The sequence below is a fragment of the Arachis hypogaea genome, chromosome 12, assembly GCF_003086295.3.
Source record: "Arachis hypogaea cultivar Tifrunner chromosome 12, arahy.Tifrunner.gnm2.J5K5, whole genome shotgun sequence".
NCBI classification, from domain to species: Eukaryota; Viridiplantae; Streptophyta; class Magnoliopsida; order Fabales; family Fabaceae; genus Arachis; species Arachis hypogaea.
This window is the reverse complement of record NC_092047.1, coordinates 21,818,501-21,890,589: the sequence shown is the minus strand read 5'-3', so window position 1 is coordinate 21,890,589 and position 72,089 is coordinate 21,818,501. Positions and strand designations below refer to the sequence as shown.

At 41.0% G+C, this 72,089-nt stretch overlaps 3 non-coding genes across 3 annotated transcripts; 1 reads left to right on the top strand and 2 right to left on the bottom strand.

Moving 5' to 3' along the window:
- Positions 1-43,309: 43,309 nt before the first annotated feature.
- LOC112731108 (small nucleolar RNA R71) lies at positions 43,310-43,413 on the bottom strand. The gene has a single exon (XR_003166900.1). It is a non-coding gene; the product is annotated as a small nucleolar RNA R71 (small nucleolar RNA).
- A 9,040-nt stretch (positions 43,414-52,453) lies between these two features.
- On the bottom strand, positions 52,454-52,557 carry LOC112731845 (small nucleolar RNA R71). Its single transcript, XR_003167601.1, has one exon. It is a non-coding gene; the product is annotated as a small nucleolar RNA R71 (small nucleolar RNA).
- A 14,914-nt stretch (positions 52,558-67,471) lies between these two features.
- Positions 67,472-67,575, top strand: LOC112731844 (small nucleolar RNA R71). The gene has a single exon (XR_003167600.1). It is a non-coding gene; the product is annotated as a small nucleolar RNA R71 (small nucleolar RNA).
- Positions 67,576-72,089: the final 4,514 nt, after the last annotated feature.

The following is a 72,089-nucleotide window of genomic DNA, read 5'->3' as shown; positions in this document are numbered from 1 at the left end:
ATAATGGACTTTTGGTTGATAATCCCGGGTTAGTTAACCCAAGTTACCAAGTGTTGAAACACTCCTCAGAACCTATTCATCCAAGCATATCCTTAATACATAAACACCACAGGCATTTGTCTCAGAAGTTCAAACCATTGGTGCCTAGCTTATTTTCTCAATTTTTTTTTTGCTTTTTAGTTGCCCTTTTTCAGTGGCTTTTTCTTCTTCTTTTTCTTTCTTTTTCATGGCCAAAGACATTTATTCATCAAGATCCATAGACAGCATCCTAATTTCCACTAAAAGTGACAATTCTAACTTTATTTCTTAGTGAGCTGACTATTCAATCAAACATGCATACCACCACTTAATCTTATTTGATTTCTTACCAAATGGAATTGAGTTACTTTTGTTCAAACATTTCTTTTATTTTATGGAAACAGAACAAGCATGGCAAGCATTTGTTTAAGAAGATGAAGTTATCCAGACACTTAGACTATCACTTATTTGAAATTTAAACAAACAGACAAACAAAAACTGCAATGACTCAAACTTAAAGCAGGGGTGCATGCAAACTTCAAATATCAGCAATTCAAAGTACAAGTAATTAAGTGACAATACAACCTTTTAGCATCTTCTTTGTTGTTCATTATCCTTCCTAGCCTTGGTGTTCTCTTTGATGATGATGTATATTCCTTCCATAAGATTGATTGTCTTCCTGTAAAGCTATTAGAAGTTGCTTGTTCCCCAAGCACTTTGAGAATAGGTTAGCATGCATGGATGTTTGTAGGCCTCTGAACTTAGATTGGTGTGTGAACACGAAACTTAGTTCCTTGCCATATGCAGCAATTGGGATCATATGCAGAAAACCTCATGTGCTTTTATTAAGAAAATAACTATGAACTAGAAAAAGAAACTATGAACTAGAAATTAAACTATTGTTTAAGTAGTTTCCCTGATTGGTTGGAGCTAGTGACTAGTCATGCTGAAGTGGAAATGTGCTTTTAATGAAGTTTTTTTGGTGGAACACCAAACTTAGAATCTCACATTCACCCTTGAATTGTTTTGGTGTGCAACACCAAACTTAGCTCCTTGCAATACAGATAAATCTACTTAACTCTTTTATTGAAATAACTAGAAAAGAAAAACTACCTTTGGTTGGGTTGCCTCCCAACAAGCGCTTCTTTAACGTCATTAGCTTGACATGCTGTTCCTGACTTTCTTCCTCTTCTTCCAGTTTGTTAAGAGGAATGACTTCAAGTGGATAAAGGAGCTAGTTAGTGCCCCTTGTTGTGAATGCTTCTTTCCAGCAAGCTTTCCCTTGTGATTGGCTTGAGTGAACTTGCTTGTTGGCTCAGGAGTTGGATTGTTCTTCGACCTTCTCTTCTTCATGGATATGATCCTTTGTTTCTCGGTCACAATCCTCATTTTGGTGCTTGTTTCTACTGCCTTCACATCCTTGATCTCAGAACTTGGTTGTTGTTGGACAGTTGGAGTATCCTGTTCATCAAAAGCTTCCTGAATTTGTGGTTCAATGAACCCTTCCTCTTTGCAACTCTCTGTGTCATTGGAGTGTGATCTCCCTTGATTGACTTTCTCCCTTTCTTGTTCTTCTGATTCCTCCCTTGGGTTTGCCATGGTATCACTAGAAGAATTGTGGGTAGGGATTTGCTTTGATAGATATCCAATTTGTGCTTCTAGCTTTTGAATGGCAGCACCATGATTTTGTAAGTTGGATATCACTTCTTCCTTAAAGCTTTTCAAATCGGCCACATCTCTGCTCATAGTTGCAATCATTCCTTCTATCCTGTTTAATTGATCTTGAAATTGTTGGTTCGGATTGGGTTGATGAGGTTGATTATCTTGGCTGTGATATGGTGGCTGGGAGTATGTGTTTTGTGTGGGCTGATAGAGTCTTTGGTTGGAGTGTTGGTAGTGGTATGACTCTTGTGTGTAGTGGGATGAGTCTTGTGGATAGTGAAATGAATTGTATGAATTTGAGAAGGAATTTTGTGCTGAGAAATGCTCAAGTGATGAAGAATTTGGATATGTACAACTAGGAGGTGAGGTTGGATAATTCAGAGGTGATGGCTCTTGATGAATGGGGTGTGAATAAGTGAAATCTCTTTGGTTTTGATCTTCCCAGCCACAACTTGAGTAGTGATCAAATTCACCAAAACATGGACCATTTTGTGGCTCTGGGAAGTACCCCGTTTCCTGTTCCTGATACTCCCACCCACCATGAGCATAATAACATGAATCATTCTGTGGTGGTGGAGAGTTTCTCATGAATTTTGATTGACCAAAAGATGATGGATACTCCTTTCTTTTTTGCAATGTGCTCAGTCTCAAACAATACTCATCCAAAGATAGTGGAAATTCCATAGTGAGGCAATATCACAAACAGCTAGTGGTTAGTATGCTAACAAGTGAATAAGCAAAGAAAACAAATTAAAATTTGCAGAAATTAGCAGTAATAAACTGAAACAAAAACTATTAACAAAAGAAAAGAAAAATTGCTCAATCTAGTTAACTTCCAATTGGAGAATTGTCAATCGAAAACCAATCCCCGGCAACGGCGCCATAAACTTGATGCGCATAAACTTGTTATGCTACGATTTAGGAAATTGCACGATCGGCAAAATTCCTTCCGGCAAGTGCACCGGTTATCGTCAAGTAAAAACTCACAATAGAGTGAGGTCGAATCCCACAAGGATTGGTTGAGTGAGCAATTCGGATTAGAAGTATGTTCTAGTTGAGCGGAATCAAAATTTAGATGAGAATTGCGGAATGTAAAATTGCATGAATTAAAGAGCGAGAAGCTAAATTGCTGAAATTAAAAGGGATGGGGGTGATTGCATGAATTTAATTGCAGAATGTAAAGAGAAAGTGGAAATCGGAGATGGGGAATTCATTGGGTTTTAGGAGATATTGAGATCTCCGAATCAAAACATGTTTATCTCTTCCTCAACCAATGCGTTCATTGAATTTTGCTTGGCAATCTTATATGATTGGATCCCAATCCCTTGGCTCACCAATTCTCTCTAAAAACAAACAAATTCCCAATCCCTTGGTTTAAATGTTTGTAAGAAGAGATGATGCTCGATCACTGATTATACAACACAGTTTCATGAACCACAATTTGGTAGGATTACATGTCACAATATCCATCCAAATCCCAATCCAATTCACTGTGAGAAAGCTTCTCTAGCATGAATCCTCCATTCCTTTCCCAAGGTTCCGAAGGATTCCAATTATGGATAGTCTCTTTCCCAAGACAACTAACCAATGGAATTAGATCGAGAAGCTTTCTAACAAAATTCAAGAGAAAAGATTGAAGAAGAAGATAAGACTATTATTGATTCATTGAATTACAATAGAGCTCCCTAACCCAATGAAAGGGGTTTAGTGAGTCATAGCTCTGAATTCAATTACAAAACTAAAAGAAAATGATCCAAAGTTCCCCGATGCCCCTTCAGGGGCTGGATTCCCCTTTCATCCAGTCCCTTTCAAATGCCGGAACTAAGGCCTTTAAATAGGCTCCCTAAATTACAAAATGAAAATGAAATTCAAAGCAAATTACAATCAAATGAAAATAAACTATTCTAGATGATTCTTGTGGCCTTGATTTGGTGTTGTTGATGGGCCTTGCTTGCTTGAAGGGTAGAGTGACATAATTGATCCAAAAAGGATAATGATCCATTAAACTACACTCAAACGTTGCACCCCCCTTTCTTGAGTCGTCACTTTGTTCTCTTGTCAACCTTGCCAATTTGATGCCAAATATAGACTATTATACCTCGTTGGAAAGCTATGAATGTCAGCTTTCTAACGCAACTGGAAGCACCTCAATTGGATTTCTACAACTCGAGTTATACTCCATGGAAGGTGAAGAGGTCAGCTGGCCTGATTGCATGTTGGTACTATGCTCTTCTATGCACATTACGGGGCTGTTTTTTCCCTCAATTTTTAGTATCCACCATGCATGCCATATATGCTTGGAAAGCTCTAGATGTCTTCTTTCCAATGCATTTTGAATCACCTCATTTGGAGTTTTGTAGCTCAAGTTATTTATGTTTGAAGAAGGCATGGTCAAGCTGTTCCATATAACACGTTTAAGCTCCAGTTTAAGCTTAAACTGGAGCTTAAACGCTGGCACTCCCTGGAGGCACAAGCTCGAGCACGTTTAAGCTTCAGTTTAAGGTTAAACTGAAGCTTAAACGTGGAAATGAGAAAGCAACCCTGGAGGAGAAAAATAGTCGAACACGTTTAAGCTCCAGTTTAAGGTTAAACTGGAGCTTAAACGTGGAATGCTCCTGGTGCCTTTCTTACTTCTGGCGTTTAACCTCCAGTTTAAGGTTAAACTGGAGGTTAAACGTGGAAATGCTCCCCTGGTGAGATTCTCACTTCTGGCGTTTAACCTCCAGTTTAAGGTTAAACTGGAGGTTAAACTTCAATTCCAGCATTATATGGCTTGGTAGTTTAAGTTCCAGTTTAAGCTTAAACTGGAACTTAAACTCCACATGTGATATTCAAGCTTCCTTTATTGATTTTGTTGCTTCCTTGCCTAGCCTCTTCTTCCCTGAAATCATCCAAACAATTGCATCAAAGTCTTGCAAAATTTCATGAGAAATCTTCCATTCATAGCATTCAAGTAATATAACTAAAAACTCATGGAATTTGCATCAAAATCTTCATGTTGAATGATTTAAGACAAGCATGACTATTTGGCCCAAATGATTACTTAAGGCTCAAGAAAATGCATAAAACAACTAAAAATAAAAGAAAAAGGCTAGTGAAACTAGCCTAAGATGCCTTGGCATCAAGAGCTCAAGGACATCATTGGTTCCTCAAGAAGAAAACGCCACCATCACTAAGGTGGACTCATTCCTTGTTCTTACATTCTCTGTTTTCGTTTTCTCTATGTTAAAGTGCTTATCTATGTTTGTGTCTTCATTACATGATCATTAGTAGTTAGTAACTTTGTCTTAATTTTATGAATGTCCTATGAATCCATCACCTCTCTTAAATGAAAAATGTTTTAATTCAAAAGAACAAGAAGTACATGAGTTTCGAATTTATCCTTAAACTTAGTTTAATTATATTGATGTGGTGACAATGCTTCTTGTTTTCTGAATGAATGCTTGAACAGTGCATATGTCTTTTGAAGTTGTTGTTTTAGAATGTTAAATATGTTGGCACTTGAAAGAATGATGACAAGGAGACATGTTAGTTGATAATCTGAAAAATCATAAAAATGATTCCTGAAGCAAGAAAAAGCAGCAAAGAACAAAGCTGGCAGAAAAAAAAAATAGGCGAAAAAAAAATAGAAAGAAAAAGAAAAAGCAAGCAGAAAAAGCCAAAGCTCTTAAAACCAAGAGGCAAGAGCAAAAAGCCAATAACCCTTAAAACCAAAAGGCAAGGGTAATAAAAAGGATCCCAAGGCTTTGAGCATCAGTGGACAGGAGGGCCTAAAGGAATAAAATCCTGGCCTAAGCGGCTAAACCAAGCTGTCCCTAACCATGTGCTTATGGCGTGAAGGTGTCAAGTGAAAACTTGAGACTGAGCGGTTAAAGTCAAGGTCTAAAGAAAAAAAAAAGAGTGTGCTTAAGAACCCTGGACACCTCTAATTGGGGACTTTAGCAAAGCTGAGTCACAATCTGAAAGGGTTCACCCAATTATGTGTCTGTGGCATTTATGTATCCGGTGGTAATACTGGAAAACAAAGTGCTTAGGGCCACGGCCAAGACTCATAAAATAGCTGTGTTCAAGAATCATCATACTGAACTAGGAGAATCAATAACACTATCTGAACTCTGAGTTCCTATAGATGCCAATCATTCTGAACCTCAATGGATAAAGTGAGATGCCAAAACTATTCAAGAGGCAAAAAGCTACAAGTCCAGCTCATCTGATTGGAGCTATGTTTCATTGATAGTTTGGAATTTATAGTATATTCTCTTCTTTTTATCCTATTTGATTTTCAGTTGCTTAGAGACAAGCAACAATTTAAGTTTGGTATTGTGATGAGCGGATAATTTATACGCTTTTTGGCATTGCTTTTAGTATGTTTTTAGTAGAATCTAGTTACTTTTAGGGATGTTTTCATTAGTTTTTATGTTAAATTCACATTTCTGGACTTTACTATGAGTTTGTGTATTTTTCTGTGATTTCAGGTATTTTCTGGCTGAAATTGAGGGACTTGAGCAAAAATCAGATTCAGAGGTTGAAGAAGGACTGCTGATGTTGTTGGATTCTGACCTCCCTGCACTCAAAATGGATTTTCTGGAGCTACAGAACTCAAACTGGCACGCTTCTAATTGAGTTGGAAAGTAGACATCCAGGGCTTTCCAGCAATATATAATAGTCCATACTTTGCCCAAGTTTAGACGACGCAAACTGGCGTTCAACGCCAGCTCTCTGCCCAATTCTGGCGTCCAGCGCCAGAAACAAGTTGCAAAGTGGAGTTCAACGCCCAAAATGGCACAAAAGCTGGCGTTCAACTCCAAGAATGACCTCTCCACGTGTAGACTTCAAGCTCAGCCCAAGAACACACCAAGTGGGCCCCGGAAGTGGATTTATGCATCAATTACTTCCTTCTGTAAACCCTAGTAGCTAGTTTATTATAAATAGGACTTTTTACTATTGTATTTGACATCCTGGATTGTATTCTGATCCTGTGATCACGTTTTAGGGGCTGGCCATTCGGCCATGCCTGGACCTTTCACTTATGTATTTTTAACGGTAGAGTTTCTACACTCCATAGATTAAGGTGTGGAGCTCTGCTGTTCCTCAAAGATTAATGTAAAGTACTACTGTTTTCTATTCAATTCAACTTATTCCGCTTCTAAGATATTCATTCGCACTTCAACTTGAATGTGATGAACGTGACAATCATCATCATTCCCTATGAACGCGTGCCTGACAACCACTTCCGTCCTACCTTAGATTGAATGAGTATCTCTTGGATCTCTTAATCAGAATCTTTGTGGTATAAGCTAGATTGATGGCGGCATTCATGAGAGTCCGAAAAGTCTAAACCTTGTCTGTGGTATTCTGAGTAGGACTCTGGGATTGAATGACTGTGACGAACTTCAAACTCGCGAGTGCTGGGCGTAGTGACAGATGCAAAAGGATAGTAAATTCTATTCCAGTATGATCGAGAACCTCCAAGATGATTAGCCATGTAGTGACAGCGCATCGGACCATTTTCACAGAGAGGAATAGGATGCAGCCATCGACAAGGGTGATGCCTCCAGACGATTAGCCGTGCTGTGACAGAGCATTTGGACCATTTTCCCGAGAGGATTAAAAGTAGCCATTGACAACGGTGACATCCTTACAAAAAGCCAGCCATGGAAAGGAGTAGGATTGATTGGATGAAGACAGCAGGAAAGCAGAGGTTCAGAGGAACGAAAGCATCTCCATGCGCTTATCTGAAATTCTCACCAATGAATTACATAAGTATTTCTATCTTTACCTTCCTTTATTATTAAATTTCAAAAACTCCATAATTATTTTATATCCGCCTGACTGAGATTTACAAGGTGACCATAGCTTGCTTCAAACCAACAATCTCTGTGGGATCGACCTTACTCACGTAAGGTTTATTACTTGGACGACCCAGTGCACTTGCTGGTTAGTTGTATCAAAGTTGTGACAAATTATGAATAGAAATTAGAGCACCAAGTTTTTGGATCCATTACCAGAGATCACAATTTCGTGCACCAGGTGTGAGGTGGTCGTTCTCTTCGTCCGACTTCTTCGTCTCTTCTTCTTTTTCGAGGCTCATTCAATTTTTTGGCTAAATACTGATCTAGTCGTCCTTCTCTTACCAATTTCTCAATAACATTTTTCAAGTCGAAGCAATCATTGGTAGGATGTCCGTAGATTCGGTGATATTCAAAGTATTCTGTCCGATTTCCTCCTCCTTTCTTGCTTTTGTGTGGGCGAGGTGGTGGTATCTTTTCAGTATGGCATACTTCTCGGTAAACATCCTCAAGAGACACCCGGAGAGGGGTATAGTTGTATTTTTTAGGCTTCTCGCCGTATTGATCTTCTTTTTTCTTGGACTCTTTATCCTTATCCCGGGAGGAGTAGGAGAATCTGGATTTTGAGGTCACTCCTAACTAAGAGTTTTCCTCCATGTTGATGTACTTTTTAGCTCGTTCCTGCACTTTATTCAGAGATGTTGGATGTTTCTTTGATATGGAGTGACTAAAAGGTCCTTCTCGCAGGAAATTGATGAGACCCATAATGGCTACTTCCGTTGGTAGGCTTTGTATGTCCAAGCATGCTGTTGAACCTCTCCATGTAGCTACGAAGATTCTCCCGATCTCCCTGCTTGATTCCTAAGAGGCTTGGGGCGTGTTTCGCTTTGTCCTTCTGGATGGAAAATCCGGCAAGAAATTTCTTGTCCAGGTCGTCAAAACTTGTGATGGATTTGGGGGGTAAAGTGTCGAACCACTTGATTGTTGTCTTTATTAGGGTGGTTGGGAAAGCTTTACAACGGATTGCATCTGAGGCCTCCGTGAGATACATCCTGCTTCTGAAACTGCTAAGATGATGGCTTGGATCTGATGTGCCATCGTACGGGGTCATGTCGGGAGCTTTGAAGTCCTTTAGGACTTTAGCTTTCATGATCTCTTTGGTGAATGGGTCTTGATCTTTGTGGGGACTATCTTCATGACTGGATCGAGCGGTCTTGGTTTTGAGATCGGCTTCGAGCTTTAAGAGCTTGTCCTCTAGCTTTCGACATCATCTTGTTTCTCTCCGAAGGTCTCTGTCGGCTTCCCATTGATGTTCAGCTTCTTGTTCCAGCTGTTTAAGGCGATTCTGTTGCTCACGGATAGCTTCCAAAATTTCTGTGTTTGGGGGTTGCTTATCTCCCCCATTTTGAGGTGTGTCTTTAGAGGTGGCGTCCGTGTCTTTGTTTGGCATTTTGTCCACCAAACCAGAGTTGTGATCGTTGTCATGGTCGTCCGCCATGGTGATGGGATGACTTCCAATTTCCCCGGCAACGGCGCCAATGTTCCGAGGGTTACCTGAAACTATAGGTCGATCTCGGATGAGATCTGCGGTGGTGGCCGGAGCGGCCGTGACCGACTTGTTAGACCTGGTGGCCGGAGCTGTCGTGTCTAACTTGTTGGATCTGGTGGCCGGAGCTGTCGTGTCTGACCTGGTGGAACTGGTGGAGTTGGAGATGGTGCTGATCCTTCGTCACCGGAGGGTGGTGGTACCTGCAAGAGACTCCGATGCTTAAGTTAGCATGGGCTTTAAGCAGTTTTTTATGTAGAATCAGAGTATGAGTTATACCTGGGTACTCCAGTGTATTTATAATATTGTAGAGTGATCTTTTCTAGAGATAAGATAGTTATTATCTTTGAGTGGAGTTATCTTATCTTTAAGGGAACCACCCTTATCTTTCTGAGCTTCGGCTGTCTTTGGACTTAAGTCGTGTTCCTCTGTTTGGGCCCCTTTTGGGCCTCTCCTGGTGATTTGGCTGAACTCTTTAAGAAGAGATCGGATAATCCTGACCTGAAGAGGTCGGTCGATGTGTTGTCAATCAGCCCGGGTCATACAGCTCGACCCAGGGCATGAACAACTGCGGAGGGAGAGTCTTCTCAAGTTCCTCCTCAGAAATCGGTGTCGAGTGCTTCTGGGCCGAGGAAGGTTATTCCAACCCCTCAGGTCTGAATTATTCATTCTAACCCAGCTCGACCATCTATTGGTGCTGCCTCTTCTCCTACTATTGGCCCTCCTCCTAAAAAACAAAAAACTGTTGAGCCTTTTGACTTGGATGCCCCCGATTTTGATGCAATGGGTTTTGTTGATAATTAGATTGCCCCCTTTGGTCGACTTCCCATGGACGATGTGTCCATTCTTCGTCATTTGAATTTTATTACTACTAGTAGCATTCAGATGGCCCATATGGGTGCAGCTTTGTCTCGAACTATCCAGGGTTCCCCAATTCATGCAACTAAGGCTTTTCTGGAGGATTCCAAGTCAGAGTTTGACAGGGTGAAGGGTTTGAAGGATGAGCTGGACGTCAGGGTGATTAAACTGGAGTTGGACTTGGAGAAGGAGAAGTCACGAGCTATCAAGGCTGAGGCAGCTGCAAATTTGGCAAAGGAGGGGGCTAAAAAACACAAGGAGAGTTATAATTGCACTTTTGCCGAGGTGCTGGAGTTGAAGGGGAGGCTTGAGACTGCTAACATGGATTATGCCGATCTCCAGAGTCATCTAGTAGATAATGTGACGGCCGCTTATGAAAATCTAAAGGCGCAGGTCCGAGTTCTTGCTCCTGAACTTGACCTAACTCTCTTTAGCTTGGACAACATAGTGGAGGAGGGCAAGATAGTGCTTGCTCCAGATGATGAAGATGACGAGCCTCCTCCTGCCCCGTCAGCTAAGGCTTCTGCTGCCGCGACTTTTTCAAATCCTTCTGCTGAGGTCGACCATTCCCAACCTGATCCGGATTGTGAAATTCTTAACCATGAGGATGGGATCGTGGATGCCGTTCCTGTGAATATCATTCCTCCTCCTTCTGCCACTAATGCTGCTACTGGGGAGACCTTGCACCCCTTATAATTTATGTGTTTTTATCTCCACAGCCCGACTTGTGGGCTTTTGAACTCTAGTTTTTGTAACTTTGATTATAGCTTTGTTCCTTTGACTATTTAGTTGCTTCTATGCAACTTAGTAGATAAACAAAAATGCTTTTGAACTCTTGAGGCCCTCTTTCAGGTCACCTTCTGAGTCTTTTTAGTGATTGCTGATTGTTCTTTTGCAAACTTCGTAACTTTTGTAGATCTTTATAGAGTGTTGGTACTCTGCTTGTCTGACCTCTTTTTGATTAGTTCTTTTATCTGTCTTCTGGTTAGGCTAGATGACCCTTGGGGTTAACTTGCTTGATAACTTTTTAGTGTTCTGGCAGAACCTTTTTAGTTAGTCTTTGAACAATTTTGATAGCCTTGTTGTGTGTTATGGCTTTTTGGACAGGGTTGCGTTTCTTTTAGCGCATGCTTTGGATGGTTGACTTTGTTGGTTTGAGATACCATTTTCATTGGCCGACTTCTCTTGTTGAACCCTTCTAAGTTATTTTTAGTAATCCATTTTACTCAGACCTTGCTAGGCCTCTTTCTATGGATTTACTTTTTATAACTTTTTACGTTGATGGGTTTGGTTCGACTTCTTCTTATCGAATCCTTAAGTTATTTTTAGTAATCTATTTCTATTCGGACTTCGCCAGGCCTCTTTCTATGGATTACTTCTTATAACTTTTTGTGTTGATGGGTTGGGTTCGACTTCTTCTTGTCGAATCCTCTTAAGTTATTTTTAGTAATCCATTTTTAGTAAGACCTCGTCGGCCACTTTTTATGGATTACTTTTTATAACTTTTGGCGTTGATTGGTTGGGTCCGACTTCTTCTTGTCGAATCCTCTTAAGTTATTTTTAGTAATCTATTTTTAGTAAGACCTCGTCAGGCCACTTTTTATGGATTTACTTTTTATAACTTTTTGTTGATCGCCTTGTCCGACCTCTGTGTCGGTACTTCTTAAGTTATTTTTAGTAGTCCATTTTTAGTCAGGCCTTGTCAGGTGACTTTCTATGGATTACTTTTTATAACTTCCTGCATTAATCTGTTTTTGTTGCTTTCACCTTGCCGACTTCCTTTTAATCGGGCGATGAGTTTGGTTCTCATCTTGCTAATTTTGTCGTAATCGGATGATGAATTTGGTTTACATCTTGCCGACCTTGTCATATTTGGGCGGTGAATTCCTGCATTCAGATTAATGCGTCTTGGCAGATAACCTTTTTATGGAATCTGAAAAGCTTTATTCAGGTAGAAAATATAAAATAGATAGGAGTATATACATATAAGTGGTTACCCTTCTAAATCGGGCAATTTTGTAGATCTTGGTTTGGTGCCTCATTAAAAAACCTTTTCAGGAAAAGAGTGCACCTTGACACAAGATCATTATCTCTTTCTAACTATAGTACCTTCTCAGGTTACATGCATGCCATGACCTTGGTAGCTCTCGCCTTTCCAGATCGGACACCTTGTAGTAACCTTTTCCCAGTACTTCCACAACTCGGTAAGGTCCTTTCTAGTTAGCTGCTAGCTTCCCTTCTCCTGATCGGCCTACTCCAATGTCATTTCGGATTAAGATGAGATCATTGGCCGTGAAGCTTCGCTGGACTACTCTCCGGTTATACCTTGGAGCTATTCGACGCTTTAGCGCTTCCTCTTTAATCCGAATTCTTTCTCGGACTTCTGGAAGTAGGTCGAGCTCTTCCCTTTGAGTTTGGGAATTAGTATTTTCATTATAGAGGATTATTCTAGGGGATCTTTCCTCGATCTCTACTGGGATCATTGCCTCTATTCCGTAAGCAAGTCGGAAGGGTAACTCTCTTGTGGTGGAGTGTGGAGTTATTCGATACGCCCATAGGACTTGTGGGAGCTCTTCGGCCCAAGCTCCCTTTGCACCTTGTAGTCTTTGCTTTAACCCCGCTAGTATGACTTTGTTGGCAGCTTCTGCCTGTCTATTAGCTTGTGGGTGTTCTACAGATGTGAATTGGCACTTTATTTTTAAGTCGGCTACCAAGTTTCTGAAACCCGTATCAGTAAATTGAGTGCCATTGTCTGTGGTGATGGAGTAAGGGACTCCAAATCTTGTAATAATATTCCTATATAGAAATTTCTGACTTCTTTGAGTAGTGGCATTGGCTAGGGGCTTTGCCTCAATCCATTTTGTGAAATAGTCCACCCCTACAATGAGGAATTTTACTTGTCCCGATCCTTGGGGAAAGGGTCCAAGGAAGTCTAGTCCCTATTTTGCGAACGGCCAGGGTGACGTCACCCTGATGAGCTCTTCTGGTGGGGCGATGTGGAAGTTAGCATGCTTTTGACATGGTGAACATCTCTTGACGAACTCTGTTGCTTCCTTTTGCAAGGTCGGCCAAAAGAATCCAGCTCGGAGTACCTTTTTGGAAAGAGCTCGTGCCCCTAGGTGGTTTCACACATGACACTGTGTACTTCTTCCAGGACCTCTTTTTTGTATTGGAAGTCGATACACATTTTAGGAGGGGTGTTGAGAACCCTCTCCTGTACAAGATGTCGCCCATCATGGTGTAATATTGTGCTTCTCGTATTAGACGCTTTGCCTCTTTCTTGTCTGTGGGGAGTGTTTCTGTTTTGAGGTATTTGATTATGGGGGTCATCCACCCCTGTTCCTCACCTGATATGGTTAGAAACTTTTCTTCCTCTAAGATTGATGGGCTTTGCAATGTTTCTGGGATGAGGCTTCTATTATTGCCCCCTGGTTTGGTGCTGGCTAGTTTTGAGAGTGCATCAGCTCGAGCATTCTGTTCCCGAGGTATATGTTGGATCTCATATTCCCCGAGTTGTCTGAGCTGTTCTCTGGTCTTGTCCAGATATTTCTTCATGGTGGGATCTTTAGCTTGATACATTCCTTCTATTTGTGAGGTAACTATTTGAGAATCACTGAAGATGGTGAGCTTTTGAACTCCTACCTCCTTAGCTAGCCTCAAACCAGCCAATAAAGCTTCGTATTCGGCTTGATTATTTGAAGCAGGGAATTCGAACTTTAGCGAGAGTTTGATTTAGGTTCCCTGATCGCTTTCTATTATTACTCCTACCCCACTCCCAGCTTTGTTTTAGGATCCGTCCACGTAAAGATTCCATTTTGTGGGAGTTCCCGGGGTATCAGTGTACTCGGCAATGAAGTCGGCCAGATACTGTGATTTGATTACGTTCGAGCTTCATATTGCAAATCGAATTCGGACAGCTCAACTGCCAACTGCAGTATTCTCCCAGCTAAGTCTGTCTTTTGAAGAATGCCTTTTATGGGCTGACTAGTCCGAACCTTGATAGTGTGTGCTTGAAAGTATGGGCGAAGTCGTCGAGAAGTGAGTATGAGGGCGTAACTTCTCTATCTTTTGATAGTTTAGCTTGGCCCATTGTAGGGCTTTGCTGATGAAGTAGATGGGTTGTTGCCCGCTTTCGTCTTCTCTAACTAGTGCTGAAGCTATTGCCCGATTTCCTACTGCCAGGTATAGTACGAGTGCTTCTCCCTACCGTGACCAGGTAAGAATGGGTGGTTGCCCCAAGAAAATTTTGAAATCTTGGAAGGCTTTTTCGCACTCTTCAGTCCATTCAAACCTCTTTCCCTTCCTTAATATGGCGTAAAAGGGGAGGGATCTTATGGCCGAACCGGCTAAGAACCTGGACAGAGCTGCCAGTCTTCTGTTGAGCTGTTGTACTTCTTTAACGCAGGTCAGACTTTTCATGTTGAGTATAGCCCGACATTTATCTGGGTTTGCCTCAATTACTCTCTGTGTGAGCATGAACCCCAGGAATTTGCCAGCTTCTACTGCGAAGGTACATTTTGCAGGATTAAGCTGCATACCATGCTTTCTGATGGTGTCGAACAATTTTGTGAGGTCGGTCAACAAGGATTCCTCACTTTGTGTTTTTACCAGCATATCGTCGACGTAGACCTCCATCAGTTTTCCGATGTGCTCGGCGAAGACTTTATTCATTAATCTTTGGTAGGTAGCTCCTGCGTTCTTGAGTCTGAACGGCATGACGATGTAACAGTAATTTGCTTTGGGAGTTAAGAACGAGGTCTTTTCTTGGTCGGGTGGATACATCAGGATTTGGTTGTATCCGGAATAAGCATCCATGAAGGAGAGGTACTTGTACCCCGAAGATGCATCCAGTAGAGCGTCTATACTTGGTAGTGGATAGGGATCTTTTGGGCAAACTTTATTGAGGTCGGTGTAGTCAGTGCACATCCGCCACTTCCCGTTTGACTTCTTTACCAAGACAACGTTGGCTAGCCAAAGTGGGTATTTGACTTCTCTTATGAATCCTGCCTCCAGTAAGGCTTGCACCTGCTCTTCCACAGCTTGGGACTTTTCTGGTCTGAGCTTCCTACGCTTTTACTGCACTGGCCGAGATCCTGGGTATACTGCCAGTTTATGGCACATTAGTTTGGGATCTATGCCGGGCATGTCTGTGGCCTTCCATGCAAAGAGATTGATGTTATCCTTTAGGAATTTTATTAGGGACTCCTTCAAGTCTCTTTTCAAGGATCCCCCGATATTTGTCATTTTATCCTGAGCGTCACCGATTTAGACCTCTTTAGTCTCGCCTTCAAGTTGTGGGCGGGATTCTTCGCGAACTCGTACTCCCCCGAGTTCAATGGTGTTGAATTCCTCTCCTTTGGAGTTTCCTTTGAGGTTTAGACTTTCATTGTAACAGCGTCGCGCAATTTTTTGGTCTTTTTTTATCGTGGCGATCCCTTCCGGAGTTGGGAACTTCATACACAATGTGGAGTTGAAAATACTGCTGCGAACTGGTTCAATGTTGTCTGACCTATCAGGGCATTGTAGGCTGAGCTCACGTCGACCTCTATGTAGTCTATGTTAAGTGTCCTTGACCAGGTTCCCTTTTCGAAGGTTGTATGTATCGAGATATATCTAAGTGGTTGGATTAGAGTATCTCCTAGCCCGAATAAGCTATTCGGATATGCTCTGAGCTCTTTTTCTTGTAGGCCAAGTTTATTGAAGGCGGATTTGAACAAGATGTCCGCGGAGCTTCCTTGGTCTACTAGTGTTCTATGAAGATTTGCGTTGGGATGACACCTATTGCATCCTCTTTAGTAAAGGTAATTGTGGGGAGGTCAGTTGACCTCTCTCCTTCCCCGACATAATATACCTCTTTAAGGTGTCTTTTGCGAGATGATTTAGAGATTCTTCCTCCTGCGAATCCTCCATTTATCATGTGAACATGTCTCTCGGGAGTGTAAGGTGGTCGTTCAGTCCGCCCGACCTCTTCATCCTTTCTTCTTTTTCTTGGCTCCTCCATCTTGTTAGCTAAGTACCGATCTAGTCGACCTTCTCTTGCCAATTTCTCTATGACATTCTTCAGGTCGAAGTATTCATTAGTGGGATGTCCATAAATTCGGTGGTACTCACAATACTCTGTCCGATTTCTCCCCTTTTTTGCTTTTGATTGGTCGAGGTAGAGGGATCTTCTCAGTGTTGCATATTTCTCGATAAACATCTACAAGGGATACTCGAAGTGGGGTGTAGTTGTGGTATTTTCTTGGCTTCCCACTGGTTTGATCTTCTTTTTTCTTGGACTCTTTGTCCTTGTCCCTAGATGGGTAGGAGAATCCAGATTTTGAGGCCTCTCCTAGTCGTGAGTTTTCCTCCATGTTAATGTACTTTTCTGCCTGCTCTTGTACCTCGTTCAAGGACGTCAGATGCTTTTTTGATATGGAGTGGCTAAAGGGTCCTTCTCTTAGGCCATTGATGAGACCCATGATGGCAGCTTCTGTTGGCAGAGTTTGTATGTCCAGACACGCTTTGTTGAATCTTTCCATGTAGTTGCAGAGACTTTCCCGTTCTCCTTGCTTGATCCCTAACAAGCTCGGGGCGTGTTTGGCTTTGTCCTTCTGAATGGAGAATCTGGCAAGGAATTTTTCGGCTAAGTCGTCAAAACTTGTGATGGACTTGGAAGGCAAACTGTCGAACCACTTTATTGCTGTTTTTGTCAGGGTTGTCGGGAAGGCTTTGCATTAAACGGCATCCGAGGCGTCGGTGAGATACATTCTACTTCTGAAATTGCTGAGATGATGGTTGGGATCCGAGGTACCGTCATATGACGTCATGTCGGGAGATTTGAAATCTTTTGGAACTTTAGCTTTCATGATCTCTTTGCTGAAAGGATCTTGGTCTTTGTGGGAGTTATCCTCATGGTTGGAATGAGTATTTCTGGTTTTGAAGTCAGCTTCAAGCTTCAGCAGCTTATCCTCTAGATCTCGTCGTCACCTAGTTTCTCTGCAGAGGTCTTTTTCAGCTTCTCGCTGATGTTCGGTCTCTTGTTCGAGCTATTTTAGGCGATCTTGTTGTTCTTGGATAGCTTCCAAGATTTATGTGTTTGTGTTGGAGGGTTGTTTATCCCCATTGTTTTGAGGTACATCTTTTGATGTGGCATCCGTATTTTTAAGCGGAGTTCTTTCTTCCAAACCAGAGTTGTGATCGTTGTCAAGGCTGTCCACCATGATGATGGGATGACTTCTAGGTTCCCCGGCAACGGTGCTAATGTTCCGAAGGTTACCTGAAACTGAATGTCGATCTCGGATGAGATCTGTGGCGATGGCTGGGTAACCCTCGGAACATTAGCGCCGTTACCGGGGAACTTGGAAGTCATCCCATCATCATGGTGGACAACCTTGACAATGATCACAACTCCAGTTTGAAAGAAAGAACCCCGCTTAAAAATACGGATGCCACATCAAAAGATGTGCCTCAAACTAAGGGAGACAAGCAATATCCAAACACCGAAATCTTAGATGCCCTCCTCGAATAGGAGGCCGAACATCAGAGGGAAGCCGAGAGAGACCTCCAGAGGGAAACAATACATCGCCGAGAGCTAGAGGACAAACTCACAAAGCTCGAGGCAGATCTCAAAACCAAAACTACTCATTCCAGTCATGAGGATAACTCCCACAAGGATCAAGATCCATTCACTAAAGAGATAATGAAAACTAAAGTCCCAAAGGACTTCAAAGCTCCTGGCATGACCCCATATGATGGTACATCTGATCCAAGTCATCATCTCAGCAATTTCAGAAGCAGGATGTATCTCACAGATGCCTCAAATGCAATTCGATGCAAAGCTTTCCCGACTACCCTAACTAAAATAGCAATAAAGTGGTTCGACAGTTTGCCTCCAAGATCAATCACAAGTTTCGACTACCTAGCCAAAAAGTTCCTTGCCAGGTTCTCCATCCAGAAGGACAAGACCAAACACGCCCCAAACTTATTAGGAATTAAACAAGGAGATCGGGAAAGCCTCCGCAGCTACATGGAAAGGTTCAACAAAGCATGTCTCGACATACAAAGCCTCCCAACAGAAGCAGCCATCATGGGGCTCATTAACCGCCTGAGAGAGAGACCTTTTAGCCACTCAATATCCAAAAAACATCCAACGTCCCTGAACGAGATACAAGAACGGGCAGAAAAGTATATCAATATGGAGGAGAATTCTCGGTTAGGAGAAACATCAAAATCCAAATTCTCCTACCCACCTCGAGAAAAAAGGAGGATCACCCCAGAAAAAAGGAGGATCAGCCCGCTGAGAAACCCTGAAAGTACCACACTACACTCCGTTCAAAGTGTCACTTGTGGATGTGTACAGAGAGATATGCAACACTGAAAAGATCCTGCCCCCTCAAACTATTAAACATAAAAGAGGAGGGGAAAATCAGACAGAGTATTGCAAATATCACCAAATCTATGGGCATTCTACCAACGACTGCTTTGATCTAAAGACTGTCATTGAAAAACTTGCAAGAGAAGGAAGACTAGATCGGTTTCTAGCTAATAAAACAGACGAGCCAAGAAAAAGAAGAAGGGATGAAGAGGTCAGACGAGTCAAACGCCCACCTCACACTCTTGAAAGACATCTTCATATGATAAATGGGGGATTCGCAGGAGGTGGGATCTCTAAGTCATCACGCAAAAGACACCTCAAAGAGGTGTACCATGTTGGAGGAGGGGACAGGTCAGTCGACCTCCCCAATATCACCTTCACCCAAGAAGACGCCGTGGGCGTCATCCCAGAGCATGATGACCCCATGGTCATTACCATAATACTGGCCAATGCCAACCTCCACAGAACACTAATCGAACAGGGAAGTTCTGCGGACATCTTGTTCAAATACGCCTTCGACAAGCTCGGCCTACAAGAAAAAGAGCTCAGAGCATATCCGAATAGCTTATTCGGACTGGGAGACATCCTGATTCAACCACTAGGATACATCTCCCTGCATACAACCTTTGGGAAAGGAACTCGGTTTAGGACATTGAGTATAGACTATATTGCAGTCGACGTAAGCTTGGCCTACAACGTGCTAATAGGTCGGACAATGTTAAACCAGCTCGCCGCCGTGGTCTCCACTCCACACCTATGCATGAAGTTCCCTACTTCAGAAGGGATCGCTACCATAAAAGGAGATCAGAAACTCGTGTGACATTGTTACAATGAAAGTTTGAACCTTAAAGGAGACCCCAGAGGAAAAGAAACCAACACTATAGAACTCGGGGGAATCTGAGCTCGTGAAGAACTCCATCCTCAGCCAGAAGGTGAGACTCAAGAAGTTCAAATTGGAGACGATCCAAGCAAAACAACAAATATAGGAGCAAATCTGAGAGATGACTTAAAGGAACTGCTAATCAAGCTCCTACAAGACAATTCTGACCTCTTTGCATGGAAGGCCGCTGACATTCCTGGTATCGATCCCGGACTAATGTGCCATAAGTTAGCCGTATATCCAGGGTCTCAGCCAGTACAGCAAAGGCGTAGGAAGCTCAGCCCGGAAAGGTCGCAGGCTATTGAGGAGCAGGTACAGGCCTTGCTGGAGGCAGGGTTCATAAGGGACGTAAAATACCCACTATGGCTAGCCAATGTGGTATTGGTTAAAAAGTCAAATGGGAAGTGGCGGATGTGCACCGATTACACCGACCTCAACAAAGCCTGTCCAAAGGATCCCTACTCACTCCCAAATATTGACACACTAGTCGACGCTTCGTCAGGCTATCAATAACTCTCCTTCATGGATGCTTACTCAGGATACAACCAAATCCCAATGTATCAACCCGACCAAGAGAAGACATCGTTCCTAACCCCAAAGGCAAACTATTGCTATGTAGTTATGCCTTTCGGACTCAAGAATGCAGGGGCTACCTACCAAAGACTGATGAACAAAGTCTTCGCCGATCACATTGGAAAGCTAATGGAAGTTTATGTAGATGACATGCTGGTAAAAATGCAAAGTGAGGAATCGTTGTTACCTAACCTCGCTAAAGTGTTTGACACCATAAGAGAGCATGGCATGTGACTTAACCCCGCAAAGTGTACCTTTGTGGTATAAGCTAGAAAATTCCCGGGCTTCATGCTCACCCAAAAAAGAATCGAAGCAAACCCAGATAAGTGCCAGGCCATACTTCACATGAAAAGTCTGACCTATGTCAAAGAGGTCCAGCAGCTTAATGGAAGACTAGCGCCTCTGTCTAGGTTCCTAGATGGATTAGCCTTAAGATGTCTTCCCTCTATGCAACATTAAGGAAGGGAAAGAGGTTCGAGTAGACCCTAGAATGCGAACAAGCCTTCCAAGATCTCAAGAAATTTCTGGGGCAACCACCTGTCCTTACTCGACCTTGGGAAGGTGAAGAGCTCATACTATACCTCACCGTGCAGAGTCGGGCAATAGCCTTAGCGGTGGTCAGAGAGGATGAAAGTGGGCAACAACCCATCTACTTCATCAGTAAGGCTCTACAAAGGGCTGAACTAAACTATCAAAAGATAGAAAAGTTTGCCTACGCCCTCATACTCACTTCCCGATGACTCGATACTTTCAAGCTCACACCATCAGAGTATGGACCAACCAACCCATAAAGGGGATCTTACAAAAAACAGACTTAGCTGGAAGAATCCTACAATGGGTAGTTCAGTTGTCCAAATTCGACATCAAGTATGAAGCCCGGACAACCATTAAATCCCAGTACCTGGCCGACTTCATCGCAGAGTATACTGACACCCCGGGCACCCCCACAAAGTAGAACCTTTATGTAGATGACTCCTCAAACAAAGCCAGGAGTGGCACAGGCGTCATTTTAGAGAGCGATCAGGGAACCCAAATCGAGCTCTCCTTGAAGCATTACTAGCTGGCTTGAGGCTGGCTAGGGAAGTGGGAGCTTAAAGACTTACCATCTTTAGCGACTCCCAAGTAGCACTTCGCAAATAGAGGGAAACTATTAGGCTAAGGATCCCACTATGAAAAAATACCTTGACAAAACCAAAGAATAGCTTGGACAATTTAAGGGATATGAGGTCCAACAGATACCTCGAGAACAGAATGCCCGAGCTGATACAGTTTCAAAACTAGCCAGCACCAAACCAGGGGACAACAATAGAAGCCTCATCCAATAAACTCTCCAAAATCCATCAACCTTGGAGGAAGAAAATATCTTAGCCATATCAGGACAGGATCAAGGATGGATGACTCCTATAATCAACTACCTTAAGTCAGAAATGCTCCCGGCAGACAAAAAGGAGGCAAAGAGGCTACTACGAGAAGCTCAGTACTACACCATATTACAGGACGCCCTATATAAAAGAGGAATCTCTAAACTCTCCTAAAATGCATCCCGACCTCCGCTACAAAGGAAGTTCTCAAAGAAGTCTACAGTGGCATGTGCGGCAATTACCTCGGAGCACGAGCCCTTGCTAAAAAGGTACTCCGAGCTGGTTTCTACTGGCCGACCTTGCAAAGGGAAGCTACAGAGTTTGTCAAGACATGTCCACCATGCCAAAAGCATGCTAACTTCCACATAGCTCCACCCGAGGAGCTCATCTGGGCTACTTCACCCTGGCGATTCGCAAAGTGGAGGTTCAACCTCCTTGGACCCTTCCCCCAGGGGTCTGGACAAGTCAAGTTCCTCATTATAGGCATAGACTACTTCACAAAATGGATTGAAGCAGAACCATTAGCTTAGGCCACAGCCCAAAGGAGTCAGAAATTTCTATACAGAAATATTATCACAAGATTTGGGATCCCATGCTCCATCACCACAGATAATGGTACTCAATTCACCAACACAGGCTTTAGAAATCTGGTAGCTGATCTAAAAATCAAGCACCAGTTCACCTCTGTAGAGCACCCACAAACCAATGGACAAGTGGAAGCCACCAACAAAGTCATACTGGCCGGGTTAAAATGAAGGTTACAGGACTCCAAGGGAGCTTGGGATGAAGATTTCCCACAAGTCCTATGGGCATATCGGACAACACCACACTCAACTACTGGAGAATCACCATTCCGACTTACTTTTGGAATGGAGGCAATGATCCCCGTAGAGATAGAAGAAGGATCTCCTAGAATGATCTTCTATAATGAAGATACCAACTCCCAGGCTCAAAGGGAAGAGCTCGACCTACTTCCAGAAGTCCAAGAAAGAATCCAGATTAAAGAGGAAGCCTTAAAGTGTCAAATGGCTCTGAGATATAATCGGAAGGTAGTCCAGTGAAGGTTCACCACCAATGATCTCATCTTAATCCGAAATGATATCAGAGCAGGTCGGTCAGGAGAAGGGAAGCTAGCAGTTAACTGGAAAGGACCATACCGAGTAACAGAAGTACTGGAAAAAGGTTACTACAAGGTGTCTGACCTCGAGGGACGAGAGCTACCCAGGTCATGGAACGCCTGTAATCTAAGAAGGTACTATGGTTAGAAAATAATAAAAGATCTTGGGTCAAGGTGCACTCTTTTTCCTGAAAAGGTTTTTTAATGAGGCGCCAGGCCGAGATCTAGAAGGGTAAGCACTCATATGTATACACTCTTGTTCATATTTCTATCTTTTATTATCATTTGAATAAAGTTTTCAGATTCCCTAAAAAGTTTCCTACCATGACGCATTAATCTAACCTCATAAAATGCAAAAATTTATCGGCCGATTACGAAGAGGTCGGCAAGGTGAAAACCAAATTCATCGTCCGATTACGAAGAGGTTGGCAAGGTGAAAACCAAATTCATCGTCCGATTACGAGAAGGTCGGCAAGGTGAAAACAAAATTCATCGTCCGATTACGAAGAGGTCAGCAAGGTGAAAATCAAATTCATCGACCGATTATTCGGTGTCCGGGCTGACTTGTCCGATGACTTTTTAGTGTTCTTATAGAACCTTTTTAGTCATCGAATTCCTTGTAGCCCTGTTTCTTTGTTTGAGCGGAGCTGTTCCCCTTTTGAGCCTTAAGTTGTTTCTCAACCTTCTGACTTGTTCTTTGAGATCGTGCTTTACGCCTTTTCTTGGCTGATGTCAACCTGTAGGACTTCGTTATCCGGGATTTTTAGTCACATTCCAAGAACTTTTTAGGTAGTGTTCTAATTAGGAACCTTTTCTTTATAGTTTGTTTGGATGACTTTTTAGCGCCGTCTCGACTTGTGCTTTTGCTTTCTAGGTAGTGTCTTTTTTGCAAGACTTGTACCTTTATAGCGAAGCAGCTCTGACCTTCTGGAGGTGTCTTTGTCCCTTTTTAGTGATCATTTCTTTGGTCCGACTTCTCTGCCGGGCCTTATTAAGTTATTTTAGTAATCCATTTTTAGTTAGACCTCGTCAGGTCACTTTTTATGGGTTACTTTTTATAACTTCTTTTTATCTCTCTAGGCTTGGGCTACCTTTGGATTTGGGTCGTGTTCCTCTGTTTGGGCCCTTTTTGGGCTTTCCTGGTGATTTGGCCGAAATCTTTGAGAAGAGGTCAGATAGTCCTGACCCGAAGAGGTCAGTTGATTCATCCCGGGTCGGACAGCTCGACCCAGGATATGAACACTACTGCAGGCCATGAGCTCATGCGTCGGTTGTCTACCCGCAATCTGACGTTACTCGGGGCGAACCCTGAATGTGGTATCTTTACCATGTAAGTTAGGATCTCTTGGCATCACGGTAAGAAATAGTACTATCAGTTAGGTGAATATTCCTGCATTAGCAACCTTAGGCTATCTGTTAGGCAGGCGCTTCCGTGTTAGCAATTTGGCACAAAGGCCCATTCAAAAAAACAGTTCTTATGAATCATTATTCATTCATGGTTTCTCATTTTCTTTCTTTTCTTCATGCCTTCGCATCATCTTATAAATATGCATACCCCGCATCACCATATTACTAAGTATACCTCCACATCACCATGTTACTAAGCATACCTCCGCATCACCTTTTAACTTTAGTTACTTTGGGAATATTCTACACTCTTTCATTTAACTAAGTTCATATATTCTTACAAAAAGAAAATTGGGCATATCCTTCCTTAGAATGGTACTAGCGCCACCCTTACGGGTTCCTTTAATCTTAACACTTTCAAACCCTCCTTAACAATTTATCATGTAGACATCCTTAATTGGTCATTAGACTCTCTATAATTCCCTTAGTTATTGCAAAATCACTGGTTTAGAAAATAAAACTTGGTTTTGGGACAATCCGACCATAATTGAAACTTGTACAAATCTTTCAAAATTCTACTATCATTGCATAAAAATAGTAGGAAGCAGTAAACTTGATAAATTCATTAAAAATCTAAATTTTACCCATTAACTTTCAAAATTGGCAAAATCAAATAAGACTCATTTATATTTCAAACAAAACAAATTTTGGATCAATATCAGGCCGTATGAAAAAGTTATTTAATCAGGAACGTTCCCCTGTTCTTTTGAAAATGGTTTTCAGAATTCAGGGAGTTAGCCACCTTCCCTACATCATATTTAATTGGCTAAACGTGGTATTCATATGAAATTTAAATTGGAGAATATAGACATACAAAACTTTAAATTTCTGCTAGTTTTAACTTAATCCCTTATCAGAATTAAAGCTTAAGTGGGTTGGAGTTTGGTGCTTCTGCAGTAAGAGAACAGAATTTTCTGCAGAAACCATCAATCTTCAAAAATTCATTTCTCCCAATCCACTTATCAATTAATTCTGAAATTTTTATAAGACATTAAAAAAATTAAAATTTCATATAAAAATAATTTCATACAAAATTTTGGTTTGGACTGCTCCCAGATATTCATTCATTCTGCTACTAATTATGTAGAAATTCTGCATAATGCAATTCCCACAACCTCAAATACCAAAACTTATATTTAAGCCTAAAATCCCTCTACAACTATAATTCTATCTTTATTTTGACTAACCAAAGTTACTAGAATGATTATCATAGCTCCAAGAGTTTAGACTCATCAATACACCTTTTTAAAAATGCACATACATAATTAAACACTCACTTTTCTGCATCTTATCATAATAGAAATTCAATATGCACTCCTTATCAATCAAACATATAATAAACCATCAATCATCACAAGTACACACAGCAGCAAACATAATATTCTATATATTCTACCCTTACTTTATTTGATAAACACAAATAGAGGAATTCTGCTCGCTTGCTACACTGAACAAGAATCCTTCCTTGCTTGTGATTTGCAATTGTCATAACCGAATCAGCAGATAAAAATGAAAAATAGATGGGTATGCCTCCTCAGTTTTGGTTAGCCCCTTCAGCTTCGGTCAGCCCCATCTCATGCTATCACTCTACTCCTCTTGCTTCTCTGATTTATGGAGAACAAGAAGAATTGGAAAGACTCCTCCTTGACTTTCTTTTGGCGTCTCCTCTACTACCTTTATTCCTGCTCTCTCGTTCCTGATTCCTTTTTTTTTTGCATTTGAAGAAGAAGAACCAGAAGAAGCGATGGATGTATAAATAGGAGAAGAATAAGTGGGATGAGGTGATAAAGAGAGTTGTGTGGTTCCTCCTCAAGAGAACACCTAACCAAGGACCATCATCACATGAGAAAACCAAGAGGTGTAACCTTGGTTGGGGATTTCTCTCTGTTTCATTTTTCAAAGAAAGGATGAAGTAATTTAGGGCTTTAATCATGGTTAGTGTTCATACCCTGGGTCGAGCTATGCGATCCGGGTTGGACGAAGACCAGAATAACCGACCTCTTACAAGACTGGTTCGTCACTGACCTCTTCCTAAGGAGCTCGGCCATATCACCATGTAGGCCCAAAGCAAAGGATCACCGCTCACCAAAAGACGGTGGACTAAAGGATAAAGATCTCCTCCACAAAAGATAAGATAAGATAACAAACTTATCTCAAGGAAGGTCACTCCCTATTACTTTAAATACGCTGGAGCACCCAGGTATAATACACACTCTGATTCCATACAAAAAACCTCCCTAAAGCCCGTGCTAACTTAAGCATCGGAGACTCTTGCAGGTACCACCACCCTCCGGTGATCAAGGATCAGCTGCATCTCAAGATTCAGCAAGTCAGACCAGATAGCTCCGATCATACCCGAAGATCTCATCCGAGATCGACCTTCAGTTTCAGGTAATCCTCGGAATATTGGCGCCATTGCCGGGGACCAGGAAGTCATCCCACCATCATGGCAGACAATCCTAACAACGATCATGACTCCGGCTTGGAAGAAAAAATGCTGAATAAAAACACGAATGCTGCATCAAAGGAAACACCTCAACCACAGGGAGACAAGTAAACCCCAAACACAGAGATCTTAGATGCAATCTGTGAACAATAGTGTCACCTTAAACAGCTCGAACAGGAAGCTGAGCGGCAGCGAGAAGCCCAGAGAGACCTCCAGAGAGAAACAAGATGGCGTCGAGAGTTGGAGGACAAGCTCCTAAAGGATAATTTCGACCTCTTTTCATGGAAGACCGCTGACATGCCCGGTATTGATCCTGCACTAATGTGTCATAAGTTAGTCGTATATCCTGGGTCTTGGCTAGTACAACAAAAGCGTAGGAAACTTGGCCCAGAGAGATCGCAAGCTGTAGAGGAACAGGTCTAGGCCTTGCTTGAGGCAGGGTTCATAAGGGAGTAAAATACCCATTATGGCTAGCCAATGTAGTATTGGTCAAGAAGTGAAATGGGAAGTGGTGGATGTGCACTAACTACATCGACCTCAACAAAGCCTGCCCAAAGGACCCCTACCCACTCCCGAACATAGGCACACTAGTCGATGCTTCATCGGGATATAAGTACCTCTCCTTCATGGACGCTTACTCGGGATACAATCAAATTCCGATGTATCAACCCGACCAGGATAAAACCTCATTCCTAACCCCCAAAGCAAACTACTGCTACAAAGTCATGCCCTTCGGACTCAAGCGCAGGGGCTACATATCAAAGACTGATGAACAAAGTATTCGCCAATCACATCGGAAAGCTAATGGAGGTTTATGTAGAGGACATGCTGGTAAAGACACAAAGGGAGGAAACGTTGTTATCCGACCTAACTAAAGTGTTCAACACCATAAGAAAGCATGGAAAGAGACTTGACCCCACAAAGTGCACCTTCGCAGTAGAAGCTGGCAAAATTCCTAGGCTTCATGCGAACTCAAAGAGGGATCGAAGCAAACCCGGATAAATGCCAGGCCATACTTAGAATGAAAAGTCTGACCTGTGTTAAAGAAGTCCAGCAGCATAACGGAAGACTAGTGGCTCTGCCCAGATTCCTAGCTGGATCAGCGTTAAGATCTCTCCCTTTTTACGCAACACTAAGGAAAGGAAAAAGGTTTGAATGGACCCCAGAATGTGAACAAGCCTTCCAAGACTTCAAGACAATCCTGGGGCAACCACCCATCCTAACCCGACCCAGGGAAGGCGAAGAGCTAATCCTATACCTTGTCGTAGGAAGTCGGGCAATAGCTTCAGCAATAGTCAAAGAAGATGAAAAATGGACAACAACCTATCTACTTCATCAGTAAGGCTTTGCAAGGGGCTGAATTGAACTATCAAAAGATAGAAAAGTTCGCCTACGCCCTTATACTTACTTCCCGACGACTCCGACCATACTTTCAAGCTCACACAATCAGAGTACGAACCAACCAACCCATAAAGGGTATCCTACAGAAAACAGATTTAGCAGGAAGAATCATACAATGGACAGTCGAGTTATCCGAATTTGACCTCAAGTATGAAGCCAGGACAGCTATCAAGTCTCAGTACCTGGCCGACTTCATCGCGGAATATACTGACACCCCAGGAACCCCCACAGAGTGGAGCCTTTACGTGGTTGGCTCCTCGAACAAAACCGGGAGTGGCACATGCGTCATTTTAGAGAGTGATCAGGGAACCCAAATTGAGCTCTCGTTAAAGTTCGAGTTCCCCGCCTCAAATAACCAAGCCGAATACGAGGCCGTACTAGTTGGTTTAAAGCTGGCTAGGGAAGTAGGAGCTCAGAAGCTTACCGTTTTCAGCGATTCACATGTAGTCACCTCACAAATAGAAGGGAGCTACCAGGCTAAGGATCCCATCATGAAGAAATACCTAGACAAAACCAAAGAACAGCTCGGACATTTTAGGCGATATGAGGTCCGATATATACCTCGGGAACAAAATGCCCGAGCTGATGCCCTGTCAAAACTAGCCAGCACCAAACTAGGGGAAATAATAGAAGCCTCATCCAAGAAACACTGCAAAATCCATCAATCTTAGAGGAAGAAAAGATCCTAACCATATCAGGACAGGATCAAGTATGGACAACTCCCATAATGAACTACCTAAAGACTGACACACTCCACGCAGATAAAAAGGAGGCAAAAAGGCTAGTACGGGAAGCACAGTACTACACTATAGTGGACGACATCCTATATAGGAGAGGGATCTCAACACCTCTCCTAAAATGTGTCCCAACCTCTGCTACAAGGGACGTCCTGGAGGAAGTCCACGGAGGCATGTCTGGCAACCACCTTGGGGCAAGAGCTCTTGCCAAAAAGGTACTCCGAGCTGGTTTTTATTGGCCGACCTTGCAAAAGAAAGCAACAGAGTTTGTCAAGTCATGCCCACCATGCCAGAAGCATGCCCACTTCCATATAGCTCCACCCAAAGAGCTCATCTGCATTACTTCACCTTGGCCATTTGCAAAATGGGGGCTCGACCTCCTCGGACCCTTCCCCCAGGGATCAGGACAAGTTAAGTTCCTCATTGTAGGAATAGATTACTTCACAAAATGGATTGAAGCAGAGCCATTGGCCACAGCCACCACCCAAAGAAGTCGAAAATTTCTATATAGAAACATTATCGTAAGTTTGGGGTTCCTCACTCCATCACCATAGATAATGGCACCCAGTTTACCGACACGGGTTTCAGGAACTTGGTAGCTGACCTGAAAATAAAGCACCAATTCACCTCTGTAGAACACCCACAGGCCAACGGACAAGCAGAAGCTGCCAACAAAGTCATATTGGCCGGGTTAAAGCGGAGGATACAGGACGCAAAGGGAGCTTGGGATGAAGAGTTCCCACAAGTCCTATGGGCATATCGAACAACACCACATTCCACCACTAGAGAATCACCCTTTCGACTTGCATATGGAATAGAGGCAATGATTCCCGTGGAAATGGAAGAAGGATCTCCCAGAATGATCCTCTATAATGAAGATATTAACTCCCAAGCTTAAAGGAAAGAGCTCGACCTACTTCCAGAAGTCCGAGAAAGAGCTCAGATTAGAGAGGAAGCCCTAAAGCGTCGAATGGCTCTAAGGTATAATCGGAAGGTAATCTAGCGAAGCTTCGCCACCAACGATCTCAGCTAAAAAGGTACAAAGTCCTTCTTAAAGCAAGAGCACAAAAACAGAGTTAAAATGTCATCCAAACAAACTATAAAGAAAAGGTTCCCTTTTGGAACACTACCTAAAAAGTTGTTGGAATATGACTAAAAGCTCGGGCGACAAAGCTACATAGGTCGACATCAGCTAAGAAGAGGCGCGACCCAAAGAAACAAGTACGACTTCGAGAAAAGAACAAGTAAAAAGCCAAAAAAGGTTGAAAAATGACTTAAGGCTCAAAAGTGCTTAGCTAAAAGGGTACAACTCCGTTCAAAGAAAGCACGATCTCAAAATAGGGCTACAAAAGTCGTTCGAACAAACTAAAAAGGTTCTATGTAAAGAACACTAAAAAGTTGTCGGAAAAGTTACTAAAAGCCCGGACACCAAGCCGCAAGGATAACTTCACCAAAGCAGAGGGTTGACAACACAAACTCAAAGCAAGGCATGATCCAAAAGGCAAGGGACGAAAAAAGGACGTCGGATTGGGAAGTACCTAACCACTATCCGCAAGGGTTGCAAAAGTAAACCTCCAAAAACTAAAGGTCTGACAGACGTATTAGCAAAACGCATCCTTCAAATTAAAGCATTAAAGACTCAAAGGCTGCCTAAAGGACAGACCAAGAGTTTAAAGTGTTTTGTTTTTTAAAATAAAAGTTGCTAAGAAGCAACCAAATGTCAAAGTCAGCCATAGAAACTTACAAAAAAACCAAACGAGTTCAAAAGTCCACAAGTCGGACTACACCAAATACAAAAACAAAGACATAATAAGGAATCATCAAGGATCTGAAGTCGCATCAACAGCGGCATCCTTAGGAGAAGGAGGCAGGGTAAGGATTGGGGTAGCATTGACAACTCCATCTGGACCGTTCAAAATCTCCACGTCTGGCTCGGGCTCAGGAGGGACCATCTCGCCAGAAGGAGTTGAAGAGGTTGACTGATAAACCACTATTTTATGGTTTATCTTATGCTCAATTGAGTGGTTTATATCAATTCTTTACTCACTTATTCATATGATTTGCATGGCTTTACAATTTCCTTCCTGATTTTGTGCTATGATTGAAAACATGCTTCTTTGGCCTTAAATTTGCTATGCTTAAATCCTCTCTTATTACCATTCGATGCCTTGATCTGTGTGCTAAGTGTTTTCAGAGATTACAGGGCAGGAATGGCTTAGAGGATAGAAAGGAAGCATCAAAAGTGGAAGGAATACAAGAAACTGAAGGAACTGCTAAAGTTGTCCAGCCTGACCTCTTGGTACTAAATCGATCATAACTTGAGCTACACAGATCCAAATGATGCGGCTCCAGTTGCTTTGGAAAGCTAACGTCCGGGACTTCGAAATGATATATAATTCGCTATAGTGGCCATACAAAAAAACAACGCGCACACGTGAATCACGCGGATGCGTCGTTCTGCAGAAAAACCAGCGTGGCAGATTTCGTCCCCAGCAATTTCTGGGCTATTTTTGGCCCAGTTCTTGGCTCAGAAAACACAGATTAGAGGCTATAAAGTGGAAGAATCAATCTATTCATTGAGACAACATAACACAACATTTAGATTTGGCAATTTTAGGTCTTAGATGTAGTTTTAGAGAGAGAGAGGCTCTCTCCTCTCTCTTAGGATTTAGGATTAGGATTAGGATTTAGGATTTCTATTATGATTAGGCTACTTCTCTTCATTCCAGGTTCAATGTTCCTTTAATTTATTTTCTACTTTTATTTATTCTATTACTTTAATTGTTATTTATCTTTTCAATTTGGCTTATGAACTTTCTTATGTTAGAATTGATATCTTTATTTAAATACAATTTGAGGTATTTCAGATTTATGATTGTTTTATTCTATTTATGATGCTTTCAATTTAATTTATATTTTTTCCCTTTTTACTTTGGTTAAGTAATTGGTGACACTTGAGTTATCAAACTCAGCAGTTGATTGGAAATTGGGATTGCTGATTGATTTGGATCCCTCTAAAGCTAGTCTTTCCATAGGAGTTGACTAGGACTTGAGGAATCAAGTTAATTAGTCCACTTGATTTTCCTTTATTTAGTAAGGGTTAACTAAGTGGGAGCAAAATCCAATTCTCATCACACCTGATAAGGATAACTAGGATAGGATTTCGAGTTCTCATACCTTGCCAAGAGATTTTCTAATTATTAATTTATTTTTCTTGTCATTTAAATTACTTGTTCCTTATTTTAAAAACCCAAAAAAAATTATACCTTTTCCATAACCAATAATAAATCATACTTCCCTACAATTTCTTGAGAGACAACCCGAGGTTTAAACACTTCGGTTACAAATTTTATTGGGTTTTGTTACTTGTGACAACCAAATTTTTATACGAAAGGATTCTCTGTTGGTTTAGAAACTATACTTACAACGCGATTATATTTATAAAATTATTTACCGGCAGGAATCTGATCGTTACTGACGCTACAGAAGCCTTGGCCGGTGGCACAGGGGGAGGACCCTCATGATCATCATCTAGAGCAGGCACAATCTTGCCATCCTCCACAACATTATCCATGCTGAATAAGGAGAGATCGGCCTCGGGAGCAAGAACTCGGACCTAGGCCTTCAGGATCTCAAACATGTCGGTCATACTATTCACCATATGTCCCTTAAGCTCGGCATAATCATCTTGGGCAGAATGAAGCCTCTCCTTAATTTCCAGCAGCTCGCCGTAAGTCCGAGTATAGCTCTCTTTATACTTTTTAGCACTTTCCTCGGCTATGTTAGCAGCTGCCTCTGCCACTGTAGCACGATCCTTCTCCTTTTCCACATCAATCTCTAACTTGGCCACCCTAGCGTTGAGCTCGTCCTTCAGACCTTTAATTCTCTCATACTCATATTTGGCATCCTCCATAAAGGCCTTGGTCACATGAACCAGGGAATCCCGGACAACTCGAGATAAGGTCGCACCAAGGTTGGCCATCCAAATACTATTACTTGCAATAAAGTCGAGATGATGAAGGATCGACACATCATCCAAAGGAACCATACCGTAAGGAGCTATCAATTCTGTGGCGAAACCCACACCATCAAACTCTTTATCATTCAGGTCATAAGTCCCAACAGTCTTTTGCTTCTTGGGAGGAGGACCAGCAGCAGGAGGAGAGGAAGTAGGACCAGAAGTCGCCTGAGACGGGTCAGATGGAACTATCCGAACTCTCGAGGTCGGGATAATCTTCCTCGGACCCTGGGACTCAGCCACCGACTTCTTCGGAGGCAGCTGTGTCGAAGACCCCTCCCCCAAAGTCTTACTTGACAGATTTTGGGTAGCCACCACTTTCTTGGCCTTCCGAAAACACTTCATAGAATCTGAAGATTTCACCATCTCTGAAAAGAAGCCAGGAAAACAATTACACAGTAGAAAAAAGGACAAATACCATGAATAGAAAAAAGAAAACCACTTCTACAAAGAAAGAAGTCGGACACTACCTAGTTCGGCACGGAGAGGGAAGGATCTCCTAGAAATCTCTTTATATCCTGTTCACACCCTGGGTCGAGCTATCCGACCCGAGATGTTCAGTGACAAAGCGACCGACCTCTTCAGGTCAGGCTATCCGACCTCTTCTCAAAGAGGTCGGCCAAATCGACAAGAAAGCCCAATAAAGGGCCCAAATAAAGGAACACGACCCAAATCCAAAGGCAATCCAAGCCTATAGAGATAAAGGCGGTTCCCTTGAAGATAAGCTGACTTCACTCAAAATAAGATAAGATAAGATAAGATAACTAACTTATCTTATCAAAAAGGTCAGCCCACACTACTATAAATACACTGGAGCACCTAGGTATAACTCATACTCTGATTCTACTAAAAACCTGCTTAATACCCGTGCTAACTTAAGCATCGAAGTCTCTTGCAGGTACCCCCCACCCTCCGGTGTCCAAGGATCAGAAGTGTAGCCAGTCCAACAAGTCGGACACGACCGCTCCGGGCGCCACCCACCAGCCGGACACGTCATCTCCGACCAGTACAGAAGATCTCGTCCGAGATCAACTTACAGTTTCAGGTAACACTCAGAACATTGGCGCTGTTGCCGGGGACCTGGAAGTCATCCCATCACCATGGCGGATGACCATGACAATGACCATGACTCAGATCTAGAAGATAGAACACCGCACAAAAATACGGGCAATACACTGAAAGATACCCCAGAATCTAACGGGGACAAAAACTCATCAAATCCGTTAGAGGCGCTTCAAGATCGTTTAAAGCTACTTGAGAAAGAAGCCTAACACCAGCGAGCAGCAGGAAAGGATCTACAAAGAGAGATAAGGCGACGCTGGGAATTGGAGGATAAACTTCTAAAAATCGAAGCCGATCTCAAAGCCAAAACTACTCGATCCACCCCTGAGGACAACTCTTGCAAGGATCAAGATCCATTCAATAGGGAGATCATGAAGACCAAAATCCCAAAAGACTTCAAACTTCCAGATATGACTTTGTACGATGGCACCACAGACCCCAACTATCACCTCAGCAATTTCAGAAGTAGAATGTACCTCACCGACACCTCAGATGCAGTTCGTTGCAAAGCTTTTCCAACAACCCTTACCAAAACTGCCATTAGATGGTTCGACAACCTACCTCCAAAATCTATCTCAAGCTTTGATGACTTAGCCAAAAAGTTCCTGGCCAGATTTTCAATCCAAAAAGATAAGGCTAAGCACGCCCCCAGTCTCTTAGGAATCAAGCAAGGAGATCGGGAAAGCCTTCGCAACTACATGGAAAGATTCAACAAAACATGCCTAGACATACAAAGCCTACCAACAGAGGCCGCTATCATGGGTCTCATCAACGGCCTACGGGAGGGACCCTTTAGCCAATCCATATCAAAGAAATACCCAGCATCTCTGGATGAGGTGCAAGAGCGGGCTGAGAAGTACATCAACATGGAAGAAAATTCCCGACTTGGAGAAGCCTCGAGATCTGGTTTCGCCTACCGAGATAAAGATAAAGAATCCAAGAGGAAAGAAGATCGAACGGGGGAGAAAATAAAAAATATCATAATTACACCCCTCTTCGGGTGTCCCTTGTGGATATTTACAAAGAAGTCTGTAACACAGAAAAGATACCCCCAGCTCGACCACTCAAAGGCAAGAGAGGAGGAGGAAATCAGAACGAATACTGTGAATATCATCGAGTCTGAGGACATTCCACCAACGAATGCTTCGACTTAAAAAATGTCACAGAAAAATTAGTGAGGGAAGGAAAACTAGATCGGTTTCTGGCCACCCGAGATGATGAGCAAAGAAAAAGAAGAAGGGATGAAGATGTCAGACGAGCTGAGCGATCACCTCGTACACCAGAAAGACACGTCCACATGATACACGGCGGATTTGCAGGAGGAGGAATCTCCAAATTATCTCGCAAAAGATATCTCAAAGAAGTATATCATGTCGAGGGGAAGGAAGGAGAACCCGACATCCCTGCAATTATGTTCACCAAAGAAGATGCATCCGGTATTATCTCAGGACACGACGATCCCATGGTCATCACCATCATACTAGCAAACGCAAATCTCCACCGTATGCTGAATCAACTCGGCGCAATAGTCTCAACTCCACATCTGTGCATGAAATTCCCAACTGCAGAAGGGATAGCTACAATAAAAGCAGATCAAAAGATGGCACGCCGCTGTTATAACAAAAGTTTAAACCTCAGAGGCAGAGGAGAAGAGTTCCATACAATTAAGCTTGGTGGAGCTCAGAGACGAGAAGAACTCTGTCCACATCCCGAAGGTGAAGTAGAGAAAGTTCAGATCGGAAACACATCGGATATAAATACCTCTCGTTTATGGATGCCTCATCCGGATATAAATACCTCTCGTTTATGGATGCATATTCCGGATACAATCAAATCCCCATGTATCCACCAGATCAAGAAAAGACCTCGTTTTTAACACCAAAAGCAAATTACTGCTACATCGTGATGCCTTTTGGTCTCAAGAATGCAGGAGCTACTTATCAAAGGCTAATGAATAAAGTCTTTTCAGATCATATCGGAAAAATCATGGAAGTCTACGTGGACGACATGTTAATAAAGACACAAAGTGAAGAGACATTATTGTCCGACCTGGCCCAAGTGTTCGACACTATAAGGAAGCATGACATGCGACTCAATCCTGCAAAATGCACCTTTGCAGTAGAAGTAGGCAAATTCTTAGGTTTTATGCTCACACAAAGAGGAATTGAGGTAAATCCGGATAAATGCCAGGCCATACTCAACATGAAGAGCCCAACTTGCGTTAAAGAAGTGCAACAACTCAACAGGAGATTAGCAGCCTTATCCAGATTCTTTGCAGGATTAGCGATAAGATCTCTCCCTTTCTATGCTACTTTAAGGAAAGGAAAGAAGTTCGAATGGACAATGGAGTGCGAGCAAGCCTTCCAGGATTTCAAAAGTTTCCTGGGACGACCACCTATTCTAACTCGACCACGAAAGGAAGAGCCACTCGTATTATACCTCGCGGTAGGAAGTCGGGCAGTAGCCTCAGCACTGGTTCGAGAAGACGACAAAGGGCAACAACCTGTATACTTCATCAGTAAAGCGCTGCAGGGATCTGAGTTGAACTACCAAAAAATAGAAAAGTTTGCCTATGCTCTCATACTGACATCTCGACGACTTCGCCCGTACTTCCAGGCTCACACCATTAAGGTTCGGACTAACCAGCCCATAAAAGGGGTATTGCAGAAAACAGATCTAGCAGGCAGAATTTTACAATGGGCAGTCGAATTATCTGAGTTCGACCTCCAATATGAAGCTTGGACAACTATCAAATCACAGTACTTAGCCGACTTCATTGCAGAATTCACAGATACTCTGGAAACCCCCACATAATGGAATCTCTACGTGGACGGTTCCTCGAATAAGACTAGAAGCGGCGCAGGTGTGATAATAGAAAGCAACCAAGGAACACAAGTTGAGCTTCCCTCAAATTTGGGTTCCCGGCCTCAAACAACTAGGCAGAATATGAAGCATTACTAGCTGGTTTGAAGCTGGCTAAGGAGGTGGGAGCTCAAAGACTCAACATCTTCAGTGATTCACAAATAGTTACCTCACAAATAACAAGGAGCTACCAAGCCAAAGATCCCATCATGAGAAAGTATTTGGATAAGACCAAGGAACAACTCGGATAACTCGGGGAATATAAGATCCACCACATACCCCACGAACAAAATGCCTGAGCTGACGCACTCTCAAAGCTAGCCAGCACCAAACCAGGGGGCAACAATAGAAGCCTCATCCAGGAAATGCTACAAAACCCGTCAGTCTCGGAAGAGGAAAAAGTTCTAGCCATAACAGGTCAGGATCAAGGATGGATGACCCCCATAATTAATTACCTCAAAATAGAAACACTCCCCACAGATGAAAAGGAGGCAAAGAGATTAAAACGGGAGGCACAGTACTACACTATCATAAACAACACCCTATACAAAAGAGGGATTTCAATACCACTATTAAAATGTGTGCCGACCTCTAACACAAGGAAAGTTTTAGAGGAAGTACACAGTGGCATTTACGGTAATCATCTCGGAGCACAAGCTCTCACCAAAAAAGTACTCCGGGCGGGATTTTATTGGCCAACTCTACAAAAGGAAGCTACAGAGTTTGTAAGGACATGCCCACCATGCCAGAAACATGCCAACTTTCACATCGCTCCGCCAGAAGAGCTTATCAGCGTAACCTCACCTTGGCCATTTGCAAAATGGGGACTCGACCTTCTCGGACCCTTTCCTCAGGGATCGGGATAAGTTAAATTCCTCATAGTAGGGGTAGACTACTTTACAAAGTGGATTGATGAGCGGATATTTTATACGCTTTTTGGGGTTAATTTCATATAGTTTTGAGTATGTTCTAGTTAGTTTTTAGTTTATTTCCATTAGTTTTTAGGAAAAATTCATATTTCTGGACTTTACTATGAGTTGTGTGTTTTTCTGTAATTTCAGGTATTTTTCTGGCTGAAATTGAAGGAGCTGAGCAAAAATCTTATTCAGGCTGAAAAAGGACTGCTGATGCTGTTGGATTCTGACCTCCCTGCACTCAAAGTGGATTTTCTGGAGCTACAGAACTGGAAATGGCATGCTTCCAATTGCGTTAGAAAGTAGACATCCAGGGCTTTCCAGCAATATATAATAGTTCATACTTTGTACAAGGAAAGACGACGTAAACTGGCGTTCAACGCCAGTTCTCTGCCCAATTCTGGCGTCCAGCGCCAGAAAAGGATCAAAAGCTGGAGTTGAACGCCCAAACTGGCACAAAAACTGGCGTTCAACTCCACAAATGGCCTCTGCACGTGACTCACTTAAATCTCAGCCCCAGCACACACCAAGTGGGCCCCAGAAGTGGATCTCTGCATCATCCATCATAATCCACTCATATTTTGTAACCCTAGGCTACTAGTTTAGTATTTAAACAACTCTTAGAGACTTATTTTATATCTCATGACATTTCAGATCTAAACTTTGTATTCTCTGATGGCATGAGTCTCTAAACCCCATTGTTGGGGGTGAGGAGCTCTGCTGTGTCTCGATGAATTAATGCAAGTATTTCTGTTTTCCATTCAAACATGCTTGTTCCTATCTAAGATGTTCATTCACGCTTAACTGTGATGGAGGTGATGATCTGTGACACTCATCACCTTCCTCAAATCATGAACGTGTGCCTGACAACCACCTCCGTTCTATATACGATTGAATGAGGATCTCTTAGATTCCTTAATCAGAATCTCCGTGGTATAAGCTAGAACTGATGGCGGCATTCATGAGAATCCGGAAAGTCTAAACCTTGTCTGTGATATTCCGAGTAGGATTCAAGGATTGAATGACTGTGACGAGCTTCAAACTCCTGAAGGCTGGCGTTAGTGACAGACGCAAAGGGATAGTAAATCCTATTCCAACCGGATCGAGAACCAACCGGTGATTAGCCGTGCTGTGACAGAGCGCGTGAGCGTAGTTTTCACTGGAAGGATGGAAGGTAGCCATTGACAACGGTGATCCACCAACACACAGCTTGCCATAGGAGGACGTGCGTGCGTGAATCAGAAGACAGAGGAAAGCAGAGATTCAGAAGACAAAGCATCTCCAAAACTCCAACATATTCTCCATTACTGCACAACAAGTAACCTTTAATTTATGCTCTCTTGGTTATTCGCAATTCAACTGATAAACATAATTGACTTCCTGACTAAGATTTACAAGATAACCATAGATTGCTTCAAACCAACAATCTCCGTGGGATTCGACCCTTACTCACGTGAGGTATTACTTGGACGACCCAGTGCACTTGTTGGTTAGTGGTACGCGTTGTGAAAAGTGTGATTCACAATTCGTGCACCAAGTTTTTGGCGCCGTTGCCGGGGATTGTTCGTGTTTGGACAACTAACGGTTTATTTTGTTGCTTAGATTAGGAAAAATTTTTTTTTCTTTTGTTTGGTTTAGAGTCTTTTATTATTTATCCCTTGTTAAAACACTTTAAATTTATAGCTCAATTAGTTAGAACGTGGTGTTTATGTTCATGGTAATTGGCTATCATATTTTTTAAAATCTTTTTCAAAAATAATTTTTTCTATTAAATCCTGTGCCAAACTTTAAGTTTGGTGTTTTCTTGTTGATTTTTCAAAAAAAAAAAAAAATTTTCTTTTTCAAAACAAGTGTTACATTCATAACTCATTTGGTTAGAGCGTTAATCTGTGTTCTTGGTAATTGGGTTAGAATATTTTATATTCTTTTCAAAACCTTTTTCATAAATAATAATTTCTCTATTAAATTGTGTGCCAAACTTTAAGTTTGGTGTTTTCTTGTTAAATTCCCTTTGGTTTTCGAAAATTTTGGTTTGGTTTTCTAAAAATTTTAAGTTTGGTGTTCTTTCTTCATGTTCTTGTGTTCTTGTGAGTCTTCAAAGTGTTCTTGAGTTTTCCTTGTGTCTTGATCTTAAAATTTTTCAAGTTTGGTGTTCCTTGGTGTTTTCCCTCCAAAATTTTCAAAAACAAGGAGCATTAGATCTAAAAATTTTAAATCTTATGCTATCTTATTGTTTTTCTCTCTCCTCTTTAAATTCAAAAATATCTTTTCTCTCTGTTTTAAAAGCAAATTTTTGAAATCTATTTCAAAAATTCAGATTTTTTTTTTAAAATTTAAAACCTTTTTTCAAAAAAAAAAAAAAATCATCATATCCTTTTCAAAATTTCCTAACCACTTTCTCTCTCCTCAGTTTTTCGAAAATCTTCACTCAATTTTTATTTATTTTATTTTGATTTATTTTCGAAATAAATAAATAAATAAATAAAATAAATAAATAAATAAATAAAATAAAATAAATAAAAAGGTAAATCAATCCAAGTTATATCCCTTTATCCATCATGGACATAAGTGGAAATGAACAGTCCAGGAGGACTCTGGGGTCATATTCTAACCCCTCTACTGCTTCATATGGGAGTAGCATATGCATACCCTCCATTGGAGTTAGTAGCTTTGAGTTGAATCCTCAGCTCATTATCATGGTGCAGCAAAGTTGCCAGTATTCCGGTCTTCCACAGGAAGAACCTACAGAGTTTCTGGCACAATTTCTACAAATTGCTGACACAGTACATGATAAGGAAATAGATCAGGATGTCTACAGACTATTACTGTTTCCATTTGCTGTAAAAGATCAAGCTAAGAGGTGGTTAAATAACCAACCTAAGGCCAGCATAAGAACATGGAAACAGCTGACAGAAAAATTCCTGAATTAGTATTTTCCTCCAAAAAGGATGACACAGCTAAGGCTGGACATCCAAGGCTTTAAATAAGGAGATAATGAATCTCTTTATGATGCCTGGGAGAGATACAGAGAGATGCTACGAAAATGCCCCTCTGAAATGTTTTCAGAGTGGGTTCAGTTAGACATCTTCTACTATGGGCTTGTAGAAGGAGCTCAGATGTCTCTAGATTACTCAGCTGGTGGATCTATTCATATGAGAAAGACAATTGAAGAGGCTCAAGATCTCATTGATACAGTTGCCAGGAATCAGCATCTGTATCTAAGCAGCAACCCTTCCATGAATGAAGAGGTTAAAACAGTAACTGTTGAATTCAGTTCTGTAAAACAAGCTGCTGAATTCAATCAGCAATTGGATTTTCTAACAAAGCAGTTAGCTGAATTCAAGGATGATGCCAAGGCATCTTAGGCTAGTTTCACTAGTATTTTTCTGTTAGTTTTAGTGGTTTTATGCATTTTCTTGAGCTTAAAGTAACCAAGAATGGTTAAATGAATAACAAAGCAATGAACCATCCAAACAGTATGATTTTGATGCAAATTCCATGAGTTTTTAGTTATATTACTTGAATGCTATGAATGGAAGATTTCTCATGAAATTTTGCAAGACTTTGATGCAATTGTTTGGATGATTTCAGGGAAGAAGAGGCTAGGCAAGGAAGCAACAAAGTCAATAAAGGAAGCTTGAATATCACATGTGGAGTTTAAGTTGCAGTTTAAGCTTAAACTGTAGCTTAAACGCCAGAATCATGAAGGCTAAGAAATGCTGAAACTGAAGTTTAACCTCCAGTTTAACCTTAAACTGGAGGTTAAACGCCAGAATGAAAGTCTCACCAAAGAAGCATTTCCACGTTTAACCTCCAGTTTAACCTTAAACTGGAGGTTAAACGCCAGAATGAGAATGCCACTCAGGAAGCATTTCCACGTTTAACCTCCAGTTTAACCTTAAACTGGAGGTTAAACGCCAGAAGTAAGAAAGGCACCAGGAGCATTCCACGTTTAAGTTCCAGTTTAACCTTAAACTGGAGCTTAAACGTGTTCGACCAAGTTTTCTCCTCCAGGGCTGCCTTCTTCCATTTCCACGTTTAAGCTTCAGTTTAACCTTAAACTGGAGCTTAAACGTGCTTCCACAAAAGGCATCACTGGAAGTGTCTGGCGTTTAAGCTACAGTTTAAGCTTAAACTGCAACTTAAACGCCACTCTTGGAAAAGGTTTCTGGGCCAAAAATATTGCGGTTTAAGTTAGTATTTGAGCACAAACATTAACTTAAATATACTCTGGTATGAAACCCAATTGAATATCATGGTTTATGGGATTGGGCCTGAAGGATTGATGAGTCTGAAATTTCAATTTATTGAGTCATGTGTCATTATTTGATTATCACTAAGTTGGCTCAATGAATGTTACAGAATTTGGATCAACAGCCTCATCAAGATTATGGATCATAAACCCAAGGCAAAAGGAAAGCAGGGAGAGGCCTCAAATCCCAAGAAACACAACAGAAGCTCAATATAGAAAGTGTATAAATAGGATAGAATTTAAGTTAGGAAGGACTTTACCTTTTCATTTGGCTAGTTTTCATATCTTTGTAATTGAATTCAGAGCTATGACTCACTAAACCCTCTTTCATTGGGTTAGGGAGCTCTATTGTAATTCAATGAATCAATAATAGTTTATCTTCTTCTTCAATCTTTTCTCTTGAATTTTGTTAGAAAGCTTCTCGATCTAATTCCATTGGGTAGTTGTCTTGGGAAAGAAACTACCCATAATTGGAATCCTTCGGAACCTTGGGAAAGGAATGGAGGATTCATGCTAGAGAAGCTTTCTCACAGTGAATTGGATTGGGGTTTGGATGGATATTGTGACATGTAATCCTACCAAATTGTGGTTCATGAAACTGTGTGGTATAATCAGTGATCGAGCATCATCTCTTCTTATGAACATTTAAACCAAGGGATTGGGAATTTGTTTGTTTTTAGAGAGAATTGGTGAGCCAAGGGATTGGGATCCAATCATATAAGATTGCCAAGCAAAATTCAATGAACGCATTGCTTGAGGAAGAGATAAACATGTTTTGATTCGGAGATCTCAATATCTCCTATAACCCAATGAATTCCCCATATTTGATTTCCACTTTCTCTTTACATTCTGCAATTACATTCATGCAATCACCCCCATTCCCTTTTAATTTCAGCAATCTAGCTTCTGCTCTTTAATTCATGCAATTTAAGATTCCGCCATTTAAATTTCTTGTCATTTACGTTTCCCGCCAATTTTACATTCCGCAATTCTCATCTAAATCTTGATTCCGCTCAACTAGAACAAACTTCTAATCCGAATTGCTCACTCAACCAATCCTTGTGGGATTCGACCTCACTCTATTGTGAGTTTTTACTTGACGATAACCGGTGCACTTGCCGGAAGGAATTTTGCCGATCGTGCAATTTCCTAAATCGTAGCATAACAAGTTTATGCGCATCAAGTTTATGGTGCCGTTGCCGGGGATTGGTTTTCGATTGACAATTCTCAAATTGGAAGTTAACTAGATTGAGCATTTTTTTTGTTTTGATTAATTCAGTACACGTTACTTGTTGAATTTTAATTTCTGCACTCTGTTACATGCTATCTTTCTTTATGCCTTTAAATTCAAGCAACTAACTCACTGACTCACTAACTGTTTGAATTAATTCCTCAACTGCTCTAACCATACTCTTCCATTAACCAAGAGTATTTCACTTGTTTGTTGCCTGTGCTGTGTTCTTGTATGACAGGTAGGAGAGGAGAGACATCAACTCCTCCATATACCGAACCAGAGAGGACCCTTCATAGACTGAGAAGGGAAGCAAGAGGGAAGAGAGTACTGGGAGAAGAGGAATCTGAAGGAGAATCTGAGGACAATTTTGAGGAAGCTTTAGATCTCAACATGGATAGAGAAGTTCACAACCATGAGAGAGCAGATGGAAACAATGCCATTCCTGAGAGGAGGGTTCTTAGTTCATACATAAACCCAACCTCTGGGAATTGTGGTAGCAGCATCCAAAAACCACCCATTCAGGCCAACAATTTTGAGCTCAAACCACAGCTAATATCACTTGTGGAGAATCATTGTTCATTTGGTGGAAGTGCTAATGAAGACCCAAACCAACATCTCACAAAATTTCTGAGAATTTGCGACACTGTGAAGTCCAATGGAGTCCAGGAAGATGCATATAAACTGCTTTTGTTCCCATTTTCACTTAGGGACAAGGCAGCTAAGTGGCTGGAATCATTCCCAAGGGGGAGCCTAACAACCTGGGACGAGGTGGAAAGCAAGTTTCTGGCACGTTTCTACCCCCCACAAAAGGTCAATAGGCTTCGATCTGAGGTTCAGACTTTTAGACAACAAGATGGTGAAACTCTCTACGAGGCATGGGAGAGATTCAAGGATTTGACAAGGAAATGCCCACCAGACATGTTCCATGACTGGGTGCAATTGCATATTTTCTATGATGGACTGTCTTATGAATCAAGGAAGGCTGTGGACCATTCATCAGGAGGTTCATTGAACAGGAAAAAGACTGTGGAAGAAGCCATTGAAGTGATTGAAACAGTGGCTAAGAATGAGTACTACTATGCATCAGAGAGACACAACACTAAGGGAGTCATGGAGCTGAACCATGTTGATACAATTCTAGCCCAAAACAAGGTGTTTGCCAAGCAACTAGCAGAGCTCACCAGGAAATTAGAAACAAAACAAGTGGCTGCAATACACACACAAGATCAAGAGGAAGAAAGCACTGAAGGAGGTGATTGGGAAGAGGCCAATTATGTAGGAAATCAACAAAGGCAACCATATGATCCACATTCCAACACTTACAACCCAGGCTGGAAAAACCACCCAAACCTTGGGTGGGGAAACCAGCAAAACCAACATAACAAGTCCACATACCAAAACTCCAACCAAAGATCATACCAAGCCACACAAAACACTTACTCTCAACCACCATATCATGGCCAAAATAATCAACCTACCCAACCTAACCCGAACCAACAATTTCAAGATCAATTAAACAGGATAGAAGGAATGCTGGCACACATGGGTCAGGACATAATTGAATTGAAAAGCTTCAGAGATGATGTGAGATCTACCTTAAGAAACCATGGTGAAAAACTCAAGAGGATGGAGTCTCAAGTAGGAGAGCTATCTCAACAGGCCCCCAAATCAACTGCAGTATTCCCTAGTGACACAGAAAAGAATCCTAAAGGGGAACAAAAGGGAGTGAGATGGGAAGATTGCAAAGCCATCACCATATTGAAAGAAGTCTCAGAAGAAGAAGGAATCAGATCCTCAGAACAGGAGCCAGAAATCTTGAAGGAAGGTGTGGTGGAAGCTAAGCAGGAAAGTGAAACTGAGCAAGCCAAGGAACTGCAAAAAGGCACGATGGAAACATACCAACCAAAAGCACCATTTCCTCAGAGGTTAGGAGGAGGTGAAAAAGGGAAAACCTATTCAAGGTTTTTAGAGACATTTAAGTCTCTCCATATCAATATTCCCTTTCTTGAGATTCTCCATCAAATGCCTACACACATCAAGTATTTAAAGGAATTGTTGAGCAAGAAAAGAGTTTTGAAGGGAGGACAAACGATAACAATGAACAAAGAATGCAGTGCCCTCATCAAGAAGGACACAGTCTCTAAGAAAACAGACCCAGGAAGTTTTCATATTCCTTGCATCATAGGGGAAACAAAAATTGACAGAGGATTCTGTGATCTAGGAGCTAGCATAAATGTGATGCCTCTAACTCTTATGAAGAGGCTACAATTGAATGAGGTGAGATCCACTGATGTAATCATACAACTGGCTGACAAAACTCAGAAGCAAGCTGAAGGGGTAGTTGAGAATGTGCTGGTGAAAGTGGGAGATTATTACTTCCCCACAGACTTTGTCATTTTGGACATAGAGGAAAGCTACTTACACCCTATCATTCTGGGCAGACCATTTCTAGCCACTACTAGAGCGCTCATAGATGTAGAACAAGGAGAGCTAATTCTGAGAATACATGATGAACAGCTCATTTTCAAAGTTTTCAAACCTGCATCTGAGCCTGAACCAGAACCTGAAAAACCTAAGGATGATAGTAGCCATCTGTGTTTGGAGGAAAGTAATCCAGCAGCTGAAACTCTAAAACAGTCCTTGGAAGGCAAACAAGAGTTGCAAGAGTTAAAGCCACAAGAATCAATGGAAACAGATCAGAAGGATCTTCCTAGCATAAGGGTCAATGAAGAAATCCTCAAGAGAAAGGGAAGAATGATAGGGAAATTGCCAAGAGGGTGGAGAAACAAGAAAATTCCCACTGAAGGTTTTTCTCCGGGAGATAAAGTGATATCAAGTCATTATCTGCCAATCCCACCTGGCCTCAAAACCATTCCTTCCCAGCTCCCTCAAGTGTTCACAATCAGGAAAGTTCTTTCTATGGAACATTTAGAGGTCATGAAGGAATCAAGTGGGGACGTTTGCATAGTGAGAGGAGAAGACGTCAAGCACTACAATCCACCCTAACAAGGGACAACCGTCAAGCTAGTGACGTTAAAGAAGCGCTTCATGGGAGGCAACCCATGTTTTTAATATCCTTACTCTTTATTGTTTTGTTTTGCATCTAATAAAGCATGGTTTCTTATGCATGAACTTGAATCCTCAGGACAACTGCTGAAAGAGTGCACTAAACATTGCATGTAAAATACAATTTGTCTCTAAGTTTGGTGTGCCTGAAGGCACCCAAATTTTATTCAAAATGCATTCAATTTTTCATGCAAAGTGCACAACCAAACATTAAGTTTGGTGTTCCTCTTTGAACACGGTTCATGAAAAGCAAGAAGTTCCTCTGGATTTCGAAATTCATGACAAGTAGACCATTCGCATGTTTTAATACTTTGGTTTCAATTACTTAGGGTAGTAAATTTGTTTAGAATCAAAGAGCCAAAGTGACTATGATTTATTAGAATTATGCACATTCATTAAGGACAACCAATATGGATTTCATGTCATCAGGAGACTTTACCAAACACTAAGTTTGGTGTCCAGTAATAAGTGTGCATACATACACAAGTCACGGCTATAAGCTCATGAAGTCAATCATTGATTTACATGTGCAAGTACTATTCATCATTCACATGGACCGAAAAATGATAGCAAACTTGTTTGCTTGTGCAGGTACAAAAGAAAAGACAAAAATGGAGGAAAAAGACAAAGGGAGGTACGGTGCTTGGTCAAAAAGAAAGTTCACAAGTCTTTGAAGCTAACACATGGGAAAAGGAAGTTCTGCAAGAAAAGATTGCTACATGTACAACCTAATGCACCCAGAATACTTCCAAGAAAATGAAAAGCAATTCGTCCTTCTCCCTAATTCATATATTTACCATCAAGCCACCCTTCACAAACCACCCTAGCCGTCCATTTTTCACTTACGGGCACTATAAAGAACCACTTGGGGAACGAGTTCAACACCACCAAATCTCCTTCATGCACATTTCCTTCATCATAGCATAAACTATCTCTTGCCAAAAACAACCTCCCCACACTTCCAACAACACTTCTTGCTTCACCTTGTCAACTTTAGCTTGTCACTTACCCCAAAACTAAAGAACCAATGGCAGCTTCATCTAGCCACAAAAGAAGAAAAGACAAGCAACCAATGGAGGAGAACAGGGAATTCGATGCAAGGAGATACAAATCAGTTTTCCATGAGATTCAAGCCGAATGGATGAGACCTAAAAGGGTACTAGCTGAGGTTCCCTTTGACCTTGAAAAGGATGAGTTCCCAGGTGTTTGGGAGAAGACCAAAAAGAGGAAGTGGGAGCTCCTGACTAAGCCAATCACTAAAATCAACATCAACTTGGTGAAGGAGTTCTATGCAAATGCAGTGAGGGAAGACTCAACCAAGAAACCCACATACAAAAGCTATGTGAGAGGGGTGGAAGTTGACTTCAGCCCCAAGGCAATCATGAAAACTCTTGGCCTGAAAAACATACATTTCAGCCAAGCAAGTTATGAGGAAAGGATGATAGGAGAACCTGACTACACGACTATTGCTGAAGATCTTTGTGCCATCAGAGCTGAATGGGTGAGAAAAACAAGAGGGGCTCCAAGAGTCTTGAGAAGGGGAGACCTAACACCTGAAGCTAAAGGGTGGTATGCAATAGTTAGGAGATCCATCCTACCCACTGCAAACTCTTCAGAAATAGTCCCTAAAAGAGCCATCTTGCTACATTGCATTATGGTGGGAGGGGAGATCAAAGTTCATAAACTCATTGCTGAACAGATACAAGAGTTTAGTGAGAAAAGTGACCCTGAATCCTGGCTCCACTTCCCTAGCACCATCATTAGACTATGCATCGATGCCCAAGTACCACTTGAAGATGAAAGACCTAATTGGCTATATCCTGGATTGGCCATAACTGCGTACAGAATGACTCTTGGCCCAACTGCTCCAAGACATACAAGAAGAAGAAATGAAGAAGGGCAACAAGCGGAAGCCGAGCAAGAAGCAGAACAAGAAGGACAGGAAGGAGAAGACAGAGAAGAAGAGCAAGAAGAGCAAGCAATTCCAGAAAGAAGACAACGAATTCCCAGAGACCCCATGGATATGAGCAGAATGCAGGAAATCATGGAAGGAATGTCTCAACAATACATGAGGTCTCAGGAGAGACAAGAGGACTTTCACCTAAAAATGATGGATATGCAAAGGAACTTTGAATCAAGATTCTTAGATCTGCAAAGGGAACAGAATTTACACTTACAGGAATCCTTCAGCCACATATGCCAACACCAAGATGCCAATGTCTTGGCAATCAAGGAAGCCACCACTTTACAGAATGCAAGATACTCAGTCCAAGCTGATTACAACATCAGTTCGCAAATCAAGCTTAACTACATAGGGGAACATCTACACAAGATGGACCCAGCATTCCCAGCTTTTGATGAGTATTTCAAAGGGAGGAAAGAAGGAGAAATAAACAAGGCAATGATCCTTGAAAAAGGAGTAGAAGAAACGATGAAAAAGGCTGGATTCTGGAAAAAGCTCATAAGAAAAGACAAAGGAAGCACAAGTGGTCAAAAAGAGGCAGGAAGCAAGAAGAAGCAGGATCCCAAGAATTAAGAAGAACCAAGCAATAAATAAGAGGTGGTCTCGTTCCTTAATAATCAAATGATAATTGGTGAATTGTCTTTATGAGCTTTCTTTCATCATAAGTCATTTAAGTGTTATGTGGAGTTTTTTTTTAGTATGAGTGTCTGTTTATTGCTTTGAATAAAGTGAATGCCTAGATGTTTGGATATAACTTCACCTTCTTAAACAAGTGCTTGCCATGCTTGTTCTGTTTCCAAAAATAAAATAAAAGTTTGAACAAAAGTAACTTGGCTCAATTAGTGACAAATCAAGTAGAATTAAGTGGTGGTATGCATGCTTGATTGTTTAAGTCAGATCACTGGAAATAGAGTGTAGAATTATCATTTTTTATGTAGAAATTGAAAACTGTCTATGGATCTTGATGAATGAATGTCTTTGGCCATGAAAAAGAAAGAAAAAGAAGAAGAAAAAGCCACTGAAAAAGGGCAACCAAAAAGCAAAAAAATTAAGAAAATAAGCTAGGCACCAATGGTTTGAACTTCTGAGACAAATGCCTGTGGTGTTTATGTATTAAGGATATGCTTGGATGAATAGGTTCTGAGGAGTGTTTCAACACTTGGTAACTTGGGTTAACTAACCCGGGATTATCAACCAAAAGTCCATTATCAAGAGCAACCTAAATACAAAACATTTAGTCACACAAAGAGGTGCTGGGCACCAATGTCTCAAGAAGAAATGTGAACTAAAATGCCTGAAGTGGATATGTGTAGTGCACTGATAAGAAAAAGAAAATGCCAAAGGCTGGTGCAACACATGACACTAAGCAAACAAGGAGCAAAGAAGCTCTAAGAAAAAGAAAAGAAAAACAAAGAAGAGAAAAGTGCCAAGGACATAGGAGTAACAAGAGGCCATAGCAGTGTTTGATGGATGCAATGAAAAAGTGATAATCTTACCTGATAAGAATGAAAAAGTGATGCTGCAACTTTCTGCATAAAACCCTTCTGATGTACTTAAAGGGCTTACTAATATAGCCAATGGGATTGCTTTCTGTTCATGCTTTTTTTTTTTCTCAAATAACTCAGGACTTGCTTAGGGACAAGCAAGTATTAAGTTTGGTGTTGTGATGCCAAGGCATCTTAGGCTAGTTTCACTAGTATTTTTCTGTTAGTTTTAGTGGTTTTATGCATTTTCTTGAGCTTAAAGTAACCAAGAATGGTTAAATGAATAACAAAGCAATGAACCATCCAAACAGTATGATTTTGATGCAAATTCCATGAGTTTTTAGTTATATTACTTGAATGCTATGAATGGAAGATTTCTCATGAAATTTTGCAAGACTTTGATGCAATTGTTTGGATGATTTCAGGGAAGAAGAGGCTAGGCAAGGAAGCAACAAAGTCAATAAAGGAAGCTTGAATATCACATGTGGAGTTTAAGTTCCAGTTTAAGCCTAAACTGGAGCTTAAACGCCAGAATCATGAAGGCTAAGAAATGCTGAAACTGAAGTTTAACCTCCAGTTTAACCTTAAACTGGAGGTTAAACGCCAGAATGAAAGTCTCACCAAAGAAGCATTTCCACGTTTAACCTCCAGTTTAACCTTAAACTGGAGGTTAAACGCCAGAATGAGAATGCCACTCAGGAAGCATTTCCACGTTTAACCTCCAGTTTAACCTTAAACTGGAGGTTAAACGCCAGAAGTAAGAAAGGCACCAGGAGCATTCCACGTTTAAGTTCCAGTTTAACCTTAAACTGGAGCTTAAACGTGTTCGACCAAGTTTTCTCCTCCAGGGTTGCTTTCTCCATTTCCACGTTTAAGCTCCAGTTTAACCTTAAACTGGAGCTTAAACGTGTTCGACACCTCCAGGGCTACCTTTCTCAGCTTCCACGTTTAAGCTCCAGTTTAACCTTAAACTGGAGCTTAAACGTGTTCGACCTCCCAGATGGCTTTCTCTATTTCCACGTTTAAGCTCCAGTTTAACCTTAAACTGGAGCTTAAACGTGTTCGACCTCCAGGGCTGCCTTTCCTATCTCCACGTTTAAGCTTCAGTTTAACCTTAAACTGAAGCTTAAACGTGTTCGACTAAGTCACCCTCCAGGGCTGCCTTCTTCCATTTCCACGTTTAAGCTTCAGTTTAACCTTAAACTGAAGCTTAAACGTGCTTCCACAAAAGGCATCACTGGAAGTGTCTGGCGTTTAAGCTACAGTTTAAGCTTAAACTGCAACTTAAACGCCACTCTTGGAAAAGGTTTCTGGGCCAAAAATATTGCGGTTTAAGTTAGTATTTGAGCACAAACATTAACTTAAATATACTCTGGTATGAAACCCAATTGAATATCATGGTTTATGGGATTGGGCCTGAAGGATTGATGAGTCTGAAATTTCAATTTATTGAGTCATGTGTCATTATTTGATTATCACTAAGTTGGCTCAATGAATGTTACAGAATTTGGATCAACAGCCTCATCAAGATTATGGATCATAAACCCAAGGCAAAAGGAAAGCAGGGAGAGGCCTCAAAGCCCAAGAAACACAACAGAAGCTCAATATAGAAAGTGTATAAATAGGATAGAATTTAAGTTAGGAAGGATTTTTTTACCTTTTCATTTGGCTAGTTTTCATATCTTTGTAATTGAATTCAGAGCTATGACTCACTAAACCCTCTTTCATTGGGTTAGGGAGCTCTATTGTAATTCAATGAATCAATAATAGTTTATCTTCTTCTTCAATCTTTTCTCTTGAATTTTGTTAGAAAGCTTCTCGATCTAATTCCATTGGGTAGTTGTCTTGGGAAAGAAACTACCCATAATTGGAATCCTTCGGAACCTTGGGAAAGGAATGGAGGATTCATGCTAGAGAAGCTTTCTCACAGTGAATTGGATTGGGGTTTGGATGGATATTGTGACATGTAATCCTACCAAATTGTGGTTCATGAAACTGTGTGGTATAATCAGTGATCGAGCATCATCTCTTCTTATGAACATTTAAACCAAGGGATTGGGAATTTGTTTGTTTTTAGAGAGAATTGGTGAGCCAAGGGATTGGGATCCAATCATATAAGATTGCCAAGCAAAATTCAATGAACGCATTGCTTGAGGAAGAGATAAACATGTTTTGATTCGGAGATCTCAATATCTCCTATAACCCAATGAATTCCCCATTTCTGATTTCCACTTTCTCTTTACATTCTGCAATTACATTCATGCAATCACCCCCATTCCCTTTTAATTTCAGCAATCTAGCTTCTGCTCTTTAATTCATGCAATTTAAGATTCCGCCATTTAAATTTCTTGTCATTTACGTTTCCCGCCAATTTTACATTCCGCAATTCTCATCTAAATCTTGATTCCGCTCAACTAGAACAAACTTCTAATCCGAATTGCTCACTCAACCAATCCTTGTGGGATTCGACCTCACTCTATTGTGAGTTTTTTACTTGACGATAACCGGTGCACTTGCCGGAAGGAATTTTGCCGATCGTGTAATTTCCTAAATCGTAGCATAACAAGTTTATGCGCATCAAGTTTATGGCGCCGTTGCCGGGGATTGGTTTTCGATTGACAATTCTCAAATTGGAAGTTAACTAGATTGAGCATTTTTTTGTTTTGATTAATTCAGTACACGTTACTTGTTGAATTTTAATTTCTGCACTCTGTTACATGCTATCTTTCTTTATGCCTTTAAATTCAAGCAACTAACTCACTGACTCACTAACTGTTTGAATTAATTCCTCAACTGCTCTAACCATACTCTTCCATTAACCAAGAGTATTTCACTTGTTTGTTGCCTGTGCTGTGTTCTTGTATGACAGGTAGGAGAGGAGAGACATCAACTCCTCCATATACCGAACCAGAGAGGACCCTTTATAGACTGAGAAGGGAAGCAAGAGGGAAGAGAGTACTGGGAGAAGAGGAATCTGAAGGAGAATCTGAGGACAATTTTGAGGAAGCTTTAGATCTCAACATGGATAGAGAAGTTCACAACCATGAGAGAGCTGATGGAAACAATGCCATTCCTGAGAGGAGGGTTCTTAGTTCATACATAAACCCAACCTCTGGGAATTGTGGTAGCAGCATCCAAAAACCACCCATTCAGGCCAACAATTTTGAGCTCAAACCACAGCTAATATCACTTGTGGAGAATCATTGTTCATTTGGTGGAAGTGCTAATGAAGACCCAAACCAACATCTCACAAAATTTCTGAGAATTTGCGACACTGTGAAGTCCAATGGAGTCCAGGAAGATGCATATAAACTGCTTTTGTTCCCATTTTCACTTAGGGACAAGGCAGCTAAGTGGCTGGAATCATTCCCAAGGGGGAGCCTAACAACCTGGGATGAGGTGGAAAGCAAGTTTCTGGCACGTTTCTACCCCCCACAAAAGGTCAATAGGCTTCGATCTGAGGTTCAGACGTTTAGACAACAAGATGGTGAAACTCTCTACGAGGCATGGGAGAGATTCAAGGATTTGACAAGGAAATGCCCACCAGACATGTTCCATGACTGGGTGCAATTGCATATTTTCTATGATGGACTGTCTTATGAATCAAGGAAGGCTGTGGACCATTCATCAGGAGGTTCATTGAACAGGAAAAAGACTGTGGAAGAAGCCATTGAAGTGATTGAGACAGTGGCTGAGAATGAGTACTACTATGCATCAGAGAGACACAACACTAAGGGAGTCATGGAGCTGAACCATGTTGATACAATTCTAGCCCAAAACAAGGTGTTTGCCAAGCAACTAGCAGAGCTCACCAGGAAATTAGAAACAAAACAAGTGGCTGCAATACACACACAAGATCAAGAGGAAGAAAGCACTGAAGGAGGTGATTGGGAAGAGGCCAATTATGTAGGAAATCAACAAAGGCAACCATATGATCCACATTCCAACACTTACAACCCAGGATGGAAAAACCACCCAAACCTTGGGTGGGGAAACCAGCAAAACCAACATAACAAGTCCACATACCAAAACTCCAACCAAAGATCATACCAAGCCACACAAAACACTTACTCTCAACCACCATATCATGGCCAAAATAATCAACCTACCCAACCTAACCCGAACCAACAATTTCAAGATCAATTAAACAGGATAGAAGGAATGCTGGCACACATGGGTCAGGACATAATTGAATTGAAAAGCTTCAGAGATGATGTGAGATCTACCTTAAGAAACCATGGTGAAAAACTCAAGAGGATGGAGTCTCAAGTAGGAGAGCTATCTCAACAGGCCCCCAAATCAACTGCAGTATTCCCTAGTGACACAGAAAAGAATCCTAAAGGGGAACAAAAGGGAGTGAGATGGGAAGAATGCAAAGCCATCACCATATTGAAAGAAGTCTCAGAAGAAGAAGGAATCAGATCCTCAGAACAGGAGCCAGAAATCTTGAAGGAAGGTGTGGAGGAAGCTAAGCAGGAAAGTGAAACTGAGCAAGCCAAGGAACTGCAAAAAGGCACGATGGAAACATACCAACCAAAAGCACCATTTCCTCAGAGGTTAGGAGGAGGTGAAAAAGGGAAAACCTATTCAAGGTTTTTAGAGACATTTAAGTCTCTCCATATCAATATTCCCTTTCTTGAGATTCTCCATCAAATGCCTACACACATCAAGTATTTAAAGGAATTGTTGAGCAAGAAAAGAGTTTTGAAGGGAGGACAAACGGTAACAATGAACAAAGAATGCAGTGCCCTCATCAAGAAGGACACAGTCTCTAAGAAAACAGACCCAGGAAGTTTTCATATTCCTTGCATCATAGGGGAAACAAAAATTGACAGAGGATTCTGTGATCTAGGAGCTAGCATAAATGTGATGCCTCTAACTCTTATGAAGAGGCTACAATTGAATGAGGTGAGATCCACTGATGTAATCATACAACTGGCTGACAAAACTCAGAAGCAAGCTGAAGGGGTAGTTGAGAATGTGCTGGTGAAAGTGGGAGATTATTACTTCCCCACAGACTTTGTCATTTTGGACATGGAGGAAAGCTACTTACACCCTATCATTCTGGGCAGACCATTTCTAGCCACTACTAGAGCGCTCATAGATGTAGAACAAGGAGAGCTAATTCTGAGAATACATGATGAACAGCTCATTTTCAAAGTTTTCAAACCTGCATCTGAGCCTGAACCAGAACCTGAAAAGCCTAAGGATGATAGTAGCCATCTGTGTTTGGAGGAAAGTAATCCAGCAGCTGAAACTCTAAAACAGTCCTTGGAAGGCAAACAAGAGTTGCAAGAGTTAAAGCCACAAGAATCAATGAAAACAGATCAGAAGGATCTTCCTAGCATAAGGGTCAATGAAGAAATCCTCAAGAGAAAGGGAAGAATGATAGGGAAATTGCCAAGAGGGTGGAGAAACAAGAAAATTCCCACTGAAGGTTTTTCTCCGGGAGATAAAGTGATATCAAGTCATTATCTGCCAATCCCACCTGGCCTCAAAACCATTCCTTCCCAGCTCCCTCAAGTGTTCACAATCAGGAAAGTTCTTTCTATGGAACATTTAGAGGTCATGAAGGAATCAAGTGGGGACGTTTGCATAGTGAGAGGAGAAGACGTCAAGCACTACAATCCACCCTAACAAGGGACAACCGTCAAGCTAGTGACGTTAAAGAAGCGCTTCATGGGAGGCAACCCATGTTTTTAATATCCTTACTCTTTATTGTTTTGTTTTGCATCTAATAAAGCATGGTTTCTTATGCATGAACTTGAATCCTCAGGACAACTGCTGAAAGAGTGCACTAAACATTGCATGTAAAATACAATTTGTCTCTAAGTTTGGTGTGCCTGAAGGCACCCAAATTTTATTCAAAATGCATTCAATTTTTCATGCAAAGTGCACAACCAAACATTAAGTTTGGTGTTCCTCTTTGAACACGGTTCATGAAAAGCAAGAAGTTCCTCTGGATTTCGAAATTCATGACAAGTAGACCATTCGCATGTTTTAATACTTTGGTTTCAATTACTTAGGGTAGTAAATTTGTTTAGAATCAAAGAGCCAAAGTGACTATGATTTATTAGAATTATGCACATTCATTAAGGACAACCAATATGGATTTCATGTCATCAGGAGACTTTACCAAACACTAAGTTTGGTGTCCAGTAATAAGTGTGCATACATACACAAGTCACGGCTATAAGCTCATGAAGTCAATCATTGATTTACATGTGCAAGTACTATTCATCATTCACATGGACCGAAAAATGATAGCAAACTTGTTTGCTTGTGCAGGTACAAAAGAAAAGACAAAAATGGAGGAAAAAGACAAAGGGAGGTACGGTGCTTGGTCAAAAAGAAAGTTCACAAGTCTTTGAAGCTAACACATGGGAAAAGGAAGTTCTGCAAGAAAAGATTGCTACATGTACAACCTAATGCACCCAGAATACTTCCAAGAAAATGAAAAGCAATTCGTCCTTCTCCCTAATTCATATATTTACCATCAAGCCACCCTTCACAAACCACCCTAGCCGTCCATTTTTCACTTACGGGCACTATAAAGAACCACTTGGGGAACGAGTTCAACACCACCAAATCTCCTTCATGCACATTTCCTTCATCATAGCATAAACTATCTCTTGCCGAAACCAACCTCCCCACACTTCCAACAACACTTCTTGCTTCACCTTGTCAACTTTAGCTTGTCACTTACCCCAAAACTAAAGAACCAATGGCAGCTTCATCTAGCCACAAAAGAAGAAAAGACAAGCAACCAATGGAGGAGAACAGGGAATTCGATGCAAGGAGATACAAATCAGTTTTCCATGAGATTCAAGCCGAATGGATGAGACCTAAAAGGGTACTAGCTGAGGTTCCCTTTGACCTTGAAAAGGATGAGTTCCCAGGTGTTTGGGAGAAGATCAAAAAGAGGAAGTGGGAGCTCCTGACTAAGCCAATCACTAAAATCAACATCAACTTGGTGAAGGAGTTCTATGCAAATGCAGTGAGGGAAGACTCAACCAAGAAACCCACATACAAAAGCTATGTGAGAGGGGTGGAAGTTGACTTCAGCCCCAAGGCAATCATGAAAACTCTTGGCCTGAAAAACATACATTTCAGCCAAGCAAGTTATGAGGAAAGGATGATAGGAGAACCTGACTACACGACTATTGCTGAAGATCTTTGTGCCATCAGAGCTGAATGGGTGAGAAAAACAAGAGGGGCTCCAAGAGTCTTGAGAAGGGGAGACCTAACACCTGAAGCTAAAGGGTGGTATGCAATAGTTAGGAGATCCATCCTACCCACTGCAAACTCTTCAGAAATAGTCCCTAAAAGAGCCATCTTGCTACATTGCATTATGGTGGGAGGGGAGATCAAAGTTCATAAACTCATTGCTGAACAGATACAAGAGTTTAGTGAGAAAAGTGACCCTGAATCCTGGCTCCACATCCCTAGCACCATCATTAGACTATGCATCGATGCCCAAGTACCACTTGAAGATGAAAGACCTAATTGGCTATATCCTGGATTGGCCATAACTGCGTACAGAATGACTCTTGGCCCAACTGCTCCAAGACATACAAGAAGAAGAAATGAAGAAGGGCAACAAGTGGAAGCCGAGCAAGAAGCAGAACAAGAAGAAGCAGGATCCCAAGAATTAAGAAGAACCAAGCAATAAATAAGAGGTGGTCTCGTTCCTTAATAATCAAATGATAATTGGTGAATTGTCTTTATGAGCTTTCTTTCATCATAAGTCATTTAAGTGTTTTGTGGAGTTTTTTTTTTAGTATGAGTGTCTGTTTATTGCTTTGAATAAAGTGAATGCCTAGATGTTTGGATATAACTTCACCTTCTTAAACAAGTGCTTGCCATGCTTGTTCTGTTTCCAAAAATAAAATAAAAGTTTGAACAAAAGTAACTTGGCTCAATTAGTGACAAATCAAGTGGAATTAAGTGGTGGTATGCATGCTTGATTGTTTAAGTCAGATCACTGGAAATAGAGTGTAGAATTATCATTTTTTATGTAGAAATTGAAAACTGTCTATGGATCTTGATGAATAAATGTCTTTGGCCATGAAAAAGAAAGAAAAAGAAGAAGAAAAAGCCACTGAAAAAGGGCAACCAAAAAGCAAAAAAATTAAGAAAATAAGCTAGGCACCAATGGTTTGAACTTCTGAGACAAATGCCTGTGGTGTTTATGTATTAAGGATATGCTTGGATGAATAGGTTCTGAGGAGTGTTTCAACACTTGGTAACTTGGGTTAACTAACCCGGGATTATCAACCAAAAGTCCATTATCAAGAGCAACCTAAATACAAAACATTTAGTCACACAAAGAGGTGCTGGGCACCAATGTCTCAAGAAGAAATGTGAACTAAAATGCCTGAAGTGGATATGTGTAGTGCACTGATAAGAAAAAGAAAATGCCAAAGGCTGGTGCAACACATGACACGAAGCAAACAAGGAGCAAAGAAGCTCTAAGAAAAAGAAAAGAAAAACAAAGAAGAGAAAAGTGCCAAGGACATAAGAGTAACAAGAGGCCATAGCAGTGTTTGATGGATGCAATGAAAAAGTGATAATCTTACCTGATAAGAATGAAAAAGTGATGCTGCAACTTTCTGCATAAAACCCTTCTGATGAACTTCAAATGCTTGCTAATATAGCCAATGTAATTGCTTTCTGTTTCATACTTTCTTCTCAAATAACTCAGGACTTGCTTAGGGACAAGCAAGTATTAAGTTTGGTGTTGTGATACCAAGGCATCTTAGGCTAGTTTCACTAGTTTTTTTTTTACAGTTTTAGTTGTTTTATGCATTTTCTTGAGCTTAAAGTAACCAAGAATGGTTAAAAGAATAACAAAGCAATGAACCATCCAAACAATATGATTTTGATGCAAATTCCATGAGTTTTAGTTATATTACTTGAATGCTATGAATGGAAGATTTCTCATGAAATTTTGCAAGACTTTGATGCAATTGTTTGGATGATTTCAGGGAAGAAGAGGCTAGGCAAGGAAGCAACAAAATCAATAAAGGAAGCTTGAATATCACATGTGGAGTTTAAGTTCCAGTTTAAGCCTAAACTGGAGCTTAAACGCCAGAATCATGAAGGCTAAGAAATGCTGAAACTGAAGTTTAACCTCCAGTTTAACCTTAAACTGGAGGTTAAACGCCAGAATGGAAGTCTCACCAAAGAAGCATTTCCACGTTTAACCTCCAGTTTAACCTTAAACTGGAGGTTAAACGCCAGAATGAGAATGCCACTCAGGAAGCATTTCCACGTTTAACCTCCAGTTTAACCTTAAACTGGAGGTTAAACGCCAGAAATGGGAATGCACCAGGGAGCCATTTCCACATTTAAGCTCCAGTTTAACCTTAAACTGGAGCTTAAACGTGTTCGACCAAGTTTTCTCCTCCAGGGTTGCTTTCTCCATTTCCACGTTTAAGCTCCAGTTTAACCTTAAACTGGAGCTTAAACGTGTTCGACACCTCCAGGGCTACCTTTCTCAGCTTCCACGTTTAAGCTCCAGTTTAACCTTAAACTGGAGCTTAAACGTGTTCGACCTCCCAGATGGCTTTCTCTATTTCCACGTTTAAGCTCCAGTTTAACCTTAAACTGGAGCTTAAACGTGTTCGACCTCCAGGGCTGCCTTTCCTATCTCCACGTTTAAGCTTCAGTTTAACCTTAAACTGAAGCTTAAACGTGTTCGACTAAGTCACCCTCCAGGGCTGCCTTCTTCCATTTCCACGTTTAAGCTTCAGTTTAACCTTAAACTGAAGCTTAAACGTGCTTCCACAAAAGGCATCACTGGAAGTGCACCGGTCATCGTCAAGTAAAAACTCACAATAGAGTGAGGTCGAATCCCACAAGGATTGGTTGAGTGAGCAATTCGGATTAGAAGTTTGTTCTAGTTGAGCGGAATCAAGATTTAGATGAGAATTGCGGAATGTAAAATTGGCGGGAAACGTAAATGACAAGAAATTTAAATGGCGGAATCTTAAATTGCATGAATTAAAGAGCAGAAGCTAGATTGCTGAAATTAAAAGGGAATGGGGGTGATTGCATGAATGTAATTGCAGAATGTAAATAGAAAGTGGAAATCAGAAATGGGGAATTCATTGGGTTATAGGAGATATTGAGATCTCCGAATCAAAACATGTTTATCTCTTCCTCAAGCAATGCGTTCATTGAATTTTGCTTGGCAATCTTATATGATTGGATCCCAATCCCTTGGCTCACCAATTCTCTCTAAAAACAAACAAATTCCCAATCCCTTGGTTTAAATGTTCATAAGAAGAGATGATGCTCGATCACTGATTATACCACACAGTTTCATGAACCACAATTTGGTAGGATTACATGTCACAATATCCATCCAAACCCCAATCCAATTCACTGTGAGAAAGCTTCTCTAGCATGAATCCTCCATTCCTTTCCCAAGGTTCCGAAGGATTCCAATTATGGGTAGTTTCTTTCCCAAGACAACTACCCAATGGAATTAGATCGAGAAGCTTTCTAACAAAATTCAAGAGAAAAGATTGAAGAAGAAGATAAACTATTATTGATTCATTGAATTACAATAGAGCTCCCTAACCCAATGAAAGAGGGTTTAGTGAGTCATAGCTCTGAATTCAATTACAAAGATATGAAAACTAGCCAAATGAAAAGGTAAAAAAATCCTTCCTAACTTAAATTCTATCCTATTTATACACTTTCTATATTGAGCTTTTGTTGTGTTTCTTGGGCTTTGAGGCCTCTCCCTGCTTTCCTTTTGCCTTGGGTTTATGATCCATAATCTTGATGAGGCTGTTGATCCAAATTCTGTAACATTCATTGAGCCAACTTAGTGATAATCAAATAATGACACATGACTCAATAAATTGAAATTTCAGACTCATTAATCCTTCAGGCCCAATCCCATAAACCATGATATTCAATTGGGTTTCATACCAGAGTATATTTAAGTTAATGTTTGTGCTCAAATACTAACTTAAACCGCAATATTTTTGGCCCAGAAACCTTTTCCAAGAGTGGCGTTTAAGTTGCAGTTTAAGCTTAAACTGTAGCTTAAACGCCAGACACTTCCAGTGATGCCTTTTGTGGAAGCACGTTTAAGCTTCAGTTTAAGGTTAAACTGAAGCTTAAACGTGGAAATGGAAGAAGGCAGCCCTGGAGGGTGACTTAGTCGAACACGTTTAAGCTTCAGTTTAAGGTTAAACTGAAGCTTAAACGTGGAGATAGGAAAGGCAGCCCTGGAGGTCGAACACGTTTAAGCTCCAGTTTAAGGTTAAACTGGAGCTTAAACGTGGAAATAGAGAAAGCCATCTGGGAGGTCGAACACGTTTAAGCTCCAGTTTAAGGTTAAACTGGAGCTTAAATGTGGAAGCTGAGAAAGGTAGCCCTGGAGGTGTCGAACACGTTTAAGCTCCAGTTTAAGGTTAAACTGGAGCTTAAACGTGGAAATGGAGAAAGCAACCCTGGAGGAGAAAACTTGGTCGAACACGTTTAAGCTCCAGTTTAAGGTTAAACTGGAGCTTAAACGTGGAAATGGCTCCCTGGTGCATTCCCATTTCTGGCGTTTAACCTCCAGTTTAAGGTTAAACTGGAGGTTAAACGTGGAAATGCTTCCTGAGTGGCATTCTCATTCTGGCGTTTAACCTCCAGTTTAAGGTTAAACTGGAGGTTAAACGTGGAAATGCTTCTTTGGTGAGACTTCCATTCTGGCGTTTAACCTCCAGTTTAAGGTTAAACTGGAGGTTAAACGTCAGTTTCAGCATTTCTTAGCCTTTATGATTCTGGCGTTTAAGCTCCAGTTTAGGCTTAAACTGGAACTTAAACTCCACATGTGATATTCAAGCTTCCTTTATTGATTTTGTTGCTTCCTTGCCTAGCCTCTTCTTCCCTGAAATCATCCAAACAATTGCATCAAAGTCTTGCAAAATTTCATGAGAAATCTTCCATTCATAGCATTCAAGTAATATAATTAAAACTCATGGAATTTGCATCAAAATCATATTGTTTGGATGGTTCATTGCTTTGTTATTCTTTTAAACATTCTTGGTTACTTTAAGCTCAAGAAAATGCATAAAACAACTAAAACTATAAAAAAAAAACTAGTGAAACTAGCCTAAGATGCCTTGGTATCACAACACCAAACTTAATACTTGCTTGTCCCTAAGCAAGTCCTGAGTTATTTGAGAAGAAAGTATGAAACAGAAAGCAATTACATTGGCTATATTAGCAAGCATTTGAAGTTCATCAGAAGGGTTTTATGCAGAAAGTTGCAGCATCACTTTTTCATTCTTATCAGGTAAGATTATCACTTTTTCATTGCATCCATCAAACACTGCTATGGCCTCTTGTTATTCTTATGTCCTTGGCACTTTTCTCTTCTTTGTTTTTCTTTTCTTTTTCTTAGAGCTCCTTTGCTCCTTGTTTGCTTGGTGTCATGTGTTGCACAAGCCTTTGGCATTTTCTTTTTCTTATCAGTGCACTACACATATCCACTTCAGGCATTTTAGTTCACATTTCTTCTTGAGACATTGGTGCCCAGCACCTCTTTGTGTGACTAAATGTTTTGTATTTAGGTTGCTCTTGATAATGGACTTTTGGTTGATAATCCCGGGTTAGTTAACCCAAGTTACCAAGTGTTGAAACACTCCTTAGAACCTATTCATCCAAGCATATCCTTAATACATAAACACCACAGGCATTTGTCTCAGAAGTTCAAACCATTGGTGCCTAACTTATTTTCTCAATTTTCTTGCTTTTTGGTTGCCCTTTTTCAGTGGCTTTTTCTTCTTCTTTTTCTTTCTTTTTCATGGCCAAAGACATTTATTCATCAAGATCCATAGACAGTTTTCAATTTCTACACAAAAAATGATAATTCTACACTCTAATTCCAGTGATCTGACTAAACAATCAAGCATGCATACCACCACTTAATTCTACTTGATTTGTCACTAATTGAGCCAAGTTACTTTTGTTCAAACTTTTCTTTTATTTTTGGAAACAGAACAAGCATGGCAAGCACTTGTTTAAGAAGGTGAAGTTATATCCAAACATCTAGGCGTTCACTTTATTCAAAGCGATAAACAGACAAATATACTAAAAACTTCACATTCCAGAAAGGTTCAACATTTACAGTTTAAACCAGAACAAGCATGCTTTTGTTTGCCCTTTTTAAAGAATTATCAAGGAACAATACCACCTTGTGAAATTCCTTGTTTTCTCTTTGTTGCCAGGAAACACTTTGATTTCTTCTTCTTCTCCTAATTGTTGCTTCATGTTTTAAGATCCTTGTTTCCTTTCCTGCAAAGAGTGATGAAGTTGCTTGCTTCTCAAGCACTTGAGTGGTTAGCTCAACTATGTGTGGGTAAGTATCTGAGTCTTAAGTTGGTGTGTGAACACCAAACTTAGTCTCCCACTTACTTCTCTGTTCTTTGAATCTTTGAGTTCTCTTTGGAATGAAGTTGCTGCTAAGGGTTTTAAGCATTTCTGTGACTGCTTAGAATGGTTGTTCCTTTCATATAATTCAAAGGTTGTTGTGTTCAGTTGATCTTTATGGTGGAACACCAAACTTAGAGTCACACATTCCCCTTTGAATTATTGATCCACGAATTCATTGTTTGGTGTGAAACACCAAACTAAATTCTTTGCAATGCACAGAAACTACTTCACCCTTTTTATTGAAACAAATAAAAGAAACAGCAAAAGGGTATTACCTCAGGTTGGGTTGCCTCCCAACAAGCGCTTCTTTAACGTCATTAGCTTGACGGTCAGCTTCCTCAGTTGAGGTGATATTTAACCTTGTCCTTCTCCTCCACATCTCCCAAGTAATGTTTGAGTCTTTGACCGTTCACAATGAAGGTTCGTTGTGACTTTTCTTCCATGATTTCTACTTGTCCATATTTGGAGACCTTGGTGACAAGGAATGGTCCAGACCACCTTGATTTTAGCTTCCCTGGAAATAGCTTCAGCCTAGAATTGTAGAGCAATACTTTTTGTCCTTCTTCAAATTTCCTTGGGGCTATGTTGCTGTCATGCTTCTTCTTTGCTCTTTCTTTGTAAATTTTGGCATTCTCATAAGCTTCAGCTCTGAACTCTTCCAACTCTTGAATTTGCAACATCCTTCTTTCTCCAGCAGCTTTGCTGTCCAAGTTCAAAAGTTTCAAGGCCCAGTATGCCTTGTGCTCCAACTCCAGTGGCAAATGGCAAGCTTTTCCGTATACTAGTTGGTAAGGAGACATTCCAATTGGTGTTTTGAAAGCTGTCCTATATGCCCAAAGAGCATCATCTAGCTTAATCGACCAGTCCTTCCTTGAAGTTCCCACAGTCTTTTCCAGGATCCTTTTGAGTTCTCTGTTAGATATTTCGGCTTGCCCACTTGTTTGTGGATGGTATGGTGTGGCTACCTTGTGTTTGACTCCATATTTTAGAAGCAATGCCTCTAATGGTTTGTTGCAGAAGTGGCTTCCTCCATCACTGATGATTGCTCTTGGAACCCCAAAATGGCAAAAAATGTGTTTTCTGAGGAAGTTCATGACTACCTTATTATCATTGGTTGGAGTTGCTATTGCTTCAACCCATTTGGAGACATAGTCTACTGCCACAAGAATGTAATTATTTGAGTATGAGGAGGGAAAGGGTCCCATGAAATCTATCCCCCATACATCAAACAATTCAAGTTCCAGAATGAATTGTTGTGGCATTTCATTTCTTCTTGGCAGGTTCCCTGCTTTCTGGCATTCATGGCAGTGCTTCACTAGTTCCTTTGCATCTTTGAAGATAGTGGGCCAATAAAAACCACACTGCAACACCTTAGCTGCTGTTCTTTCTCCTGCAAAATGTCCTCCATAAGTGGAGCCATGGCAGTCCCATAAGACTTCCCTTCCTTCTTCCTCTGATATGCATCTTCTGAGTATGCCATCGGAACATTTTTTGAACAAGTATGGTTCGTCCCAGATGAAGTATTTGGCATCATTTACCAATTTCTTCCTTTGATGCTTGTTAAATTCCAACGGCAAACTCCCAGTGGCCTTGAAGTTTGCTATGTCTGCAAACCAGGGTGCTTTGTGAATTACCATGAGTTGTTCATCAGGAAAGCACTCATTTATATGTGTGCTTTGTGCGCTTCCTTCTTCACATGGTATCCTTGATAAATGGTCTGCCACCTTGTTCTCTACACCCTTCTTGTCTTTGATTTCAATGTCAAATTCCTGCAACAAAAGAACCCATCTAATAAGTCTTGGTTTGGATTCTTGTTTAGCAAGTAAGTATTTTAAAGCTGAATGATCAGTGAAGACAATGACTTTAGATCCAATGAGATAGGATCTAAATTTGTCAAATGCAAAGACTATTGCCAAGAGTTCTTTTTCAGTGGTTGTGTAATTCCTTTGGTTAGCATTCAAGACTTTACTGGCATAATAAATCACATGTACCAAATTGTCTTTCCTTTGTCCTAACACTGCCTCAATAGCAAGGTCTAATGCATCACACATCAGTTCAAAAGGTAAGTTCCAATCAGGTGGGGCAATGATAGGTGCAGAGGAAAGTTTTTGCTTCAAAAGTTCATAGGCTAGCATGCAATTTTTATCAAATACAAAGGGTGTATCAGAGACAAGCAAGTTACTCAAAGGTTTGGCTATTTTAGAAAAGTCTCTAATAAACCTTCTGTAAAACCCAGCGTGTCCCAAAAAACTCCTAACTGCCTTGACATTACTTGGTGGAGGTAGTTTTTCAATGATTTCCACCTTAGCTCTGTCCACCTCCATGCCTCTATTAGAGATTTTGTGGCCAAGGACTATTCCTTCTGTGACCATGAAATGACATTTTTCCCAGTTTAATACTAGGTTAGTCTCTTGGCACCTCTTAAGCACCAAGGCAAGGTGGTGTAGGCAGCTGGGAAAAGAATCTCCAAACACAGAAAAATCATCCATGAAGACCTCAATAAATTTTTCAATCATGTCCGAAAAGATGGACAGCATGCATCTTTGGAAAGTGGCAGGTGCATTGCACAATCCAAAGGGCATGCGTCTATAAGCAAAAACTCCATATGGACAAACAAATGATGTTTTCTCTTGATCTCTATGATCAACTACTATCTGATTATAGCCTGAGTATCCATCCAAGAAGCAATAGTAAGCATGTCCTGCAAGCCTTTCAAGCATCTGATCCATGAATGGGAGTGGGAAATGATCTTTTCTGGTGGCTTCATTGAGCTTCCTGTAGTCTATGCACATCCTCCACCCAGTGACAGTTCTTGTGGGTATGAGTTCGTTCCTCTCATTTGGCACCACAGTTATGCCACCTTTCTTGGGAACTACATGGATGGGACTAACCCATGGGCTATCAGAAATGGGGTAGATTACCCCTGCCTGCCATAACTTCATGACCTCCTTTTGTACCATTTCTTTCATGACGAGATTCAATCTTCTCTGAGCTTGGATGGATGGTCTAGCATCCTCTTCTAACAAGATTTTATACATGCATATGGATGAACTTATCCCCTTCAAATCAGCTAGGGTCCATCCAATGGCATCTTGATGAGTTTGTAGCACCTTGATCAATTCTTCTTCCTGTTCTTGACTCAGGGCAGAGCTAATGATAACAGGATGACTCTCATCACTACCCAAGTATGCATACTTGAGATTAGGGGGCAATGCTTTGAGCTCAGGTTTTGGTGCTTCCTTCTCTTCTTTCACTATCTCTGGCATGTTTGGCATGGTTGTTTCAGCAGCCTTGATGTCACTAACTTCTATGTCTTTGGTGAACTCCTCCTCTGCCACTTCCTTTGTTGTTTCCTCAAAAGTTTCTTGTACTGCAATGTCCACTACATCCACCCTCATGCATTCCCTTAGTGATTCTGATGGATAGCTCATTGCTTTGAATACGTTAAACACCAATTTCTCATCATGTAGTCTAAGAGTGAGTTCACCCTTTTGTACATCTATGATGGCTCCAGCAGTAGCCAGGAAGGGTCTTCCCAGGATTATTGAAGCTTTGGCTTCTTCCTCCATATCTAACACCACAAAATCGGCAGGAAATATAAAATCTCCCACCTTCACCAACAAATCCTCAACTATCCCATGAGGGAATTTAAAAGTTCGATCTGCCAATTGGAGGGCCATTCTTGTTGGTTTGGCTTCCTCAATCTTCATTCTTCTCATCATTGTTAGAGACATCAAATTGATACTGGCCCCTAAGTCACACAAGGCCTTCTCCACCATGACTTCTCCTATGATGCAGGGGATTTGGAAACTGCCTGGATCCTTCAATTTCTGAGGCAATTTGTGCTGGATGATGGCACTGCATTCTTCAGTTAACAACACAGTTTCCTCGTTTCTCCAGCTTCTTTTCTTGGTCATTAATTCCTTTAAGAATTTTGCATAGAGTGGCATTTGCTCTATTGCCTCAGCAAACGGAATGTTGATTTGAAGCTTCTTGAAAATCTCCAAGAACCTGGAGAATTGGCCATCCTTTTCACTTTTCATCAAACGTTGAGGATATGGTGCTTTAGGTGTATAAGGCTTCAGGACCTCTTTTTCTTTTTCTTTTGTTGCAAACGATGTAAAAGATTGTCCTTGTTCCTTATCTCTCACATTTTCCTTTGCTTCATCCTCTGTGGTTTCCTTTGAGATCTCCTTTAGATTCTTTCCGCTTCTGAGGGTTATGGCCTTACATTCTTCCCTTGCAATAGCCTTGGCAGCATGAGAAACGCTTGTCCCAGGGGTTTGCTTAGACAAATACGCAATTTGATTTTCTAGCTTCTGGATGGCAGCTCCTTGGTTTTGCAGGTTAGAATTTACTTCTTCCTTAAAAGCTTTCAATTCGGTTATGTCTTGACTCATGGTTGCAAGCATTCCTTCTATCCTGTTTAATTGATCTTGAAATTGTTGGTTCGGATTAGGTTGAGAAGGTTGATTATTTTGGCTATGATATGGTGGTTGAGAGTAAGTGTTTTGTGTGGCTTGGTATGATCTTTGGTTGGAGTTTTGGTATGTGGACTTGTTATGTTGGTTTTGCTGGTTTCCCCACCCAAAGTTTGGGTGATTTTTCCAGCCTGGGTTGTAAGTGTTGGAATGTGGATCATATGGTTGCCTTTGTTGATTTCCTACATAATTAGCCTCTTCCCAATCACCTCCTTCAGTACTTTCTTCCTCTTGATCTTGTGTGTGTATTGCAGCCACTTGTTTTGTTTCTAATTTCCTGGTGAGCTCTGCTAGTTGCTTGGCAAACACCTTGTTCTGGGCTAGAATTGTATCAACATGGTTCAGCTCCATGACTCCCTTAGTGTTGTGTCTCTCTGATGCATAGTAGTACTCATTCTCAGCCACTGTCTCAATCACTTCAATGGCTTCTTCCACAGTCCTTTTCCTGTTCAATGAACCTCCTGATGAATGGTCCACAGCCTTCCTTGATTCATAAGACAGTCCATCATAGAAAATATGCAATTGCACCCAGTCATGGAACATGTCTGGTGGGCATTTCCTTGTCAAATCCTTGAATCTCTCCCATGCCTCGTAGAGAGTTTCACCATCTTGTTGTCTAAACGTCTGAACCTCAGATCGAAGCCTATTGACCTTTTGTGGGGGGTAGAAACGTGCCAGAAACTTGCTTTCCACCTCATCCCAGGTTGTTAGGCTCCCCCTTGGGAATGATTCCAACCACTTAGCTGCCTTGTCCCTAAGTGAAAATGGGAACAAAAGCAGTTTATATGCATCTTCCTGGACTCCATTGGACTTCACAGTGTCGCAAATTCTTAGAAATTTTGTGAGATGTTGGTTTGGGTCTTCATTAGCACTTCCACCAAATGAACAATGATTCTCCACAAGTGATATTAGCTGTGGTTTGAGCTCAAAATTGTTGGCCTGAATGGGTGGTTTTTGGATGCTGCTACCACAATTCCCAGAGGTTGGGTTTATGTATGAACTAAGAACCCTCCTCTCAGGAATGGCATTGTTTCCATCAGCTCTCTCATGGTTGTGAACTTCTCTATCCATGTTGAGATCTAAAGCTTCCTCAAAATTGTCCTCAGATTCTCCTTCAGATTCCTCTTCTCCCAGTACTCTCTTCCCTCTTGCTTCCCTTCTCAGTCTATGAAGGGTCCTCTCTGGTTCGGTATATGGAGGAGTTGATGTCTCTCCTCTCCTACCTGTATACAAGAACACAGCACAGGCAACAAACAAGTGAAATACTCTTGGTTAATGGAAGAGTATGGTTAGAGCAGTTGAGGAATTAATTCAAACAGTTAGTGAGTCAGTGAGTTAGTTGCTTGAATTTAAAGGCATAAAGAAAGATAGCATGTAACAGAGTGCAGAAATTAAAATTCAACAAGTAACTGTACTGAATTAATCAAAACAAAAAAAATGCTCAATCTAGTTAACTTCCAATTTGAGAATTGTCAATCGAAAACCAATCCCCGGCAACGGCGCCATAAACTTGATGCGCATAAACTTGTTATGCTACGATTTAGGAAATTGCACGATCGGCAAAATTCCTTCCGGCAAGTGCACCGGTTATCGTCAAGTAAAACTCACAATAGAGTGAGGTCGAATCCCACAAGGATTGGTTGAGTGAGCAATTCGGATTAGAAGTATGTTCTAGTTGAGCGGAATCAAGATTTAGATGAGAATTGCGGAATGTAAAATTGGCGGGAAACGTAAATGACAAGAAATTTAAATGGCGGAATCTTAAATTGCATGAATTAAAGAGCAGAAGCTAGATTGCTGAAATTAAAAGGGAATGGGGGTGATTGCATGAATGTAATTGCAGAATGTAAAGAGAAAGTGGAAATCAAAATGGGGAATTCATTGGGTTATAGGAGATATTGAGATCTCCGAATCAAAACATGTTTATCTCTTCCTCAAGCAATGCGTTCATTGAATTTTGCTTGGCAATCTTATATGATTGGATCCCAATCCCTTGGCTCACCAATTCTCTCTAAAAACAAACAAATTCCCAATCCCTTGGTTTAAATGTTCATAAGAAGAGATGATGCTCGATCACTGATTATACCACACAGTTTCATGAACCACAATTTGGTAGGATTACATGTCACAATATCCATCCAAACCCCAATCCAATTCACTGTGAGAAAGCTTCTCTAGCATGAATCCTCCATTCCTTTCCCAAGGTTCCGAAGGATTCCAATTATGGGTAGTTTCTTTCCCAAGACAACTACCCAATGGAATTAGATCGAGAAGCTTTCTAACAAAATTCAAGAGAAAAGATTGAAGAAGAAGATAAACTATTATTGATTCATTGAATTACAATAGAGCTCCCTAACCCAATGAAAGGGGTTTAGTGAGTCATAGCTCTGAATTCAATTACAAAGATATGAAAACTAGCCAAATGAAAAGGTAAAAAATCCTTCCTAACTTAAATTCTATCCTATTTATACACTTTCTATATTGAGCTTCTGTTGTGTTTCTTGGGCTTTGAGGCCTCTCCCTGCTTTCCTTTTGCCTTGGGTTTATGATCCATAATCTTGATGAGGCTGTTGATCCAAATTCTGTAACATTCATTGAGCCAACTTAGTGATAATCAAATAATGACACATGACTCAATAAATTGAAATTTCAGACTCATCAATCCTTCAGGCCCAATCCCATAAACATGATATTCAATTGGGTTTCATACCAGAGTAATTTAAGTTAATGTTTGTGCTCAAATACTAACTTAAACCGCAATATTTTTGGCCCAGAAACCTTTTCCAAGAGTGGCGTTTAAGTTGCAGTTTAAGCTTAAACTGTAGCTTAAACGCCAGACACTTCCAGTGATGCCTTTTGTGGAAGCACGTTTAAGCTTCAGTTTAAGGTTAAACTGAAGCTTAAACGTGGAAATGGAAGAAGGCAGCCCTGGAGGGTGACTTAGTCGAACACGTTTAAGCTTCAGTTTAAGGTTAAACTGAAGCTTAAACGTGGAGATAGGAAAGGCAGCCCTGGAGGTCGAACACGTTTAAGCTCCAGTTTAAGGTTAAACTGGAGCTTAAACGTGGAAATAGAGAAAGCCATCTGGGAGGTCGAACACGTTTAAGCTCCAGTTTAAGGTTAAACTGGAGCTTAAACGTGGAAGCTGAGAAAGGTAGCCCTGGAGGTGTCGAACACGTTTAAGCTCCAGTTTAAGGTTAAACTGGAGCTTAAACGTGGAAATGGAGAAAGCAACCCTGGAGGAGAAAACTTGGTCGAACACGTTTAAGCTCCAGTTTAAGGTTAAACTGGAGCTTAAACGTGGAAATGGCTCCCTGGTGCATTCCCATTTCTGGCGTTTAACCTCCAGTTTAAGGTTAAACTGGAGGTTAAACGTGGAAATGCTTCCTGAGTGGCATTCTCATTTGGCGTAACCTGGTCAGGTTTAACCTAGCCAGTTTAAGTTAAACTGGAGGTTAAACTTCAGTTTCAGCATTTCTTAGCCTTCATGATTCTGGCGTTTAAGCTCCAGTTTAGGCTTAAACTGGAACTTAAACTCCACATGTGATATTCAAGCTTCCTTTATTGATTTTGTTGCTTCCTTGCCTAGCCTCTTCTTCCCTGAAATCATCCAAACAATTGCATCAAAGTCTTGCAAAATTTCATGAGAAATCTTCCATTCATAGCATTCAAGTAATATAACTAAAACTCATGGAATTTGCATCAAAATCATACTGTTTGGATGGTTCATTGCTTTGTTATTCTTTTAACCATTCTTGGTTACTTTAAGCTCAAGAAAATGCATAAAACAACTAAAACTACAAAAAAAGCTAGTGAAACTAGCCTAAGATGCCTTGGATCACACCAAACTTAATACTTGCTTGTCCCTAAGCAAGTCCTGAGTTATTTGAGAAGAAAGTATGAAACAGAAAGCAATTACATTGGCTATATTAGCAAGCATTTGAAGTTCATCAGAAGGGTTTTATGCAGAAAGTTGCAGCATCACTTTTCATTCTTATCAGGTAAGATTATCACTTTTTCATTGCATCCATCAAACACTGCTATGGCCTCTTGTTATTCTTATGTCCTTGGCACTTTTCTCTTCTTTGTTTTTCTTTTCTTTTTCTTAGAGCTCTTTGCTCCTTGTTTGCTTGTGTCATGTGTTGCACAAGCCTTTGGCATTTTCTTTTTCTTATCAGTGCACTACACATATCCACTTCAGGCATTTTAGTTCACATTTCTTCTTGAGACATTGGTGCCAGCACCTCTTTGTGTGACTAAATGTTTTGTATTTAGGTTGCTCTTGATAATGGACTTTTGGTTGATAATCCCGGGTTAGTTAACCCAAGTTACCAAGTGTTGAAACACTCCTCAGAACCTATTCATCCAAGCATATCCTTAATACATAAACACCACAGGCATTTGTCTCAGAAGTTCAAACCATTGGTGCCTAGCTTATTTTCTCAATTTTTTGCTTTTTGGTTGCCCTTTTTCAGTGGCTTTTTCTTCTTCTTTTTCTTTCTTTTTCATGGCCAAGACATTTATTCATCAAGATCCATAGACAGTTTTCAATTTCTACACAAAAATGATAATTCTACACTCTAATTCCAGTGATCTGACTAAACAATCAAGCATGCATACCACCACTTAATTCTACTTGATTTGTCACTAATTTAGCCAAGTTACTTTTGTTCAAACTTTTCTTTTATTTTTGGAAACAGAACAAGCATGGCAAGCACTTGTTTAAGAAGTGAAGTTATATCCAAACATCTAGGCTTCACTTTATTCAAAGCAATAAACAGACAATATACTAAAAACTTCACATTCCAGAAAGATTCAACATTACAGTTTAAACCAGAACAAGCATGCTTTTGTTTGCCCTTTTTAAAGAATTATCAAGGAACAATACCACCTTGTGAAATTCCTTGTTTTCTCTTTGTTGCCAGGAAACATTTGATTTCTCCTTCTTCTCCTAATGTTGCTTCATGTTTTAAGATCCTTGTTTCTTTCCTGCAAAGAGTGATGAAGTTGCTTGCTTCTCAAGCACTTGAGTGGTTAGCTCAACTATGTGTGGGTAAGTATCTGAGTCTTAAGTTGGTGTGTGAACACCAAACTTAGTCTCCCACTTACTTCTCTGTCTTTGAATCCTTGAGTTCTCTTTGAATGAAGTTGCTGTAAGG